Genomic DNA, 72,089 nt, shown 5'->3' on the forward strand with positions numbered 1-72,089 from the left:
GGAGGCTGAGGTGGGCGGATCACCTGAAGTGGGGAGTTCAAGACCAGCCTGAGCAACGTGGAGGAACTCCGTCTCTACTAAAAATACAAAATTAGCTGGGTGTGGTGGCACATGCCTGTAATCCCAGTTACTTGGGAGGCTGAGGCAGGAGAATCACTTGAACCCAGGAGGCGGAGGTTGCACTCCACCCTGGGCAATAAGAGTGAAACTTTGTCTCAAAACAAACAAACAAACAAACAAAACAAAAACAAAACAAAACAAAATGCTGTGGTATTGCTAGAAACAATAATTTGCTTCCTGATGTTGTGGAAAATCATAAAGTAAACCTAACTATCTGAACACGTGTGGTTGGTTAAATATGACATCAGTTTTAATATTTTTACATTATAGAAATTGGGGAGTGACTATTGTTAAGCAGAATAAAAGCTAGATGCTGGCCGGGCTAACACGGTAAAACCCCGTCTCTACTAAAAAAAAAATGCAAAAAACTAGCCGGGCGAGGTGGCAGGTGCCTGTAGTCCCAGCTACTTGGGAGGCTGAGGCAGGAGAATGGCGTAAACCCGGGAGGTGGAGCTTGCAGTGAGCTGAGATCCGGCCACTGCACTCCAGCCTGGGCACAGAGCGAGACTCCGTCTCAACAACAACAACAACAAAAAAGCTAGATGCTAAACTATATATGGTGGTGTATGGAAGACTATTATAGATCATTTTATGCCTAGAGAGCCAGAAATTCTAAAATCCTGTCTTACTTTGGCTACAGTTTCCTATGAGGTTTTCAAGGAAAACATATGTGGACCCGGAAACGACAAATGTGAAATAAGATACCGCTTTATTATATGCTGTGCTGCTCCCTTTATGTCCAGTGCAAAGCTCCCTGGTAAACTGAGTTTAAGTGTGAGGGAACCTCCTCACACTTACCTCAAACCAAAATCTTAGGATCTCTCTGTGACCAGCTGCATGGTGAAGAGATGAAAGCCTGGTGTCACCTGTAAGAAAAAATGAGTCAAGGTAGTGTGACGTTCCATAGCTTGTCTTACATATAAGTGGCGTTGTGAGTGAGGTACTCCCGCTCTCCTTCCCCTCTTCTCTCCAGTTCCCTTTGCCCCCTCCATTCCTTCTGCTACCCGCCTTCCTCCCTTTCCCTTTTTCACCTCTTTCCTTCCTTCTCTACCCCTCCTTTCTCCCTCCTCCCTTACCCATCTCCACCCTCTTCTACCTTTCTCTTCCTTTCCCTCCATGCCCTGTTCCTTCTCCTTGTCCCATTGCTCTCCAAAAGCTTGAATGAGTGTCCTCCAACAGAAAAGCTAAGATGTGGGAAATACATCAGAATGTTAATAATAATTATCATTTTATTAAATTGTCCCTTTCCTTGTGATCCTCTACTTTTTCTATGATAAGTATCCCTCTTTTATAGTCAGGAGAAAAGGCTAGATTTTTATAGTATAACACACTTTAATATTTATTTATTTTAGGTTGCAATAAAAGAACATGAAAAACAGTATCAAATGAAGTGATCATTTTCAGTGAAAGGGAAGGTAGAACATAATACAAAGAAAACATGGTATCTTTAGTTTACAATTACACAATATAAGATGAAGAAACTTTTTAAAAAATACTATGTTATATTAACACCTCAGTGGTAAACAATAACATCATTATGATTAAATTTATAGGCCACTATATGTCACATACACAAGGTCTCAGTTGAATCAAATGTGGTCTTGACATTCTTAAATGTATGCTAATCTTTTTCAAGCAGTCAAACTTCAAAATACACTGTTTTAGTTACTATAAGTACTGGATTTCTATAGCAAACTAATGAAGGCACAGCTAGTGCAAGCAGATTTAAACGCTTAGTCTTCTGGGCTGGAAAAAAGAAAAAAATAAAGCACTTGCATTGGTACTTCATGAACTTTTTTTTTTTCAAGCAAATATTTGTTTCAGTTAACAATTGTGACAGTTTCACAGCTATAGTCTAACAGAAACATGACCAAAGGACATCACAAAAATCAACACTGTAGCACCAAACTAACATGCTTTAGATAATTGACCACAGCTTACATATTTTGAAGAATATTATACTACAACAGTCTAGATAGAATAAACTGGCACTTAGACACTTTTTAGGACAATTTTTAAAATATAGACTACCAAGAAACCACAAAAACATGACTATAAGGAATAATAGTGTTCAGATTACAGGTCAGGGTTTTACTTTTTTCAAGGCTGTATGAATCTGCTTCACTTCTTGAGATTTTAAGATTCTTGAAAAATCTTTCAGATTGATTTATTTTGTGTATTTCCTGTTTCCATAATGTTTGCCAAATTGATAGTAGGTACCATTGACTTCTCCAGTATAGTAATAGATTGATTTCAGGATGACATTATCATGTAAAATCTGCCCAATTTCAAAGTCCTCATCCAGGATAGCATCTTCTCGTGGTTCCAGCTTCCCAATCATAGGAATCTCAGGAGGACTAAAGAAATTGAAGAATGATGCATTAGGGACCACTCTTGGCTGGATTTCAATTTCTCCAGTAGCAGTTGTGCGACTCTGGGTGGTTGTCACAGTCACATCTTTTCCTCTTCTCCAGTCTATCTTGCAGCCTTTGCAATCTTCAATTTCCCATCCCCAAGAAAAGAAGGGATCATTGTGATCTGGTTTTGACTTTATTATATATGTCTTCACCAGCACCTCATTTCTGAAGTATGGATTGGGTAGAAAATGAAATTCAAAGGTGTAACTTACAGGCTGGCCAGGTTTTGAGAACTTCAGGCTAACATCCGACAAGAACTTCAGAATGGGCTCATCATACTTCTGAATCATAGGCCCCAGCTTGTCAACATTCTTTAAAACAATCAGCCAATAGTCAGGAATACCTTTAGGGTCTTCTCTTTTAGGCTTTCCCCTCCTAGCTCTTTTAAGATCTACACTGTCCTGCAGCCTTTCCTCAGGAACTCTTTTATGAGCCTCTCTTACTGCAGCCCTTGCCTTAGCCTCAGTTGCTTTAGGCTGTTCTTTATCATCTGCCTTTACCTGGGGGGCTTCTTTAGGATCTTCTTTTACTTCAGGGCTTGCCTCCATACAGTCTGCTTTAGAATCTGCTTTTTCTTCAGCCTTTACCTCAGGAATTTCTTTAGGAACTTCCTTTTCTTCATCTTTCACCTCAGGAATTTCTTTAGGAACTTCCTTCTCTTCAGCTTTCACCTCTGGGTTTTCTTTAGGGTTTTCTTCTTCCTCACCCTCTAAGGGAGGCATTTCACTAGGGGTGTTATCCTGCACCTCCTCATCACTGCTGAACTCCTCATCCTCTGAATTCCATTCACATTCTTCTTCTGTAGGCTCATATTCTGCATTGATGATTTGAAACCGCCTATCATACAGAGGCTTGTTGAGTTCAGCATATTTTCTTTCAAGATCATGAATTGCTTTTAAGAACAGGGTGTCTACCTTGTCACATTCATCTTGAATGTTTCTAAGCGCTTGCACGCGATTTCTAACTGCCTGAGGCAGCCTATCCACGAAATTTGTTCCCAACGGGGCCCGCCGCGCCCTGCTGGAAGGCTCAGGTACCCTCTTCTTTCTATATAAGCGGCTGCGGCTGCTAGTGCTGCCACCGCTGCTGCTGCTGCCGCTGCTGCTGCTGCCACTAGTGCTGCTGCCGCTGCTGCTGCCACTGGTGCTGCTGCTAGAACTACTGCTGTCAGATTCTTCCCCAGAATCACTAGTCGAGCTAGCCATCTCCTCTTCGGCAACCCCATGGGCGACGGGTTCCGAGACCATTTTAAAATCTGCTTCTGCCATCTTGCAAGCCTGAAAAACTCTACCGCGGAGACCGTGCGACCAGAGATGGGCAGAAAATGACTCACGGATGCTTGAGTGGCGGCGGCGGAGGCCGGGGCTGCGGAGGTGGCAGCGGCGATGGCAGCAGCGGCGCAGAGCGGAGCTGGAGCTGGAGATGCAGAGGCCGGCGCTGAGGTGGCAGCGGCAGTGGAGGCCTGGGCGACAGCGGTGGCGGCAAGGCCTCTCCCGGCTGCAGCTACAGAGTGCCGAGATGTACCGCAGCCGAATGGCGCAGTATGAGACCCCGAGATCTCTTCTCGTTTTAGATCGCGAGCCCCCTCCCCTCGCGGTCAGACCTCCCGTTAATTTCGTTCCCAGTGTGCCTTTAGTTCGCTCCTCATTTGCTGGTCCACCTTAATTGACAAACCGTACGCCCAACGAACGGCCAAACGCCACTACTCCTGGCTCCGCCCACCTTCCCAGACGCTGCTCGCCGGCTGAGGTGCGACCCCCTGGAAGGTGTCCCCCTGCCCCCCAAAAAGTCTATATTTATAGTTTTATAATTAAAAGAGAAAAAAAGCGTAGACATGAGGTAAAAATACCAGCCATAGTTCCTAACAAGGGCAGAAGAGGCGTGTCTTCCTTCTCCCGTCCGCCCATCCTGAATTCCCGTTTAGTTTGTCACGGGTCTCTTGACAAAAATCTGTAAAAGAAAAAAAAAAAAAAATTGAATGAAAATGGTCCAAATGGCGTCATTGGGTAGTGTGACTGTGGACGATTTAAAAACAAAACGATTTTCTCTAAATATTCTATGAGCATGTATTTTTACACTGGATAAAAAAGGGGAGAGTCGGTTATTGGCAGAGGGGGGAGGGACTAGACAGCAGGCGTATTGCATTCCACGAAGCTGATTTAATAAGTGCTGTCTGTGATGTTTGGCAAGCCTGGTTTATATCCATCTACAAGGTTTGCGAACCCATGTTGCCGTGAGTCAGTTACACCATTTTTATTATATTTCTCTTTTTAGGCTGGCATATTATATACCCCAACCTTGCTGCTAACTTGCCACGTAGCCCTTCTCAATGCTTGCAACAACCTTGTAGTTAAAACAAAGAGTGTATTAAATGTTAGGTAGTATTGTTAAAAAGCAAATGATTTGCGTTATACTTTTGTGCAGCAGGTTTCAATTCCAAGAACAGTGGGATGGGAGGGGGAATTTGTGCTAATGAATGTGCATCTTCTGTCAGTGTATGCGATGTCATCTGCCACCAATTTCCTTTTAATGTTGTAAAATTCTAGCCATACTGTAGTATGATTTACAAGTCCAGTAATATGTGAATAAACTTTTGCAAAATGAAGTTTAAAAACGGGTATTTGTTGTTTTTATTTACAGGATTTTTTTTTTTCTGCTACAGAACAACTCCCTTGGTACAATAAAAAAGACGAGTATTTACTTTTCATTGAAAGGTAAGGATCATACTTAGCACATTTTAAAGAATGACAAAAATTACTCATCTCCATCTGAATAAAAGTTTACAGGATGCAGTCATTTAGAGATGTATTTTAGATAATAATCTTGATAATTCTATGGAAACAGGAAAATCCACAGAGGTAATTTGGCATACTAATGTAGACAATAAGCTACTTAACCGCATTAACTATCTAAACCTGGTCATAGAATACAAGTGGTAAATTAAAATATGAAATATGATAAATTATTCATTTCAAATGAGGAACTGTATTAAAGTTAGATTAATCTTTATAGAATTTGTGCTTTGTCATGTAGTCACGTTTTTTAAAAGTTATGAAACGCTTTTCTGTCTCATAAATGCATTTACTTTTATTGTATATCTCTAATTGTCAAAGTCTGTGAACATTGCAAAGATGAAACCTCAATACAGAAAATTCCAACAGTAGTAAAAACACACAATCTTAACCACCAAATGATAAGAATTACTAGCATTTTGATGCACTTCCTTCCAGAAATTTCCTTGTGCATATACATACCTGCCTATTTATGTATACTGCTTTATCTACGTGATACCATATTATGTTTTGTAGTCTTTTCATTTAATTTATCAGTTACTAATGGCTATATTTTCATGGCAAATGATCAACATCTTATTTTTAAATAAGTGCATATTCCATGGAAATAATTGCCTTAATTTATTTGAACAGATTCCTCTTATAGGGTGGCTATTTCTATACCATCTCTCCCCTTATATACATACTATTTTCCTGCTATAATAAGTGTCCCTGGATACCTAAAGCATATATTTCTATGCACTTCTGAAAATTGGTCATAAGATAAATTCCTAGAAATGAATGGCCTGGGAAAGATCATTTCATATTATGGAATTATTGTTGTATACATATTGCCAAACTCTCTGCAGAATGATTATCACAATTTACAATTCCAACAGTGCATAAAGGTTCATTTTTTTTGTCATTCAGCTAATATGCTTTTGTGCCTGTCATATGCCGGGCAAATGTGGTAGAGGATTGTAGTATAATGGTGAATGAAACTTACTAAGTGCATATCCTTTCGTTGAATAATTTTAATCAAAGCATATGTTATAGAAACAATGATTTACATCAATGGTGTTATACCATAAATATTGTTCTGAGACTTACTATTTCTTTTTAAATTATGGAGATTTAAAAAAAGTATGCTCTTATGTTTTAAACTTTGTAGCATCAGGAATTAGTATTTTAGAATGAGTCATGAGGTAGGGATTCAGATTTTTAAAATACTTATTTTTATTAGCTAGCTAATTCTTCTAGTATCATTTATTTGGTAATCTTTCTATCTCCTGCTTACTTGAAATGCTACTTTGATCACATTAAATAAATTGCGTGGGTCTGTTTCTAAATTCTTTTCTGATCCATTGGTCAACTTTTTCTGCAAACAACTAATGAGTCGGTGTTAAGATAACTTTACATTTTGTGAAAATGCTATGTGTTCATTGATGAAGTCAGACAATACATTGAAATGCAAAGAAGAAATTAAAAGTAACTCAAAATACCACTGAGAAGTAATCACTACTTACGTTTACATTTGTAATCAACATCTCCAAATTAATTTATCAATATTAGTATTTGTATTTCTTAGATTAGTGGTAAGATTGTGTTTTCATATGTTTATGTTTATTTGAGAATTGTCTATTCATATTTTTTGTTTTCTACTGAATTAAGCAAAAAGTTAATCAATGGTGAAACTGTAAAGGTAAAATGATTTTGGCCTTGACTTACTTAAGACAACTATGATTTCTTCAGGAAATAATGCATGATATTGGGCAAACGTGACTAAATTTCATATTAAAATTGGTTGTTTTTTTTTTTTTTTTGGATACTTGGGGGTTTTTTTGGATGCTTTTCAAGGATTACGGATAACTACTTAACCACTCACACTGATCCTGGAAAAGTTTGGAATGGAACATGGAGATGAAAAATAGAAAAAAGCTTACAAAAACATCATATGAAAATAATGTATTAATCAACAATTGTGATTTTCAATTTGGAATTATTTTTTCCTAGATATAGGCAATGAAAATGTTGAAAGTAGATGACTTTTTCTAATCACAATTCTCTACTTTAATTGTGTATACATAGGTATCTTGTAACACACTTTTATTTTTGTAGCCTTTTTTTTTTGGTTGATTAGTTTATTTAATTTTATGTAGTAGGTATCTAAAATAAAATAAGCTTTTTCTTCATAATCAGTTTAATTGCTGCATTATATCCTATTTGTTCTACTGTGAAATGTAAGTATTAGTTTTATCATATCATATGCTTGTTTTTCTTAATAAGGTTATATATAAATTATTTACATAGTGATATGTTCTTTGTTCAATTACTAGATGATTTTTTTGTGGGGGGGGCGGCTAAATGTTCATGCTTCTACATGAGATGATACATAACACAGAATCTGATAGTATACTCAGCCTGAACATAGTACATTAACATCTGTTGCTATCTCCCTTAATATGAATATACACACAATCCCTTCCACCACCCACTCCTGCCACACAAACACACAAAGTGTATAATGACACGTGTAGCAACTTTATCATTTTTTTGTAGGTATCTAAGAAGCGAAGCATTGCAAGTTCATTTATTTTTGAATGACTCTTCCTCCTGTTCTTCTTGGACAAGTTTTATCTGAATATACAAGTTAATTCTTGTTTAAAAACCATTTTATTGATGTATAATAGGCACACAACAAATGTGTGTATCTGTGAAAGTATCACCACAGACAAAATAATGAAAATTGTATCATCCCTGAAAGTTTCCTCATATGCCTTTGAATCCCTCCTCTTGTCCCTAGACAATAGCTAATCTGTTTTCTGTTCCTATAGATGAATTTGCATTTTCTAAAATTTTATATAAGTGGAATAATGTAGTATGTTCCTCTTTTTGCCTGTCTGCAGAATTATTTTGAAATTTACCCATGTTGTTGTGTGTATCAGGAGTTTATTTTTCCTGTTTACTGCAGAGTAATTATTCATTACTTGGCAATACTACAATTAGTTGATGGGCATTTTTGTTGTTTTGAGTTCTGGGCTACTACAAATAAGCCTGCTATGATCATTTGTATATAAGTTTTGTGTGGACATATGTTTTAATTTCTTTTAGCAAAATACATAGGAGTGGAATGACTAGATCATGTGGTAGGTGTATGTTTCACTTTTTAAGAAATTACCTATTTTCCAAAGTGGTTGTTTTGCATTTCCACCAACAGGGCTAACATTTGATATGGGCAGTGTTTTAAAAGTTAGCCATTCTAATAAGTATTCAGTAGTATTTCATTGTGATCTTAATTTATATTTCTTTGAGAGTTCTTTATATACTCTGGATGCAAGTTCTTTGTCAGTTATAACTTCTGCAAATATTTTCTCTCAGACTGCATATTTTCTTTAAATTCTCTTAAGGGTGTCTTTTACTGTTTTTAAAGAGGAAACGTTAGTACTTTTTATATTGATACATCATATATCATATTTTGGGGCACATGTGATTTTGATACATGAATACAATGTGTAATGGTCAAATCAAGGTAATTGGGATAAGAAGTTTGCAATTTTGATGAAGTCCAATTTATCTTGTTTTTCTTCTATGGAGCATACTTTGGGTGTCATCTCTTAGAAATCTTTGCTTAACCCAAAGTCACAATTATTTCCTTCCTTTTTTTTTTTTTTAAGTTTTATACTTTTAGGTTTTGCATTTAGGTCTGATACATTTTTGCAAAAAGTACAAGGTATGGATTGAAGGTTTATTTCTTTTGATGTAGATTTACAGTTTTTCCAGCACTGTTTGTTAAATAGACTGTCTTTTCACCACTGACTTGCCTTTGCACATTTGTCAAAAATTAGCTGTCCTTGTATGTGTGGGTCTGTGTTGGACTCTCTAATCTGTTCCTTTGTGTACTGATTTTAATGACACAATCGGTAGTTATCCATTTGTTAGATACATTCTGGAAAGAATGAGAACAAAATTGTGTGATAACAGAATTTCATTACAATGGAGACAGTCACAGGAGCTGGATCTTCATCCTTGACCTTTCACTTCTGCTCCTGACTATGTGAGATAGAGGGTCAGATAACAGCAGTAAAAACCTAGAACAGAAATAACAAAAAAAACCCATAAATGTTCTTCTATTTTGTGGAGTTGCCAGTGTGTAGATGTCCACAGCCCAGCCACAAGAATGGTAGTTAGCATTATCCAGGAGCACAAATAATGCCCTGTTTTTCTCACATCTGATAAAGAGAGACCTACTTGCTAAAATGGAAATATTAAATAGAAAGTATATTCAAGCTGTTAATAAATTATGGTTAAAAAAAGAATAATAATAAAACCTTGGTTGTTATGATGTTGCTATTATTAATAGTAATAAATAAAACTGGTTGTTTTATGACATTTTAAACGATAGCAGTGGTTTTCAAACAAAAATATTTCATTTTATACTTATTCTTATAATACAGATATACTCAAATGAACAGAATATGGTATGTTGTTACAGATTTTTATTTTTTAAGGAAACATTTCTGAATTGCATTTCTAGCACTATACCCTTAACTGCATGGCGTTTAAAAGGGAAGTTAAAATTAATGCAATGTAAGATAAGGAAAATAATTTCCCAATTTGGATATTTAACATAGCGCTATTTTTTTTAAAGAAAATTTAATTGTCATGTAAAAATTACATATATTTTTGCCATATAACATGATGTTTTGATATATGTATACATTGTTGAATGACTAAATCAAGCATTTTAACATATATGTTACCTTAAATACTTATTTTTTTCTGGTGAGAACCCTCAAAATCTCTCTTACCTCCCTCCTGTCTAACTGAAATGTTGTGTCTTTTTTTTTTTTTTTTTTTTCGCTTTGTCACCCAGGCTGGAGTGCAGTTTGCGATCTCGGCTCGCTGCAACCTCCACCTCCTGGGTTCAAGTGATTCTCCTGCCTCAGCCTCCCGAGTATCTGGGACTACAGGTGCATACCACCACACCTGGCTAATTTTTCTTTTCTTTTCTTTTCCTTTTTTTTTTTTTTTTTTTCAGTAGAGATGGGGTTTCACCATATTAGCCAGGATGATCTCCATCTCCTGATCTCATGATCTCTTGGTCTCCCAAATTGCTGGGATTACAGGCATGAGCCACTCTGCCAGGCCATGTTGTGTCTTTTGAACAGTATCTCCTCAAACCCCCAACTCCCAATCGTCTGATAACCACCATTTTACTCTTTGTTTCTATGAATGTGACATTTTTATGCTCCACATGTAAGTGAGATCACGTGGTATTTGTCTTTCTGTGCCTGGCTTATTTCACTTAGCATATTGTTCTCCAGGTTTATGTGTGTTGCCACAAATGACAAAATTTCCCTTTTGAAATTCTGATCAATACTTTATTGTGTATGTATACAATATTTTCTTTATCCATTTATCAATTGATGGACAGTTAGGTTTATTCCATATCTTGGCTATTGTACATAATGCTGCAATAAAAATGGGAGTACAGATATCTCTTCAATGTATTGATTTCATATCCTTTGGATATATACTCAGTACTGGGATTACTAGATCATATGGTAGTTCCATTCTTAAGGTAGTTTTTGAGGAATGTCCATACTGTTTTCCATAATGGCTATACTAATTCACCTTACCAACAACAGTTTACAAGGGTTAGCTTTTCTCCACATTCTCACCAACATTTACCTTTTGTCTTTTTGATAATAGCTATCCTAACAGGCGTGAGATGATATCTCATTATGGTTTTGATTTGCGTTTACCTGATGATTAGTGATGTCAAATGTTTTTTCATACACCTGTTGGCCATTTGTATGCCTTTTGAAAAACCTCTCTTCAGATCTTTTGCCCATTTTTTAAATCATGTTGTTTTAAATTACTGAGTTGTTTGAGTTCCTTATACATTTTGAGTATTTAACCCCTTATCATATGTTTGGTTTGCAAATATATTCTGCCATTCCATATGTTGTCTCTTTACTCATTTACTTCCTTCATTTTAGGAATATTTTTAGTTTGATGTGATGCCTTTTGTCTATTTTTGCTTTCGTTGCTAATGCTAGTTTTGAATGTACAAACAGCATGTATTTTTCAAAATGTAAAACCACATCACAGAAGAATATTTTTACAAGGGTAATGAAGAATTTTTTGCCTACAGTACTCATCTGAAGAATTTCTATCCTAAAATTCAAGTAAAGCAAACCTTTTTATTGCAAGTTTGAAAGTATTTTATTTAATTTTACTAAAAAGGAAAGAAAAATCCAGACTTTGAAAAATGAAAAATGTTTACTATATGTAGATAGATAGATATATCTTATGTGCATATGATATGTATGTATATATCTTATATGATATCTTAGATATATCATATTTATCTGTCTATCTATGCAATGGCTATTTCCCCATTTTGCAATTTATTTGGACAAAGTAGAAGAAGCCCAAAGTGGCATTTTCTGCCGATTTTTTTCCAGAATATCCAAATATACTTAATTAATTTCATTAGGTCCCTCCTCTGAGAAAAAAATTAGTTGTTCTCCATTCTGGTAGATGTTTCTGTGAAAGTATATGTTTAGTATGTAGTATAGACTAATGCTTCATCAAATCTAGTGTTGATACGTTCAAGGGAATGATAGCTAACACTTCACAATTCTCTAAGAAGTGAGTAAACAAACAAGATGTCAGTGAACTAATTGTTGCTTTTGGTTAAAAAATCTGCTTCTCAGAGAAAGAAGAAAGAGGCATGCATTCTCTAGATTCATTACTTTGATTTAACAACTCTCTTAAAACAGGTGTAAACAAAATTTTAAAATTATAATATTGACCACGTTTGTCTGTCTTCTCTTATAACCAGCATTTGTCTATCTAAAAGAATGAGTATTTTTGTTTGTTTGTTTAGAGGTAACTGGATACCTTAATTAAAACTGTTTCATTATTTATATCATGAGAATGTGTTATAGCCTTCTTTGTAAGAGAGATTAAATATGACATGAAAAGAAAATTATGTAAATGATTAGACTAGTTGACCAATCTGCTTGTAGCAGCCCCCAAACTGCTCCTTAGCCTCTCAGATATGCTATACATAGTTCTTAGAAAGGTCTTTCTGAAAACACTTATATCCTTGCTCTAATCCTAAACTTTTAGTGATACTCCACTGTCTTGAATCCAACCAGTGTATAAGTACAAGCTGTGTCCTTTACCCTCTAGTGACCTTGGGCAAATTTCTTAACTCTCTATGCCTAAATTTCCTCATCTGTAGAATGGGGATAATAATAGTACCCACCTCACAGAGCAATGGTGAGCTTGAAATGACATAGTACATGTAAAATTCTTATAACATAGTACATGTCCAAACAGTTTTTACTAAACTTATCTTCTCCAGGAATAGTTACCCAATGGAACATAGTTCTTTAACTCTTTCTTTCCTTCAGAGTTTATTTGCTTGGGGTGTATTACATTTTTGTGTGCTTTATGATGAACATTATAACAGAGCCACATACATCATTTGTTGCGTGTACACATACATGTTATTTTCCTATGTATATTTTAAATTTACCTAGAACAGGGACCAAGATATTTTCTTATTTATAATCCTCTGTCCTCGCTCAGAGTATTGCTTTGCACAAGAATACATTTAGTACTGTACTAATTAACTTCTTAAACAAATGAACTGGCTTCCTTGCAGCAGTACCTTTTTTTTTTTTTTTTTTTTTTTTTGAGACAAAGTTTTGCTCTTGTTGCCCATGCTGGAGTGCAATAGTGTGATCTCGGCTCACTGCGACCTCCACCTCCTGGGTTCAAGCCATTCTCCTGCCTCAGCCTCCCAAGTAGCTGGGATTACAGGCATTCACCACCATGCCCAGCTAATTTTTGTATTTTTGATAGAAATGGGGATTAACCCTGTTGGTCAGTTGGTCCCGAACTCCTGACTTCAAGTGATTCACCTGTCTTGGCCTCCCAAAGTGCTGGGATTACAGGAGTGAGCCACCACGTTCAGCCAGCAGTACCATTTTTACTTGCTGTTCAAATAAAATTTGTTTTTAGCCTTTAATTGCATTCTAATTTAACAATTGTCTCTTAATTGTGCCTGATTTACTGATGCATAATTGTCATGCAACAAATTACATTAGTTTCCTAAATTTTCAGGTTTTAAAGAATTGGTGTTTTGCCAACCAACTTCTAAATAGTAACACCTCATAAACTATTAATAGTTAGGAGGACACACAGAGTCTTCAGGAGAAAAATTTTGGAATCTAATGATGATCCACACTTAATATTAAATTAAAATGTCTGTTTATTTAACCCTTTTATTTCATTAGTATTTTATTTCAAAAGGACAATATTCCTAGATAATTATTGCAAAATTGCTTTACATATAATGAGCATTCAAAGGAAAATATAAATCAAATTACTAGAACTTCTTATTTTAATAAACAGTACTCTGAATATCTCATAAAATGGCTACCCTAATGACCCAATTACTTTTATTCTTATCAGAATCTGTTGCTTGAATTAAGCATAATCAAACTTGCCACATTGCATTGTCCTGTCTCATAAATTACTGAAAACAACTTCCCTTCAATTTCTTTATTGTTTAAAAGATACTTTTCTTTGGAAAGTCAAGTCATATTTCTATTATAATTATAAAAATAATACATGCTTGTTTTTTGAGGAACCTCCATACTGTTCTCCAGTGGCTGTACTAGTTTACATTACTACTTAAAATGTGTAAGAATTCCCTTTTCTATGCATCGTCACCTGCATTTGTCAATTTTTATCTTTTTTATAATAGCCATCCTAACTGGGGTGAGATGATATCTCTTTGTGGTTTTGATTTGCATATCCCTGATGATTAGTGATGTTGAACATGTTTTCATATATTTATTGGCCATTTTTGTATGTCTTCTTTTGAAATGTCTGTTCAGATAATTTGCCAATTTTTGAAAAAAAATTATTTTTGCCATTTTGAGTTATTTGCATATTCTGGATATTAATTCCCTGTTGGATGAATAGTTTGCAAATATTTTCTCCCATTCTCTAGGTAGACTTTTCACGTTGTTGATTGTTTACTTTGCTATGCATAAGCTGTTTAGTTTGATATAGCCTCATTTTTTTATTTTTGCCTGTGTTCTTGAGGTCTTATTCATAAAGTCTTTTCCCAAACCAGTGTCCTGAAGCATTTACTCTATGTTTTCTCCTAATAGATTTATCGTCTTGTGTCTTACATTTAAGTCTGATCCATTTTGAGTTTATTGTTGTATAGGGAGAGAGGTGGGGGGGTACAGTTTCAGTTTTCTGCCTATGGTTATCCAGTTTTCCCAGCACTATTTATTGAAGAGTCTGCCCTTTCCCAATAAGTGTTCTTGGAGCCTTTGTCAAAAATCAGTTGGCTGTTGATATGTGGATTAATTTTTTGATTTTCTGTTCTGTTCTATTGAACTATGTGCCTCTTTTTGTGCAAGAAGTCAAATTTTTTTAAATACAAAAGTCAGTTATTGAAACATTTAGATGGTTGGGAAAATGCCAGAAACCAGAGCTTAAGGACATATCTGCCTTGGTAATTTAGAACAACAGAGCTGGTTCTCAATATGTAAAAAAGATGTCCGTAATAGAGTTTCGAATGAAAAAAGCAAGTTGTGAGACAATATCTATTATTTGATCCCATCTATATAAAAAATATAGATGTATATATGTTTGTGCATGTGAGTTTGTTTTCATTTACATAGAAAAATGTCTGACAATATATACATGGAACCAGTGAAATTAGATTGAAGGAAAAGCTTTAACTTTTTATTTTCTATCTGAATCACTTTTTGAATTTTTAAAATAAGCATGTATTATTTTTATAATTAAAAAAACACATTTAAGATAATAATGAATAACATTGTTTGCTTAAATTGGGTCATTATTTGGTCAAAGTTTATATAGAGAGCTGAAACAGCGTTTCAATTACTACTTTTGCAAAATAGGAACTATCTTTCACTTGAACAGCACTCATACAGGCTGCTCTGAGGTATCATCATACATGGGTGCCATGTAAATTGTACCATTTTTAAAGAGTTTATGCTTTATTCTGATAGATATTTGAAGCTTTTATGTATTGTTGTTCTTTCCAAATAGCATGGCTATTTTCTTGGGATGACTATAAACTTATCAGAGGCAGTACTATCCTCCTCTCCATTATGTTCATTGTCTAAGTTCTGTGAAATTACTTTTATTTTAATTTCTTCTTATTTCAAAACTTCTTTTTCTTATTGACTCATACAGCTGTTTTTAATGGAGAAAATGACTCTTGCTTCTAGAGACTTTTCTTGCCTGTAAAATGAAGATTGTAAGTTGGCTAATCATTCTTCTGAAAAGTTTATTTTTACTCTTGTAGGAAAAACTTGAGCCAATTTCTACAAATGTCTATCTTAATTTTATGATACCTTTTTTCCTGTAGTTTTGTGATGATTTGAAGAAATTTCAACCTATAAAATATTGCTTGATCACAAAATCACTAGGCAGATTGCACTTTTTCTGCAAATGATGTGTACCTAATTTAGCTGCAAATGATCTATGCATGCTTATAAATTTATAATATGCTTACCAAGAGATTCTATTTAATTCAGTAAGACTTATGCTTACTGGACTGAAATTTGAAGTCATGGGACCAACGTTATTATAAAATAGTAAAAAGAAAAATTAATAGTATGCAAATTTCAGAGAGATAGCCAGGAACACTGATAGAATATTCTAATAATTGTTCCCTTCTACACTGTCTTACCTTCCAATCATCATTTCACTGTTTAGACTTCTGTCATTTCCCACATGGATTATTCACCTCACCTTCATTTATCTTCCAGCCTCAAGCTCTCTTGCTTCCCTTCCAACGTACATACTCTGAAATTAACCCTTTTGCCAGGCATGCTGGCTCATGCCTGTAATCCTAGCACTTTGGGAGGCCAAGGCGGGCAGATCACTTGAAGTCAGGGGTTTAAGACCAGCCTGGCCAACATGGTGAAACCTGGTCTCCACTGAAAATGCAAAAATTAGCTGGGTGTGGTGGCAGGCTCCTGTAATCCCAGCTACTCGGGAGGCTGAGGCAGGAGAATCACTTGAACCTGAGAGGCAGAGGCTGCAGTGAGCCTAGATGGCGCCACTGTACTCCTGCCAGGGTGACAGAGTGAGACTCCATCCCCCTGCCCCCCCAAAAAGAAAATATAAAAGAAATTAACCCTTTTAAAATGTAATTTTCTTTATATCATTCCCTTCTCTAAAATCTGCAGTCACTTCTCATTTAAAGCCAGCATGACATAGGGATAAGAACATCAGTTTTGAAGATTTAAATTAGAGTTTAAACTTTGGCCTGCCACATAGCCTCTAGTAGGTAATTTTATACAACTTAGATTCCAGAGTCAAACATACCCACCTTTGCCACTTGCTAGCTGTGTGGCCTTGGGAATTTACTTTCACAAATACATAGTCTTCTTTTCAGTGAAACGTGGAAAATAATACATAGCTATGTCAATTAGGACTTTTTGGTTAAAAGCAACAGAAATAGACTCTGGCTAACTTATGTAATATTCATTGGAAAAATATCAGGGTCTCACAGAATCAATGGGAGGCTAGTGAGTCAGGTGTGGAAACAGGCAGAAACTGAAGTAGCCCTGCAGACCAAGGAAACAGGGAGTACAACATGGCCCCATAGCCAGAATAGTCTAATCATGATGTTGAGGCTGAGATAAACTGGAACATCAGTCATTTTCAATCCAATTACTTGCTACTTGGCTATAGGAGGGTGAGTCTGTTGGTCATAGTCTCACTTGACTACTGTCAAAAGAAAACAAGAGTGCCATGAGACAGAAGAAATGGATTTCCATTGTCTAATGTACAAAAGATGCCCACTAGGCATGTGACCCACCAGTCACATAATAGTGCTTAGTAAAGGGCTATTTTAACAAGTCTAGACTCATTTATCAGGCATTCATGGCCATTCACTTTCTGGCCTCAGCCTACTTTTCCAAACTTAATTTTCCTCTGCATAAGCCCTGAATTTTCCTATCTGCTCTTCTCACTCAGCCCATTCCCACTGCCTGAAATGCTTTTGACCTGTTACTTCGTAAAAAGATGTATGACTGCACATGCATGTTTAATAGCAGCATAATTCACAATTGCAAAAATATGGAACCAACCTAAATGCCCATAAACCAATAGTGGATAAAGAAAATGTGGTATATATACAACAGCCATAAAATGGAATAAAATGGCCTTTGCTGCAACTTGGATGGAACTGGAGGCTCTTTTTCTAAGTGAAGTAACTCAAGAATGGAAAAAGAAATATCATATGTTCTCACTTGTAAGTGGGAGCTAAGTATGAAGATGCAAAGGAATAAGAATGATATAATAGACTTTGGGGACTTGGATGGAGGGATGAGAAGAGGTGAGGGATAAACAACTACATATTGGGTACAATGCACACTGCTCAGGTGATTAGTGCACCAAAATCTCAGAAATCACCACTAAAGAATTTACCCATGTAACCAAAGACCACCTGTGCCCCAAAAACTATTGAAATATAATTAAAAATGTTTTAAAAAATTAAAAAATTATGTGATTGACACATAATGGTTATACATATTTATGGGTTACAACATGGTGTTTTGGTACATGTATATATATTGCATAATGATCAACTAGGGCAATTAACATATGCATCACCTTAAACATCATTTCTTTGTGATGAACATTCAGTAACCTTTCTTCTAGCGATTTTGAAATATACAATGCATTGTCAATAACTTTAGTCATCTTACTATGCAATAGAACACCGGAATTTATTCTTCCTAACTGTAACTTTGTAGGAATGACCAATCTCTTCCCATCCCCAGAGGGACTCCCTACCTTCCTCATCCTCTGTTAACCACTAATCTACTTTCTACTTCCATAAGAACAACTTTTTAAATTCTGCATATTAGTGAGACCATGTGGAATCTTTCTGTCTCTGGATTATTTCACTTAACATAATCTTCTTCAGATTCATCCATGTTGCTGCAAATGACAGGATTTCACTCTTTTTATGGCTGAATAGCATTCCATTATGTTTGTATATCACATTTTCTTTGTTCATCTGTTGATGGACATTTAGGTTGATTCCCTATCATGGCTATTATGAAAATTGCTTCAATAAACATGGGAATATAGATACATCTTTGATGTACTGATTTTTCTTTTTTTTTTCTTTTTTTTTTTTTTTTTTTTTTGGCAGAGGTATATATACCCAGCAGTGGGATTGCTGGATCATATGGTAGTTCTATTTTTAGTTTTTTAAGGCACCGCCAAACTGTTTTTTCAAAATGGCTATACTAATTTACATTCCCATCAGTAGTGTGTAAGGGTTGCCTTTTCTCCAAATCTCTCATATTTTAATATTCAACTTATCTTTTCTAAGGCTTAGCTCTCCTTTTTCTGGTCCCTGAATCACTGATTTTCTGTTTCCTCATTTTCTTTTAATCATGTATTGCTTGTTAATATCTTTTTTCAATGGTAATCTTGTATCTTTGTCTAACTATTTATGTGCCTCACTTTTCCCATATAGATTATAAACCCCTTGAGAGGAGAGATCATGTATCATTTATTTATTTGTTTTCTTGATAACACAGTGTTATGTATGTAGTAGATGTTCCTTAGCTTATAATAAAACTTTTTTCATTTCATTTCATTTTCTCGAAATCATTTTTGCCAATTGAACTTATGATGAATGAATGCAAGAATGTGAGTCATTAATTTAAATCAATACTAATTTAATTACGTACTGTATATGTACCACTATATTGATTGCTTTGGGGGGACAGAAAAAACAAATTTGAAAATTGCTTTAGGAGTAGCTCACAATCTGATTTAGGAGAGAAAAAAATACAAGTATGAGACACCCCCAGGACAATTATATAAATAAGTAAAATAAATAATGTAAAAATTTTAAATATCAGTGCCAAGGATATAAGAACATGTAAATGCATGACTTAACTATATATATACACATATATATACACACATATATGTGTATATATATGTATATATGTATATATACATGTATATATATAACTATATATATGTATGTGTGGTACAAGCAGATTGCTTTGTCTGGCATAAAGGGATTATGTTGGAAAATATAGAGATGGTATTGGAGAATACAACGGTTATAAATTTAGATTTAATATAATAGGTAACAGCAATCATTTTTTCGTTTTTGCTTTTGTTTTTTGAGACGAAGTCTCACTCTTGCCCCCGAGGCTGGAGTGCTATGGCGCGATCTCAGTTCACTGCAACCTCTGCCTCCTGGGTTCAAGTGATTCTCCTGCTTCAGCTTCCCAAGTAGCTGGGATTACAGGCGCCTGCCACCATGCCCAGCTAATTTTTGTATTTTTAGTAGAGATGGGATTTCACCATGTTGGCCAGGCTTGTCTCGAACTCCTGACCTCAGGTGATCTTCCCACCTCGGCCTCCCAAACTACTGGGATTACAGGCATGAGCTGCTGCGCCTGGCCACAGCAATCATTTTTAATTAAATTTTTAAAAATTTTGGTAAAAGTAATAGTTGAATAAATACAATAAAGTCCATATATCCAAAGAAACACTAATCTACTATCAATAGTGATAAATATTTATTGACTTAGAAAAATAATCATGATATAGTATTTAGTCATGCAAGCAAGTTACAAAATATTATGTATATAAACTTGTTTTTTAAAATAAAAGGTATAAATATGCATTAAAATATCTGGAAGTATAATCAACAAGGTATTAACTATGTTTACATATAAGTAGTGTACTCCATGGTTATTTTTTGTTTATCTGTATTTTTTTTTCAGGAGATATTTTTGGTTGAAAAAATGCATATGTAAATTTAAAGACACTACAAGTTTTCAAGGACTGTGGTGATATGAAGATAGAACATGAGGTAGATTGCTTTAGCACCTATGCATAAGGATATAAAACCAGAAAGACTTATTTGATGAGACAATGGAAACGGCACATTTAAGAGATGCTTTGGAGAAAATCAGTTTTTCTAGGTTTCCAATTTAATATGAGATTAAGATAAGGAGATTGAAGACAACACTGAAGTTGTGAGAAACATGGGAAAATATAGGTGCCACTAATAGGTATAGGAAAATTGAGAAGGAAAGCAAGAGGTGGAGGAGTTACCTTTTGCCAGGAGGAGTATAAGAGGTAACCAACTGTATGAGATGAAAACTGGAAAAAAAAAAAAAAAAAAAAAAAAGGCTTAGAAGTCAGGGCTGGAGATATAGATTTAGGTGTAAAGAGTGTTAGTATAGAAGTAGAAATTATGAAAATGGGTGCATACGGTGAGCCTAATAAAGCTAAGTAAGGACTTAAGAAAATCCACTAAATTGTTTTTATTTACTATATCCCTGTGTGTTTTTTAAAAACTTTTACTGAAATAGAATTACATACCATAAATTTCACTCATTATATGTGTATAATTCAATAATTTCAGTAAATTTATAGAGAGTTGTGCGACCATCACTATAATTGTTAGAATTTTCCTGTCTCCCCAAAAAGTTATCTAGGGTCTGTTAGCAGTCAATACTTGTTTTTACATCCAGGCTTAAGCAAACACTCTTCTGGTTTCTGTCTATATAAATTTGCCTTTTCTGTACATTTTATCTAAATAGAATCATACAGCATATTCCCCGTCGTGCCTGGCTTCTTTCACTTATGTTTTTGAGGTCCATCCATGTTATAGCATGGATCAATAGTTTTTTTTTTTTAATTGATGAATACTATTCCATTGTATGACTGTATCACATTTTATTCATCCATTTACTAGGTGGTGGATATTTGGACTGTTTCCAGTTATTTTTGTTATTATGTGTAATGCTACTATACATGTTTACATACATGTATTTGTGTAGACATATGTTTTTGTTTCTCATGGATATATTTCTAGGAGTAGAATTGCTGTGTTGTATGGTGTATTTGTGATTAATTTGTTAAGAAACTATCAAAATATTTTCCAATGTGGCTGTACTATATGACATTACCAACAGCAAATGCACTGTGGGCCACTTTCTGTGTGTCCTCATCAACACTTGGTATAATTTGCCTTTTTTATTATGGTCATTCTAGTGTATATGTAGTAGTTTCTTGTTGACTTCTGATTTGCATTTCCCTAATGACTAATGATGTTGAACATCTTTTCATATCCCTTTTAACCATTTTGTGTATTTTCTTTGAAGAAATATTTATTCAAATTATTTGCAAATTTTTAATTTTTTGGTCTTAATAATTATTGACTTGTAAGAGTTTTTCAAATATTCTGGATATGATCAGATGTATGATTTGCAATATTTTCTCTTATGTTCTTTTAATGATGACTTTTGAGTAACACAAGTTGATGAAGTCCAATTTATAATTTTTTTTCTTCTTTGAAACATGCTTTCAATATTGTACCTAAGAACTCTTTGCCTAACCCCAACTCATGGAAATGTTCTCCTTTATTCTCTTCTAGAATTTTATAACTTTAGCTCTTACCTTTAGGTCTTACATTTAGGTCTGTGATCTGTTTTGAGTTAACTTTTTATATATGATGTGAAGTGTCTAATTTCTTTCTTTCCAAAAATGATGGATATACAAATGTCCATTTGTTGAAAAAACTATCTCACCACTGAATTGTCTTTGTCCTTTTGTAGAAAATCAATTGACCATAAATGTATGGATTTGTTTTTAGACTATCAATTCTGCTCCACTTATTTATATTATATGTCAACACCACATTGTCTTAACTAGCTTTATAGTAAGTTTTGAAATCAGAAAGTATGAGTCATCTGATTTTACTCTACTTTTTCAAAATTGTTTCAGCTATTTTGGATCCCTTGTACTCTTATATGAATTTTCCAATCAATATGTCAGTTTTAGGATCAACTTGTCAATTTCTGTGAAGAAGCCAGCTGGTATTTTTGTAGGCATTAGATTTAATCTATTGGTCAAACTAGGGAGAATTGCCATGTTGACAGTGCTGATCCCTCCAACCCAAGAATATGAAATGTCTCTTCATTTAGTTAGCTATTCTTTAATTTCTTTCAGTAATGTTTTATGTTTTTCATTGTATGAGTCCTGATAGAACCTCTGAGCTAAATGAGCTGGGGGTGGGGAGTATGGGAGCAGCTATAGGTTACAGTTACCTACTATTCTTATCCAAAAGTCAGAGATTTTTCAAGCATAAATGCTTCTCAAATGGAGGTAGGTTTTTGGTTAATTTCCAGAATACCAAAATGGTTGCTTTGTTAATTTTGTCCACGCTTATACAGGTTGAATATTCCTTACCCAAAAGGCTTGGGATCAGAAATGTTTCAGATTTTGAAATTTTTGGATTTTGAAGTATTTGCATTATACTTACCGATTCCATAACCCTAATCGAAAATTCAAAATCCAGAATGCTCCAATAAATATTTCCTGTGAATGTCGTGTTGCCACCCAGAACATTTTGGGTTTTGAAGCACTTTGGATTTCTGATGTTCAGATTAGGTATACTCAACCTGTAATACTTTTGGGGGAAAGGATTTCCTGATCTTCTCATCTAGTCATAACTGGAAGTTCTGTCATCTGTGTATTTTTACGAGAATTTATGTTCCAAGTGCTTCTAGCTCCAAATGCTCAGTAACATAATATGTATTGAGATGCCAATTCAGTCAAAAAACAGTTAAACTACCACTTGTCTTATAAAGACAAAACATTTAGGTTACTGAATAGTTTCCTTTTTTGTATTGAATAGACTCTATATTTCAGCATGGTGATGAAACAGTTACTGAGATTGGCTACGTAATTTAAATAAACAAAAAGATATATTCCAGCACTTCTGATGTGTTCAATACCACAGGAAATAATGGATGAATAAATCATCATTGCTGCCCTAAGGATCCTGTAGACTATACAGTAGTAATGTGCTGCCATTGAACCTTTATGGCACTGTCATATTTTTAATTATGTAGTTACTTGTGATTTATTTAATATGAACATCCATAAAATCTGTGAGGTTAGGAACCGTGATAATATTGTTTACTTCCGTGTTATAAGCATTTCCTAGCACAGTGTTTGGAACATAATAGACACTCCATAAATACTGTTTGAATGAATGAGTGAACAACATGTCATGGAAATATAGGGTAGAAGGAAATTATTTCCTACTAAGAGGACCAGAAAAGTCAGGGATTAAAGAAAAGGTTTCCAGTGAAAGGAAACAATATGATTGTTTAAAGTCAAAGAGTTAGAAAAGACCCAGAAATATTTGAGGAACTGTAAGGTATTTTCTAGGGCTGTAGTGTAGGAGTCATAGTGATGAGTCAAGGAAGAAAAGAGAGTAAGAAGAAGAAAGTTAAGGGGAGATGAGTTTGGAGAAGCAAGTGGAAGCCAGGGTCTTTCTGACAAACTAATGACATTTTAAAAAGTCAGGGTTTTATTTTAAAGTAGGTAACTAGAGTTGGCAGTATGGAAGATGGACTGGACACAGAAAAGAGTAAATAATATGTATGCAAGCTGGGCAAACCCAGTGTACAATATTTGCATAGCCATCTGTATTATGTATGGGATCCTCCTAAAAGCTGACCTGAGAGAGAGACAGAGAGGGAGAGAGAGTGTAATGTCACTGAGATATATATTCTTTAATTTCAAAATTTGCCTTGGAATTTTTGTTAAATAGAGCCACATGGTCCTCCCTTTATATCCATGTGACAGCATGATAATTCTTAATATTAACAATTCTAACAATCATCAGTATGACACATTTGCCTTTTGGAAGTGTGCTCATATTAGTGCCATATTTGATTTTCACAAAAGCTCACAAGATAGAGACAGCTTTTTTCATTGTACCAATGTGGAGACTATCCTAATAAAGGCTAAAAGATCAGCCTATGGTTTCATAACCAGTACAAGTTAAGATGCAACATTAGAACGCTTTTTGAAGTCTAAACCCCTTCTAAAGGTAGCATGCATCCATGCATTTTAGTACTAATTTTACTGCTTTTGCTTTTTGTAACTAATGTTTCTTATAAAAGTTTTATAAGAAAGTTTTAACTTCGAAATAACAAGGTTAGCATTTGCTTCTTTGAAATTGCTCTTTTGAAGTATTTCCACAGTGTAAAAAGTTGAATAAAGAATTTACCTAGATAATAGATTATGAATATAATATTTGTTAAAATTAAAATGTTGGTTATTATCCAGTACAATAAAGCACCTGTATTTTAGACCTTTTACAAAACCCAAGGTATATTTTTTTAAAGGGAAAGAACAAGTGAGCACAGAGAAAAAATAACATTGGGTTGGCAGCACAGGGATCATCTTATATTTTTAGAAGGTGAGAGTAAGATCAAGAGAAGCAGAGGTAGAAATGCAAAATGCAGATGAAAAATGTCAATATTACTGAGCATCTTTTGAGAAAGATATTACATGCTTGTTTATAAAGGTTTCATATGGAATATCTTTTGATGCAGTAAACCACATTGAAAATATTCTCCAGTTAATATAACACAATGAAAAACTTCTGCCATGGGATTTTTACAATTAATAGACATTATAGTAAACATTCTTGAGATCTCTTTAAAAGTTGATTGCTTGTACTTTAAAATTCGATGTATTGTGTGAAATCAATTCAAAGGGTCAGAAATTCAAGGTGAAATTAGGAAAAATTTAAATCCCCAGTAAGATAAAACACCTGCAAAATTAACCCAAGAGATGACTGGTGAGTAGATAATTCAATTTGGAAGCACCCAGAGTTTTGATTGAGTCTGAAGGAGACACAAATATAAATTGATTATAAATTGAAAAAGTGAAATCTAATCATTTAACAGGAGAATGAATTATCAGAAAGAAAACTCCATTAGGGAAAATCAGAGAGCTGGTTGCAGGTTTCCAGCACTGTCTAGGAAAGAGAGTGTCCTGATTAGTAGACTGGACTATTCCAGTACCCATCTCAATAACGGAGATGGGTAAGTACATCAAATTAAACCTTGAGGCAGTGATCATTAAAAAAATCTACTGACTCCCTTTTTAATGATTCTAGGCTCACCAAGGAAAACTCTGATTATGATTTTAATGTATGATATCCATACAAAAGTATGTATATCCTCTAATAGAGACAGAATATGCTGGTTATTAAACTAAACATTCCTGTGTTTATAATATTTACCAGTATAAGCTATTGCATGGGCATTCTGATTTATACTTAAATATCTTATGACTTTAGATAGGGAGAATTAGCCTCACTACTCCCGGTACTACTAGGACACTGACAGAATAGCAGTGTCTAATTGGAAGGAAACAAATATGTCTATATAGAAGGACATGTTGGTGACAACATCCATCTGTTTGCAATTGGTAAAAGAACTAGGTGATGATAGAGAATATGCATATTTTTCCTATTCTCTGTATTGTTTTAATGTGAAATTTTTCCTATGGCAATGGTTTTCAGACTTTAGTTTCTGAAGACTTTTTTTTTTTTTTTTTTTTTTTTTAAGATGGAATCTCAGCCTTGTCACCCAGGCAGGAGTTCAATGGCACAATCTCGGTTCACTGCAACCTCCGCCTCCTGGGTTCAAGCGATTCTCCTGCCTCAGCCTCCCAAGTAGCTGGGATTACAGGCGCATGCCACCATGCCCGGCTAATTTTTTTTTTTTTTTTTTGAGATGGAGTCTTGCTTTGTCACCCAGGCTAGAGCGCAGTGGTGCGATCTCGGCTCACTGCCAGCTCTGCCTCCCGGGTTCACGGCATTCTCCTGCCTCAGCCTCCCGAGTAGCTGGGACTGCAGGCACCCGCCACCACCCCCGGCTAATTTTTGTATTTTTAGTAGAGACGGGGTTTTGCCATGTTAGCCAGGATGGTCTCGAACTCCTGGCCTCAGGTGATCTGCCCACCTCGCCTCCCAAAGTGCTGGGATTACAGGCATGAGCCACGATGCCTAGCCCCTGAAGACATTTTTTAAATTCCTAGGTCTTATTCCCAGAGATTCTGATACACTTGGTTTGGGATGAAACACAGGAATCTGCATTTTTTTATTTTATTTTTTATTTTTTATTTTTTTTGAGACGGAGTCTTGCTCTGTCGCCCAGGCTGGAGTGCAGTGGCCGGATCTCAGCTCACTGCAAGCTCCGCCTCCCGGGTTCACGCCACTCTCCTGCCTCAGCCTCCCGAGTAGCTGGGACTACAGGCGCCCACCACCTCACCGGGCTAGTTTTTTGTATTTTTAGTAGAGACAGGGTTTCACCGTGTTAGACAGGATGGTCTCCATCTCCTGACCTTGTGATCCGCCCGTCTCGGCCTCCCAAAGTGCTGGGATTACAGGCTTGAGCCACCGCACCCGGCCAGGAATCTGCATTTTTAAACATCTGTATAATTCTCATCGTGAGGGTTAATGAACTATGAACAGCACTCTGATATAGAGGAAAACTTTCTTAAAAGGTTGGTTCACTGCTGGGCAAAATGTCATGGGTTTCTGTTAGGTTTCTGTTAACTGACTGAATTGAAACATTCTAACCAGTTCTAAGCCTGTGATTGGTCAGAACTGTGTATTCAAACCACAATGAGCATTGCGGAAGTAGCAGGCAGCTTGATAAGAATAACTGATTTGGGTTCCGGCTAGGGCAAGACAAAATGGCTGCCGTCTTCACCGCTATATGCTTGGAGGTGAAGAAAAGGAAATAAAATCCTTTGAGGGGGCCCTTGCTGTTCTATAGGAGAAGCAAATAGGTAAGTGCCAATGGCAGGGAGTAGCCTGGGAAAGAGAATCCCATTAAAATCGCCATCATCTTCTCATAGCCACCTCAAAACAATTTAAGTAAAAACAACGTGCCTCTTAAGGAAGTACAAGTGTCCTTTCCAGTGTCCTTTCTCTCAGACCCAGATTACTGCCTCTAAAACTTCTCTGATACAAAATCTTGGAGCTTCTTCAAGAGATGAGCAATTATTTAATTGAATATATGCAGTTAGAATAGGATTCCGGACATAGGGGGAGGGGAAACTAAGAGCTGGAAATTGCTTAAGAGTAGTATAGGCGGTCGGGCGCGGTGGCTCATGCCTGTAATCTCAGCACTTTGGGAGGCCGAGGGGGGCAGATCACAAGGTCAGGAGATCGAGACCATCTTGGCTAACACAGTGAAACCCCGTCTCTATTAAAGATACAAAAAATTAGCCGGGCATGGTGGTGGGCGCCTGTAGTCCCAGCTACTCGGGAGGCTGAGGCAAGAAAATGGCGTGAACCCGGGAGGCGGAGCTGGCAGTGAGCCGAGATCGCACCACTGCACTCCAGCCTGGGTGACAGAGCGAGACTCTGTCTCAAAAAAACAAGAGTAGTATAGGCTAGGGTTACAACCAGGAAGTGTCCGAGCTAGCGTTTGAATTAATCAGACTTCAAAGTCTATATACCCCTTCCCTTGATGTTTCTAATTTTAATGTGTATAACAATCAACTGGAGTCCATGTTGAAAATGTTTTATATATATATATATATATAATAGGCAGGTTAATATATTAAAAATAATAATATGTTTTTAATAAAAAAAAGGCAGGTGGTCAGTGGGTATTATTTGAGAAACATCTTTTCAGAGCGAAGTTGCTCAAACTTTTTAGTCTCAGGATTCCTTTACGCCGTAACACATTACCAAGAACCTTAGAAAGCATTTGTTTATGTGGTAAATAATATCATATATAGTAGCTACTGAGAGTTGTGGTATTAAAAGTAAAACTGAGAAATGTTTACAATATTTAACCCGTTTGAAAATACCAAGAATAAACCCATTACCTGTTAATCAGGTAACTTTTTTTTTTTTTTTTTTTTTTTTTTTTTGAGACGGAGTCTCGCTCTGTCGCCCAGGCTGGAGTGCAGTGGCCGGATCTCAGCTCACTGCAAGCTCCGCCTCCCGGGTTTACGCCATTCTCCTGCCTTAGCCTCCCGAGTAGCTGGGGCTACAGGCGCCGGCCACCTCGCCCGGCTAGTTTTTTTTGTATTTTTTAGTAGAGACGGGGTTTCACCATGTTAGCCAGGATGGTCTCGATCTCCTGACCTCGTGATCCACCCGTCTCGGCCTCCCAAAGTGCTGGGATTACAGGCTTGAGCCACCGCGCCCGGCCAGGAATCCGCATTTTTAAACATCGCTCTGTATAATTCTCATCGTGAGGGTTAATGAACTATGAGCAGCACTCTGATACAGAGGAAAACTTTCTTAAAAGGTTGGTTCACTGCTGGGCAAAATGTCATGGGTTTCTGTTAGGTTTCTGTTAACTGACTGAATTGAAACAGTCTAACCAGTTCTAAGCCTGTGATTGGTCAGAACTGTGTATTCAAACCACAATGAGCATTGCGGAAGTAGCAGGCAGCTTGATAAGAATAACTGATTTGGGTTCCGGCTAGGGCAAGACAAAATGGCTGCCGTCTTCACCGCTATATGCTTGGAGGTGCAGAAAAGGAAATAAAATCCTTTGAGGGGGCCCTTGCTGTTCTATAGGAGAAGCAAATAGGTAAGTGTCAATGGCAGGGAGTAGCCTGGGAAAGAGAATCCCATTAAAATCGCCATCATCTTCTCATAGCCACCTCAAAACAATTTAAGTAAAAACAACGTGCCTCTTAAGGAAGTACAAGTGTCCTTTCCAGTGTCCTTTCAGACCCAGATTACTGCCTCTAAAACTTCTCTGATACAAAATCTTGGAGCTTCTTCAAGAGATGAGCAATTATTTAATTGAATATATGCAGTTAGAATAGGATTCCGGACATAGGGGGAGGGGAAACTAAGAGCTGGAAATTGCTTAAGAGTAGTATAGGCGGTCGGGCGCGGTGGCTCATGCCTGTAATCTCAGCACTTTGGGAGGCCGAGGGGGGCAGATCACGAGGTCAGGAGATCCAGACCATCTTGGCTAACACAGTGAAACCCCGTCTCTATTAAAGATACAAAAAATTAGCCGGGCATGGTGGTGGGCGCCTGTAGTCCCAGCTACTCGGGAGGCTGAGGCAAGAAAATGGCGTGAACCCGGGAGGCGGAGCTGGCAGTGAGCCGAGATCGCACCACTGCACTCCAGCCTGGGTGACAGAGCGAGACTCTGTCTCAAAAAAACAAGAGTAGTATAGGCTAGGGTTACAACCAGGAAGTGTCCGAGCTAGCGTTTGAATTAATCAGACTTCAAAGTCTATATACCCCTTCCCTTGATTTTTCTAATTTTAATGTGTATAACAATCAACTGGAGTCCATGTTGAAAATGTTTTATATATATATATATATATAATAGGCAGGTTAATATATTAAAAATAATAATATGTTTTTAATAAAAAAAAGGCAGGTGGTCAGTGGGTATTATTTGAGAAACATCTTTTCAGAGCGAAGTTGCTCAAACTTTTTAGTCTCAGGATTCCTTTACGCCGTAACACATTACCAAGAACCTTAGAAAGCATTTGTTTATGTGGTAAATAATATCATATATAGTAGCTACTGAGAGTTGTGGTATTAAAAGTAAAACTGAGAAATGTTTACAATATTTAACCCGTTTGAAAATACCAAGAATAAACCCATTACCTGTTAATCAGGTAACTTTTTTTTTTTTTTTTTTTTTTTTTTTTGAGACGGAGTCTCGCTCTGTCGCCCAGGCTGGAGTGCAGTGGCCGGATCTCAGCTCACTGCAAGCTCCGCCTCCCGGGTTTACGCCATTCTCCTGCCTTAGCCTCCCGAGTAGCTGGGGCTACAGGCGCCGGCCACCTCGCCCGGCTAGTTTTTTTTGTATTTTTTAGTAGAGACGGGGTTTCACCATGTTAGCCAGGATGGTCTCGATCTCCTGACCTCGTGATCCACCCGTCTCGGCCTCCCAAAGTGCTGGGATTACAGGCTTGAGCCACCGCGCCCGGCCAGGAATCCGCATTTTTAAACATCGCTCTGTATAATTCTCATCGTGAGGGTTAATGAACTATGAGCAGCACTCTGATACAGAGGAAAACTTTCTTTTTTTTTTTTTTTTTTTTTTTTATGCCATGTTGGTGTGCTGCACCCATCAACTCGTCAGCACCCATCAATTCATCATTTATATCTTGTATAACTCCCCAATGCAAGCCCTCCCTCCTCCCCCCTCCCCCCTCCCCATGATAGGCCCCAGTGCGTGATGTTCCCCTTCCCGAGTCCAAGTGATCTCATTGTTCAGTTCCCACCTATGAGTGAGAACATGCGGTGTTTGGTTTTCTGTTCTTGTGATAGTTTGCTAAGAATGATGGTTTCCAGCTGCATCCATGTCCCTACAAAGGACGCAAACTCATCCTTTTTTATGGCTGCATAGTATTCCATGGTGTATATGTGCCACATTTTCTTAATCCAGTCTGTCACAGATGGACATTTGGGTTGATTCCAAGTCTTTGCTATTGTGAATAGTGCCGCAATAAACATACGTGTACATGTGTCTTTGTAGTAGAATAATTTATAATCCTTTGGGTATATACCCAGTAGTGGGATGGCTGGGTCATAAGGTACATCTAGTTCTAGATCCTTGAGGAATTGCCATACTGTTTTCCATAATGGTTGAACTAGTTTACAATCCCACCAACAGTGTAAAAGTGTTCCTATTTCTCCACATCCTCTCCAACACCTGTTGTTTCCTGACTTCTTAATGATTGCCATTCTAACTGGTGTGAGATGGTATCTCATTGTGGTTTTGATTTGCATTTCTCTGATGGCGAGTGATGATGAGCATTTTTTCATGTGTCTGTTGGCTGTATGAATATCTTCTTTTGAGAAATGTCTGTTCATATCCTTTCCCCACTTTTTGATGGGGCTGTTTGTTTTTTTCTCGTATATTTGTTTGAGTTCTTTGTAGATTCTGGATATTAGCCCTTTGTCAGATGAGTAGGTTGCAAAAATTTTCTCCCATTCTGTAGGTTGCCTGTTCACTCTGATGGTAGTTTCTTTTGCTGTGAAAAAGCTCTTTAGTTTAATGAGATCCCATTTGTCAATTTTTGCTTTTGCTGCCGTTGCTTTTGGTGTTTTAGACATGAAGTCCTTGCCCATGCCTATGTCCTGAATGGTACTACCTAGATTTTCTTCTAGGGTTTTTATGGTATTAGGTCTAACATTTAAGTCTCTAATCCATCTTGAATTAATCTTCGTATAAGGGGTAAGGAAAGGATCCAGTTTCAGCTTTCTACTTATGGCTAGCCAATTTTCCCAGCACCATTTATTAAATAGGGAATCCTTTCCCCATTTCTTGTTTCTCTCAGGTTTGTCAAAGATCAGATGGCTGTAGATGTGTGGTATTATTTCTGAGGACTCTGTTCTGTTCCATTGATCTATATCTCTGTTTTGGTACCAGTACCATGCTGTTTTGGTGACTGTAGCCTTGTAGTATAGTTTGAAGTCAGGTAGCGTGACGCCTCCAGCTTTGTCCTTTTGACTTAGGATTGTCTTGGCAATGCGGGCCCTTTTTTGGTTCCATATGAACTTTAAAGCAGTTTTTTCCAATTCTGTGAAGAAACTCATTGGTAGCTTGATGGGGATGGCATTGAATCTATAAATAACCTTGGGGAGTATGGCCATTTTCACGATATTGATTCTTCCTATCCATGAGCATGGTATGTTCTTCCATTTGTTTGTGTCCTCTTTTATTTCACTGAGCAGTGGTTTGTAGTTCTCCTTGAAGAGGTCCTTTACATCCCTTGTAAGCTGGATTCCTAGGTATTTTATTCTCTTTGAAGCAATTGTGAATGGAAGTTCATTCCTGATTTGGCTCTCTGCTTGTCTGTTACTGGTGTATAAGAATGCTTGTGATTTTTGCACATTAATTTTGTATCCTGAGACTTTGCTGAAGTTGCCTATCAGCTTAAGGAGATTTTGGGCTGAGACGATGGGGTTTTCTAAATATACAATCATGTCATCTGCAAACAGGGACAATTTGACTTCTTCCTTTCCTAACTGAATACCCTTGATTTCTTTCTCTTGCCTGATTGCCCTAGCCAGAACTTCCAACACTATGTTGAATAGGAGTGGTGAGAGAGGGCATCCCTGTCTTGTGCCAGTTTTCAAAGGGAATTTTTCCAGTTTTTGCCCATTCAGTATGATATTAGCTGTGGGTTTGTCATAAATAGCTCTTATTATTTTGAGGTACGTTCCATCAATACCGAATTTATTGAGAGTTTTTAGCATGAAGGGCTGTTGAATTTTGTCAAAAGCCTTTTCTGCATCTATTGAGACAATCATGTGGTTCTTGTCTTTGGTTCTGTTTATATGCTGGATTACGTTTATTGATTTGCGAATGTTGAACCAGCCTTGCATCCCAGGGATGAAGCCCACTTGATCATGGTGGATAAGCTTTTTGATGTGCTGCTGAATCCGGTTTGCCAGTATTTTATTGAGAATTTTTGCATCAATGTTCATCAGGGATATTGGTCTAAAATTCTCTTTTTTTGATGTGTCTCTGCCAGGCTTTGGTATCAGGATGATGTTGGCCTCATAAAATGAGTTAGGGAGGATTCCCTCTTTTTCTATTGATTGGAATAGTTTCAGAAGGAATGGTACCAGCTCCTCCTTGTACCTCTGGTAGAATTCAGCTGTGAATCCATCTGGTCCTGGACTTTTTTTGATGGGTAGGCTATTAATTGTTGCCTCAATTTCAGAGCCTGCTATTGGTCTATTCAGGGATTCAACTTCTTCCTGGTTTAGCCTTGGGAGAGTGTAAGTGTCCAGGAATTTATCCATTTCTTCTAGATTTTCTAGTTGATTTGCGTAGAGGCGTTTATAGTATTCTCTGATGGTAGTTTGTATTTCTGTGGGGTCAGTGGTGATATCCCCTTTATCATTTTTTATTGCATCTATTTGATTCCTCTCTCTTTTCTTCTTTATTAGCCTTGCTAGCGGTCTGTCAATTTTGTTGATCTTTTCAAAAAACCAACTCCTGGATTCATTGATTTTTTGGAGGGTTTTTTGTGTCTCTATCTCCTTCAGTTCGGCTCTGATCTTAGTTATTTCTTGCCTTCTGCTAGCTTTTGAATGTGTTTGCTCTTGCCTCTCTAGTTCTTTTAATTGTGATGTTAGAGTGTCAATTTTAGATCTTTCCTGCTTTCTCTTGTGGGCATTTAGTGCTATAAATTTCCCTCTACACACTGCTTTAAATGTGTCCCAGAGATTCTGGTATGTTGTATCTTTGTTCTCATTGGTTTCAAAGAACATCTTTATTTCCGCTTTCATTTCGTTATGTACCCAGTAGTCATTCAGGAGCAGGTTGTTCAGTTTCCATGTAGTTGAGCGGTTTTGATTGAGTTTCTTAGTCCTGAGTTCTAGTTTGATTGCACTGTGGTCTGACAGACAGTTTGTTATAATTTCTGTTCTTTTACATTTGCTGAGGAGTGCTTTACTTCCAATTATGTGGTCAATTTTGGAATAAGTGCGATGTGGTGCTGAGAAGAATGTATATTCTGTTGATTTGGGGTGGAGAGTTCTATAGATGTCTATTAGGTCCGCTTGGTGCAGAGATGAGTTCAATTCCTGGATATCCTTGTTAACTTTCTGTCTCGTTGATCTGTCTAATGTTGACAGCGGAGTGTTGAAGTCTCCCATTATTATTGTATGGGAGTCTAAGTCTCTTTGTAAGTCTCTAAGGACTTGCTTTATGAATCTGGGTGCTCCTGTATTTGGTGCATATATATTTAGGAGAGTTAGCTCTTCCTGTTGAATTGATCCCTTTACCATTATGTAATGGCCTTCTTTGTCTCTTTTGATCTTTGATGGTTTAAAGTCTGTTTTATCAGAGACAAGGATTGCAACCCCTGCTTTTTTTTGTTCTCCATTTGCTTGGTAGATCTTCCTCCATCCCTTTATTTTGAGCCTATGTATGTCTCTGCATGTGAGATGGGTCTCCTGAATACAGCAGACTGATGGGTCTTGACTCTTGATCCAGTTTGCCAGTCTGTGTCTTTTAATTGGAGCATTTAGTCCATTAACATTTAAGGTTAATATTGTTATATGTGAACTTGATCCTGCCATTATGATATTAACTGGTTATTTTGCTCGTTAGTTGATGCAGTTTCTTCCTAGCCTCGATGGTCTTTACATTTTGGCATGTTTTTGCGATGGCTGGTACCGGTTGTTCCTTTCCATGTTTAGGGCTTCCTTCAGGGTCTCTTGTAAGGCAGGCCTGGTGGTGACAAAATCTCTAAGCATTTGCTTATCTGTAAAGGATTTTATTTCTCCTTCACTTATGAAACTTAGTTTGGCTGGATATGAAATTCTGGGTTTAAAATTCTTTTCTTTAAGAACGTTGAATATTGGCCCCCACTCTCTTCTGGCTTGTAGAGTTTCTGCCGAGAGATCTGCTGTTAGTCTGATGGGCTTCCCTTTGTGGGTTACCCGACCTTTCTCTCTGGCTGCCCTTAAGATTTTTTCCTTCATTTCAACTTTGGTGAATCTGGCAATGATGTGTCTTGGAGTTGCTCTTCTGGAGGAGTATCTTTGTGGCGTTCTCTGTATTTCCTGAATTTGAATGTTGGCCTGCCCTACTAGGTTGGGGAAGTTCTCCTGGATGATATCCTGAAGAGTGTTTTCCAACTTGGTTCCATTTTCCCCCTCACTTTCAGGCACCCCAATCAGACGTAGATTTGGTCTTTTTACGTAATCCCATACTTCTTGCAGGCTTTGCTCATTTCTTTTTCTTCTTTTTTCTTTTGGTTTCTCTTCTCGCTTCATTTCATTCATTTGATCTTCAATCGCTGATACTCTTTCTTCCAGTTGATCGAGTCGGTTACTGAAGCTTGTGCATTTGTCACGTATTTCTCGTGTCATGGTTTTCATCTCTGTCATTTCGTTTATGATCTTCTCTGCATTAATTAGTCTAGCTGTCAATTCTTCCACTCTTTTTTCAAGATTTTTAGTTTCTTTGCGCTGGGTACGTAATTCCTCCTTTAGCTCTGATAAGTTTGATGGACTGAAGCCTTCTTCTCTCCTCTCGTCCAAGTCATTCTCTGACCAGCTTTGATCCGTTGCTGGCGATGGGCTGCGCTCCTTCGCAGGGGGAGATGCGCTCTTATTTTTTGAATTTCCAGCTTTTCTGCCCTGCTTTTTCCCCATCTTTGTGGTTTTATCTGTCTCTGGTCTTTGATGGTGGTGACGTACTGATGGGGTTTTGGTATAGGTGTCCTTCCTGTTTGATAGTTTTCCTTCTGACAGTCAGAAGGACTGTCTGTTGGTCTGTTGGAGATTGCTTGAGGTCCACTTCAGACCCTGTTTGCCTGGGTATCAGCAGCAGAGGTTGCCGAAGATAGAATATTGCTGAACAGCGAGTGTACCTGTCTGATTCTTCCTTTGGAAGTTTCCTCTCAGGGGTGTACTCCACCCTGTGAGGTGTGGGGTGTCAGACTGCCCCTAGTGGGGGATTTCTCCCAGCTAGGCTACTCAGGGGTCAGAGACACACCTGAGCAGGCAGTCTGTCCGTTCTCAGATCTCAACCTCCGCGTTGGGAGATCCACGGCTCTCCCCAAAGCTGTCAGACAGAGTCGTTCGCGTCTGCACTGGCTCCTGCTACTTCCCCTGTTGGTCTTCAGCTGTGCGCTGTCCCCAGAGGTGGAGACTACAGAGACAGGCAGGCTTCCTTGAGCTGCTGTGAGCTCCACCCAGTTCGAGCTTCCCAGCGGCTTTGTTTACCTACTTAAGCCTCAGTAATGGCGGGCGCCCCTCCCCCAGCCTCGCTGCTGCCTTGCGGATAGATCGCGGCAGACTGCTGTGTTAGCAGTGAGGGAGGCTTCGTGGGCGTGGGACCCTCCCGGCCAGGATTGGGATATATTCTCCTGGTGTGCCTGTATGCTTACAGCGCAGTATTGGGGTGGGAGTTACCCGATTTTCCAGGTGTTGTGTGTCTCAGTTCCCCTGGCTAGGAAAACGGATCCCCTTCCCCCTTGCGCTTCCAGGTGAGGCGATGCCTCGCCCTGCTTCAGCTCTCGCTGGTCAGGCTGCAGCAGCTGACCAGCACCGATTGTCCGGCACTCCCTAGTGAGATGACCCCAGTACCTCAGTTGAAAATGCAGAAATCACCGGTCTTCTGTGTCGCTCGCGCTGGGAGTTGGAGACTGGAGCTGTTCCTATTCGGCCATCTTGCTCCGCCCTCCCCGAAAACTTTCTTAAAAGGTTGGTTCACTGCTGGGCAAAATGTCATGGGTTTCTGTTAGGTTTCTGTTAACTGACTGAATTGAAACAGTCTAACCAGTTCTAAGCCTGTGATTGGTCAGAACTGTGTATTCAAACCACAATGAGCATTGCGGAAGTAGCAGGCAGCTTGATAAGAATAACTGATTTGGGTTCCGGCTAGGGCAAGACAAAATGGCTGCCGTCTTCACCGCTATATGCTTGGAGGTGCAGAAAAGGAAATAAAATCCTTTGAGGGGGCCCTTGCTGTTCTATAGGAGAAGCAAATAGGTAAGTGTCAATGGCAGGGAGTAGCCTGGGAAAGAGAATCCCATTAAAATCGCCATCATCTTCTCATAGCCACCTCAAAACAATTTAAGTAAAAACAACGTGCCTCTTAAGGAAGTACAAGTGTCCTTTCCAGTGTCCTTTCAGACCCAGATTACTGCCTCTAAAACTTCTCTGATACAAAATCTTGGAGCTTCTTCAAGAGATGAGCAATTATTTAATTGAATATATGCAGTTAGAATAGGATTCCGGACATAGGGGGAGGGGAAACTAAGAGCTGGAAATTGCTTAAGAGTAGTATAGGCGGTCGGGCGCGGTGGCTCATGCCTGTAATCTCAGCACTTTGGGAGGCCGAGGGGGGCAGATCACGAGGTCAGGAGATCCAGACCATCTTGGCTAACACAGTGAAACCCCATCTCTATTAAAGATACAAAAAATTATCCGGGCATGGTGGCGGGCGCCTGTAGTCCCAGCTACTCGGGAGGCTGAGGCAAGAAAATGGCGTGAACCCGGGAGGCGGAGCTGGCAGTGAGCCGAGATCGCACCACTGCACTCCAGCCTGGGTGACAGAGTGAGACTCTGTCTCAAAAAAGCAAGAGTAGTATAGGCTAGGGTTACAACCAGGAAGTGTCCGAGCTAGCGTTTGAATTAATCAGACTTCAAAGTCTATATACCCCTTCCCTTGATGTTTCTAATTTTAATGTGTATAACAATCAACTGGAGTCCATGTTGAAAATGTTATATATATATATAATAGGCAGGTTAATATATTAAAAATAATAATATGTTTTTAATAAAAAAAAAAGGCCGGTGGTCAGTGGGTATTATTTGAGAAACATTTTTTCAGAGCGAAGTTGCTCAAACTTTTTAGTCTCAGGATTCCTTTACGCTGTAACACATTACCAAGAACCTTAGAAAGCATTTGTTTATGTGGTAAATAATATCATATATAGTAGCTACTGAGAGTTGTGGTATTAAAAGTAAAACTGAGAAATGTTTACAATATTTAACCCGTTTGAAAATACCAAGAATAAACCCATTACCTGTTAATCAGGTAACTTTTTTTTTTTTTTTTTTTGAGACGGAGTCTCGCTCTGTCGCCCAGGCTGGAGTGCAGTGGCCGGATCTCAGCTCACTGCAAGCTCCGCCTCCCGGGTTTACGCCATTCTCCTACCTCAGCCTCCCGAGTAGCTGGGACTACAGGCGCCCGCCACCTCGCCCGGCTAGTTTTTTTTTTTTGTATTTTTTAGTAGAGACGGGGTTTCACCATGTTAGCCAGGATGGTCTCGATCTCCTGACCTCGTGATCCGCCCGTCTCGGCCTCCCAAAGTGCTGGGATTACAGGCTTGAGCCACCGCGCCCGGCAAGGTAACATTTTATAAAATATAATTTTATTTTCCAAATTAAAAACATTTAGGGAAAACAAGATATACTATTGCGTATTTTTACAAATCTCCTTAATGCCTAGCTTAATAATTCTCTTATCTGTTTCTACATTCAGTCTGTTGTGATATGATATTTTAGTTGAAGTATATGAAGAACATCAGACCTTACAAAAATATATGGTAAGAAAAAGGAGAACCTTGGAGACTCCCTGAAAGGATCTTGAAGATCCCCATGGTCATGGGACCGTACTTTGAGTCCCTGTTTTGTAGGAATAGCTGTTTTTACTGTCAGAGAGTTCTATATTCATCAGTTTTTTTTTGACAATCAAAGTTCAGAGAAACTGAGGATCATTAAAAATGAATTTTTTTCTTAGATTACTTAGGGTGGGGAAAATTATTTTATAAATATTACCGCAGTCACTCTTTCATTAATTTATTAGGTTTAAAGTACTATTGAAATATAAAAAAGAAGTGTAGGTGATGGGGAAGAATTTTGTTTAAAGAAATTGGGTTTTAGAATAATGATTAGATTGAGGGTAAGTGGTTTCAATAGGCAGTGAGGAAGGAATACATTAGGTAAACAATTATAGGTAGAAAAAGTGGGAGAGCAGGGACCAATCTATAGTTCTTTGTAGTAGATAGTTGTTTACAATTGAATAAATAACAATAATGGTAAGAAAGTGCTAATTGTAACTTTCTAAAAGGGTGATTAATTTGCCTGATAAAACAATATTTTGTTCTGGTCACGTACCTCTTCAAATTTTCTTACATTTTTCGTGACTCTAAGTTTTAGTTCTGTAAACTAAAATTTACTGCCATGTTAGTGCAATAACTTTGACAAACATTATCTTATTTCTTATTTTTCTGTGGTAAAAGTGGAAGAACCTGAAAAGGAACTTAGAAAGAAGCAGCTGGGAAAGGTGAGAGGAAAACCTAGAGTGTGTGTTATCCTGGAAGCCAATTGAGGTAAGTGTTTCAAGGAAGAGGGAGTGATCCACTCTGTCAAATTACACTGATCCATGAGGTTAAAATGAAGAATAATCATTGATCATGAGATTTAGTGACATGGAGGTCATTCATAACCTAGACAGGAAAATTCCCATGGAGTGATTGAGGTGAAAGTTCCATTGCTATGAATTCAAGAGAAACTGAGAAGAAAGGAGTTGAAAACTTTTTGTAAGTAGCTATTTCCAGGAGTTTTGCTAAAACAGTAAGCAGAGAAATGGAGCAACAGATTTTAGAGGAAATGAGGGTAATACAGGTGGTTTCTTTTGGTTTATAAATGAGATAAATAATAGCATGTATATTTGCTTATTTTTTTGAGAGCTTCAGTGGTGAACTCTCAAGACATTAATCCTTTCCTCATAGAATCCATGATCTAGTTGGGGGAAATTGTATTAAACAAATGATTACACAAATAATTAGAGTATAATTACCACACCTAACTTTTTCAAGGACATCAAGAAAGACTTCCCTATGTAAATGATACTAAGGTTGCACTTAGGGAGGGAATAGTACTTGAAAAGGTCTTGGGCAGAGGGAATATGGCCTATCAGGGATACTGACAGAAAGAAGCTACTGAGCCTGAAGTATAGACAGAGGGGAGAATGAATTTGGCAGAAGATAAAGAGGAAGAGTTAATCAGTGGCTAAATTATTTAAGTTGGAGTTCATAGATTTAGTTAAGATCTTTGGTTATTATACCATGTACCTTAGGGATTCTTGACTTTTATGTGTTTGGCGTAACAAAAGTAAACTAGCCAAAACTGAAAGGTAAAAGATGGGACAGAGAAAGCAGAAAGGAAAGGTGAATTGCATTACCACTATTCATACTGCCACACACATGACATTAGGCCAAGTCTATCTGTAGTTTCATCATCAATTATTTTTTCTAATAAATACTAAATGTATTCAGTATTCACAGCATTGAGATATTTCTGTCTAACTGATCAAATCATATAGTAAGCAGGTCCAATTTGTTTGTTAATATGACCAGTAACAACAGATTGTCATTCCCTACCTAATATCTTCCAGTGACTTTCTTTTAATCTCTTAAAAATAATATATTTTCCAATTTTTTCTTATGAAATTTTTAAGCACTTGGAAAACCTGAAGACTAACACCTACATACCCACAATCTAGAGTCAAGAACTTTTATCATTTTGTTCTATTTGCTTTCTCTGTTTTGCTGCATAATTTGAAAGTAAGTTACAGACCTCATGATGCTTCATATGCATATATCGCAGCATATTTTGCCTAAAAATAAAGGCATTCTCTGTAATCTCAGTATTATATTTAAGCTACTTAAAGTATTTTCCTATCATCTAATGCCTAATCAGTATTAGATATCTTCGATGCCTGCACCCAGTTTTTAACAGTTTAATTGGAGTTTTTATATCATGATAATTATTTATTGTAGGTGTACAGTGTGATGATTTACTGCAAATTTACAAAAGTTGTACAGCCATCATCTTAATCTGAGAACATTCCATCATTCTAGAAAGAAGTCTCTGATACATTTTTTTTTTTAATTGAACTAGGATTAAATCACGGTTATATCTCTTTAAAGTTTTTTTCCTAAAATAATTTTTATTTTATTCCATGAAATTGATTTTTAGAAGAAATCAGCTGTTTGTTTTATGGAATCTTCTACATTCTAGATTTATCTGCTTGTTTTCTCATTATGTGACTTAACTTTTTCCTCTATCCATCCCCCAACTGCCACTCCCAATATTTTCTATTAAAGTCCTGGTTAAACTCATTCTGATATATTTGGAATAAAACCCAAATTTGCTAATTATTTTCCTCCTCTAAAAAGCAAGCCCCATAAAGCCTTCTCTAACACCAGTGTGTGGTTCACAGTAGGATCTCAGTAAAAATTTGTTGAGTGAATGAATGAATCACCTACATTCAGATTATATATTTTTGCCATCCAGTTTCAACCTCAACTGAAGACATTTTTCCATTTTAAATTCTCTCCCTCTGAGGATGAATACTGAGTGATCCCTCCACATGGTTTTTCAAATCATGCCAGTTATGGAAATGTAGTCCTTTTTGATTCCAGTATGATAATGATAATATTAATTAGCACAGTTTTTGATGCTTCTGACCATTCCATGCTATTATTTTCAGTAGCCATCTATAATTTAGTTACGTTAACAAATGTACTCTGGCCTTTGGATTTTAAGGACATGTACATATATATAGACATTTCTAATGTGAGAAAATCTAAAACTCATGTAAGTATATCCAGCTTCAATAAATAACTGTATTACTTTTGGCTGTTTCTCAGCCAGTATATTTGCATCAAATTCTCTGTTCTGTTTTCAGAAATACATTAAAAAATTTATGTGGGAGTGGCAGTTTGCAGAAGGCACTGATACATGTAAAACCAAGTAATGCTATTTAAAGCCATGCACAAATAGATATGTTTTGAATTATGTTCACTGGGAAAAATAGTAAAGAACTCCCCTGGTATTTTGCTTCCTATGCTTAAGGCCTTATCTTTGATAAGTTGTTAGACGAGATGACAAATGTATCTTGGCACAACTAGGTGCTAGGGAATTGTTGACATATTTTAGATTGCAAATCAGTTTGTATGCACAGTGTATTGCCTCAAAGGGCATATTATGGTCCTCTACTATAAAATATATTGCTTTAGTTTAAAACTAAAATGTAGATGAAATTATAAGAAATAAATGGAAAATCCAGTTTGATCTCACCATGAAAGTTAGAAATAATTTTTCATTTGCATACTGGTCAAATCAAAATAAAATTGATTTTAGGTGTTCAGTGCTGAACAGCACTAGCTTAATAAGATTATAATTTGAAGAACCTTGTCAAGGATTTCTACAAAACTTACAAGACATTTGTTAAATAAGAACAAGGACAATGGGCAGAGAACATAGGGCAAACCTTATTTGTTTGGGGTGTATTTTTATATGAGTAGTTATATCACACAGATGGAAAGAAACTAGTGTTTTATTAGATTTGTTTCATGTAAGGTGACCCATGGAATAGAGGGGCTGGAATTTTCAGGACTCTAGGACATTTTGGTTACTTCATGTATAGTCATATCCCACTACATCTGAACATAGTGCTCTAGAGCAAAATCTGTTGTCAAGAAAGAATCAAGAAAGTTGCTAGTGAGTATCCAAAACATATGAAATGCATTTTCAAAACAAGTACCTTCTTGGAAAATGCATATTTGAATTTGGTATTTATGTATATAATGGTTTTCTACAGAGGATTTCCTAAAGCGTTGACACTGGAACTGTAGAAACTGTTGTTATTTAGTTCATGGCTTCTTGACTAGGGTAAAGTGCTAAAGGGACAAAGCTTGTGAATTTAGTTTCTCTGACAGCCTTTACTCTTTTTATTAGACTATACTCTTAGACTTTCAAATAATTTCATAAGTATATGCAGGACAGATCCATTCCTGCTACTTGAGAAATAAATGGACTTTGTCGATGATGATTCAGTCATATCACCTAGATGTCCATTATAGTCAACACAGTATTCTATATATCATCTTTAAATAATTCCTGTCTGGTGCCAAGTACTTAATTTAAACTTAATATGTGATTGAATGAATTGAAAACATTTTATATATTTTGTAGCCCTGTCCATTGAGAAGGCCTAGAAGAAACAATACCCAATAGCAATGAGCACACCCAGTGCCAAGGTCTTGTTTCCTATTATAGTAGTAAAAGGAACCCGGGCTCTGAAGAAAGGGCTGATTCTAGGGCTAATGCAGGGGTTATACAAAATTATACTGGAGCATCTTGTAAGAGCCAGCAGGTAAGGGAGTACTTAAGAAACAAAATGAGGGAGTTAATGTCAGAGGGACACAGGAGCTAACTAAAAGAGCTTTCCGTGGCCAAAGCTGGAATAGTTTAAGCAACAAAATAAAATTGTACTGAAATATTACCCAAAGTATAAAGTTAATAACCATAAATCCATACTGGTATAAATAAGTGACTTAACACATGGGGATAAATGGAAAAATCTCCTGTACAGATGCATTCCAGAAAATCTATGTGGGGATATCGCCATTAAGAAGTTGGACCGTAACTTCCCATTCTGTAAGTGTGTGCTGCACATGGTGACTTTTTTCCCAAAGAGTACAGTATGGAAATGGGAAGAAATGGGAAGAGAATAGTCTTAGAGTAGAGAAAGCTGATAAATACTACTTTGGTCAGGTGATCAAAGTTAGTAACCTTAGTGATACGTTAGTAGTACATACCCTTGATATGATGTGATGAGAATGGTACTTTGCCTCTGTGTTATTTCTCCCAAAACTTACAATCTAAGTATAGCTATGATAAAAAAAATACTAGACAAACCCAAATTGAAAAGCATTCCAGGCTAGGCACTGTGGCTCACGCCTGTAATCCCAGCATTTTGGAAGGCCAAGGCAGGTGGATCACTTGAGTCCAGGAGTTCACGATCAACCTTGGTGACATGGCGAAACCCTGTCTCTACGAAAAAATACAAAAATTAGCCAGATGTGGTTGCACGTGCCTGTAGTCTCAGCTACTCAGGAGGCTGATGCAACAGAATTGCTTGAGCCTAGGAGGCAGAGGTTGCAGTGAGCCGAAATGGTGCCACTGCACTCCAGCCTGGGCAACAGAGTGAAATCCTGTCTCAAAAATAAAATAAATTAAAATAAATATAAAATAAATACTCTATAAAATAAATGTCTGATGATTACTCCTCAAGACAGTAACAGTCGTCAAAAACAAATTCCTCTGCCACAGTTCAGAGGAGTCTAGGAGACATGATGCTTACTTGTAATATGGCATCTTAGATGGATTCCTGGGACAGTAAAAGGACTTAGCTGAAAACTAAGGAACTTTGAATAAGAATGGACTTTAGTTAACAATAGTGTGTCAGTATTGGTTCATTAGTTGTGGTAAATGTTCCATATCAATGTAAGATATTAATGGTAAGAGAAACTAGATGCAGGGGATACAGGAATTCTCTGTACAATATTTGCAAATTTTCTGTAAACCTAAAACTATTTTAAATAAAAAGCATGTTTAAAAATACGTATCACTTGATTGGCATAAAAGCTAAACAATAGTGATGATGTGTTTTTCTGAATACAAAATTCAAAATGTCTTACTATATTAAGGTAAATGAGAGGGTGAAGTGCTCATTTCTTCAAAACAAACATTTGACATTTATACTTGGAGCTTCTACCCTCTCACGTCATTCTTTTCTATCTTATCACTTCCATCTACAATATTTTGTTGCTTCTATAAGCTTTCAGATATCATCCTTAAGATGGCAGAGATTGACTGTTTGTCACTTGACAGTTCTGTAGAGGGAAGAAAGAGGAAGACATATTTTAAATTCTCACATTTTCCTTAGAATGACAAATGCTCCATGACAGAACTATGCCGGAGGGAATATACATGAGAAGAATTGTTTCCACACTGCATGGTTTTCTACCATGTTGATTCCAGTCAGGATAAGAGTGATAATTTCTGCTTCAGAACAGTCATGTTGACAACTAGAATAGGATGTGCTCATGCTTGGCTTTTATTTCGGAAAAAAAGGATATTATATTACACACCATTGCTAGAGCTATGTATTTCATGGAAATTATGATATATGATTAAATTTTCCAAAAAACCCTCTTTATTTTTCATTTATCCTATGACTTAGATTGCACTATTGTTATTTTCCGTATTATCATCCAATGTGAAATGGCCAAACATATTGCGGTAATTAAAGATATTGTTATATGTGAAGATTATTGTCATTTTATAATTTGACAGCCCCATTCCTATCTTAAATCCTTTATTTCTAAGATACATTTGTTTCAGCAGCATGGTAACTTACATGAGCTAGTGTGAACAAAGAACATTAAGGATTTTTTAAATAGGAGCCTCATCCAAATGCCCAGATATTTGCAGAAGAGTTGAATGTTTCAGATTAAGGCTTAGAGGAATTGCCAGCTACTTTGAAAAAGATATTTCAACTCAAATTTATGTATCTGTGAAAATTTATCTACAATTATACATCGCAGTGAAAATTCATTGGAATCATTTGTAATCTTTAAATGATGTGGAGGTGGCCTTTAAAATAACTAGTTTTAGTGATATTTGTGGTAGAAACTACATTGTGAAACATTAAAATATCTTTTCTGTGAGCTTACATTTATATTGACATTTACCTAAGTATGTTTCATAACAGATGGTATAATCACTTTCTAAAAGGAGAAATTGAGATGATTACTAGTTTATAAAAGTGATATGAATATTTTGCACTGTATTCAGCTTATCCTTTGTACCTCAAGGCCTTAGCATCTGATACTCCTTCTGCTTGGGGCATTGAATCAATTTTGGCTCTTTTATTACTCCCATCCTGTTTAACTGCTTTTTCTGGCTAGCTCTGGTTTATGCCACAAGTCTCAGATGATATGTCAGTAATTCAGACTTGACCTTCCCTTCTGAATTAGGTCTCTGTTTCTTTCATAGCATCCTGTACTTTTCCTTCATCTCCCCAATCATCATTATGATTATATACTCATTTGTTTCATATTTGTGTAATAACTACACAAACTGTAATATCCATTGCATAGTATCTGGCACATAATATATGATCAAAAGGGAATTGTAAGAATCAATGAACAAATATTATTATAATATCCAGATTACTAGCATGATTGTCACAATTTACATCTAACCTTTATAGGATTTTAGCATATTTCGTGAAAATAAGTAGACATACAGAAAATCAAGTTACTCTTGTTCTATAATAGAAATAGAGAAGGTAAGTCACAATGCTTTTAAAACAGAGTATTTGAGCAAGAGACTTTGTTGGTGTTACTTTTTCTCTTTTCTCAGTATGATTTATCCTCTAGGAAAGGATCATACAGATTCTTCAGTTCAGAATAACTCCAGCAACACTTACATGGTGACAACACCCTCTCCCGTTGTCTGCTGTTACTCCAAATTTCAATTACTGGTCTCAAAACTCCTATCCTGTCTTAATCTTAGCAGACAGATGACCTTGGCACCTACCACTGAATGAAAATGAAGGCTATTATGTGAGAAATACTTCATCTTTCTCCCTTTTACCTCCTACCACCCTCCAAAAAATCCTGCATCCATTCCCTTTCTTTATTCTTTGCCTCTGCTCTTGGGAAAAGAAATTCTTCTACCTCTGAGTTTAATTTCATTCCTTTCTGTTTTCTCTGTGATATTGCCACATTAGCTATTTCTTCTCTTACCTATGTTTTCAAAACATGTTTTCTTTGTACTTTATCCTTCTAGATGCCCTATGAATATGCTCAAGTTTCTTTCATGTAAAAAAAAAAATCATAAAAGAATTTTAACTCCGCATCTTTCATGGTTGCCTTCTTATCTCTTTACTTTCCCTATTGACTGTGTCTGTGTACTCTAGGTCTCTGCATTCTCCTCTCATTTCAGTCTTTTAACCCCCCGTCACCTGCCTGGCTGCCGCCTTTACCTCTTAGTTGAGATTGCATTAGCAAAGGTTACTAATGACTTTTTTTTTTTAACAGAAAACAATTTTTAATGTTTACATTTCTATGTAATGTTTCATTAAGAAGTTCTACATTAACAAAGCCTTATACACAATTTTTTCACTGTCCAAAGCAATGACGTGTTATTTTGTAGAAAGAGGTATTTTGATAAGATTCAAATAATGAACACTGTATCCATGTAAAGAAAGTTTCCGTTTTAATTCCATTTTCAAATTCTTTCAGTTACCTATTTTTAAACCCTCATTTAAATTGGAAAAACCTGCTATTTTGCTGTCAGTTTTAATGCTGCCTTGCACTTTCATCACGTATAAGATGCTTAATGTATTTTATTTTGTATTTAATGTATTAATTTATTTTATTTTGTATTTAACGTATTTAATTTGTTTTGCCCAATAGGATTAACTTTTTTTTATTATTTATTTATTTTTATTATACTTCAAGTTCTAGGATACATGTGCATAACGTGCAGGTTTGTTACATATGTATACTTGTGCCATGTTGGTGTGCTGCACCCATCAACTCGTCAGCACCCATCAATTCATCATTTATATCATGTATAACTCCCCAATGCAATCCCTCCCCCCTCCCCCCTCCCCTTAATAGGCCCCAGTGTGTGATGTTCCCCTTCTCCAGTCCAAGTGATCTCATTGTTCAGTTCCCACCTATGAGTGAGAACATGCGGTGTTTGGTTTTCTCTTCTTGTGATAGTTTGCTAAGAATGATGGTTTCCAGCTGCATCCATGTCCCTACAAAGGACGCAAACTCATCCTTTTTTATGGCTGCATAGTATTCCATGGTGTATATGTGCCACATTTTCTTAATCCGGTCTGTCACAGATGGACATTTGGGTTGATTCCAAGTCTTTGCTATTGTGAATAGTGCCACAATAAACATACGTGTGCATGTGTCTTTGTAGTAGAATAATTTATAATCCTTTGGGTATATACCCAGTAGTGGGATGGCTGGGTCATATGGTACATCTAGTTCTAGATCCTTGAGGAATTGCCATACTGTTTTCCATAATGGTTGAATTAGTTTACAATCCCACCAACAGTGTAAAAGTGTTCCTATTTCTCCACATCCTCTCCAACACCTGTTGTTTCCTGATTTTTTAATGATTGCCGTTCTAACTGGTGTGAGATGGTATCTCATTGTGGTTTTGATTTGCATTTCTCTGATGGCGAGTGATGATGAGCATTTTTTCATGTGTCTGTTGGCTGTATGAATGTCTTCTTTTGAGAAATGTCTGTTCATATCCTTTGCCCACTTTTTGATGGGGTTGTTTGTTTTTTTCTTGTATATTTGTTTGAGTTCTTTGTAGATTCTGGATATTAGCCCTTTGTCAGATGAGTAGATTGCAAAAATTTTCTCCCATTCTGTAGGTTGCCTATTCACTCTGATGGTAGTTTCTGTTGCTGTGCAGAAGCTCTTTAGTTTAATTAGATCCCATTTGTGAATTTTGGCTTTTGTTGCCGTTGCTTTTGGTGTTTTAGACATGAAGTCCTTGCCCATGCCTATGTCCTGAATGGTACTACCTAGATTTTCTTCTAGGGTTTTTATGGTATTAGGTCTAACATTTAAGTCTCTAATCCATCTTGAATTAATCTTCGTATAAGGAGTAAGGAAAGGATCCAGTTTCAGATTTCTACTTATGGCTAGCCAATTTTCCCAGCACCATTTATTAAATAGGGAATCCTTTCCCCATTTCTTGTTTCTCTCAGGTTTGTCAAAGATCAGATGGCTGTAGATGTGTGGTATTATTTCTGAGGACTCTGTTCTGTTCCATTGGTCTATAGCTCTGTTTTGGTACCAGTCCCATGCTGTTTTGGTTACTGTAGCCTTGTAGTATAGTTTGAAGTCAGGTAACGTGACGCCTCCAGCTTTGTCCTTTTGACTTAGGATTGTCTTGGCAATGTGGGCTCTTTTTTGATTCCATATGAACTTTAAAGCCGTTTTTTCCAATTCTGTGAAGAAACTCATTGGTAGCTTGATGGGGATGGCATTGAATCTATAAATAACCTTGGGCAGTATGGCCATTTTCACGATATTGATTCTTCCTATCCATGAGCATGGTATGTTCTTCCATTTGTTTGTGTCCTCTTTGATTTCACTGAGCAGTGGTTTGTAGTTCTCCTTGAAGAGGTCCTTTACATCCCTTGTAAGCTGGATTCCTAGGTATTTTATTCTCTTTGAAGCAATTGTGAATGGAAGTTCATTCCTGATTTGGCTCTCTGCTTGTCTGTTACTGGTGTATAAGAATGCTTGTGATTTTTGCACATTAATTTTGTATCCTGAGACTTTGCTGAAGTTGCTTATCAGCTTAAGGAGATTCTGGGGTGAGACAATGGGGTTTTCTAAATATACAATCATGTCATCTGCAAACAGGGACAATTTGACTTCTTCTTTTCCTAACTGAATACCCTTGATTTCTTTCACTTGCCTGATTGCCCTAGCCAGAACTTCCAACACTATGTTGAATAGGAGTGGTGAGAGACGGCATCCCTGTCTTGTGCCAGTTTTCAAAGGGAATTTTTCCAGTTTTTGCCCATTCAGTATGATATTAGCTGTGGGTTTTGTCATAAATAGCTCTTATTATTTTGAGGTACGTTCCATCAATACCAAATTTATTGAGCGTTTTTAGCATGAAGGGCTGTTGAATTTTGTCAAAAGCCTTTTCTGCATCTATTGAGATAATCATGTGGTTCTTGTCTTTGGTTCTGTTTATATGCTGGATTACGTTTATTGATTTGCGAATGTTGAACCAGCCTTGCATCCCAGGGATGAAGCCCACTTGATCATGGTGGATAAGCTTTTTGATGTGCTGCTGAATCCGGTTTCCCAGTATTTTATTGAGGATTTTTGCATCAATGTTCATCAGGGATATTGGTCTAAAATTGTCTTTTTTTGTTGTGTCTCTGCCAGGCTTTGGTATCAGGATGATGTTGGCCTCATAAAATGAGTTAGGGAGGATTCCCTCTTTTTCAATTGATTGGAATAGTTTCAGAAGGAATGGTACCAGCTCCTCCTTGTACCTCTGGTAGAATTCAGCTGTGAATCCATCTGGTCCTGGACTTTTTTTGATGGGTAGGCTATTGATTGTTGCCTCAATTTCAGAGCCTGCTATTGGTCTATTCAGGGATTCAACTTCTTCCTGGTTTAGTCTTGGGAGAGTGTAAGTGTCCAGGAAATTATCCATTTCTTCTAGATTTTCTAGTTGATTTGCGTAGAGGTGTTTATAGTATTCTCTGATGGTAGTTTGTATTTCTGTGGGGTCGGTGGTGATATCCCCTTTATCATTTTTTATTGTGTCTATTTGATTCCTCTCTCTTTTCTTCTTTATTAGTCTTCCTAGCGGTCTGTCAATTTTGTTGATCTTTTCAAAAAACCAACTCCTGGATTAATTGATTTTTTGGAGGGTTTTTTGTGTCTCTATCTCCTTCAGTTCTGCTCTGATCTTAGTCATTTCTTGCCTTCTGCTACCTTTTGAATGTGTTTGCTCTTGCCTCTCTAGTTCTTTTAATTGTGATGTTAGAGTGTGGATTTTAGATCTTTCCTGCTTTCTCTTGTGGGCTTCTAGTGCTATAAATTTCCCTCTACACACTGCTTTAAATGTGTCCCAGAGATTCTGGAATGTTGTATCTTTGTTCTCATTGATTTCAAAGAACATCTTTATTTCTGCTTTCATGTCCTTATGTACCCAGTAGTCATTCAGGAGCAGGTTGTTCAGTTTCCATGTAGTTGAGCGGTTTTGATTGAGTTTCTTAGTCCTGAGTTCTAGTTTGATTGCACTGTGGTCTGAGAGACAGTTTGTGATAATTTCTCTTCTTTTACATTTGCTGAGGAGTGCTTTACTTCCAATTATGTGGTCAATTTTGGAATAAGTGCGATGTGGTGCTGAGAAGAATGTATATTCTGTTGATTTGGGGTGGAGAGTTCTATAGATGTCTATTAGGTCAGCTTGGTGCAGAGATGAGTTCAATTCCTGGATATCCTTGTTAACTTTCTGTCTCGTTGATCTGTCTAATGTTGACAGTGGAGTGTTGAAGTCTCCCATTATTATTTTATGGGAGTCTAAGTCTCTTTGTAAGTCTCTAAGGACTCGCTTTATGAATCTGGGTGCTCCTGTATTGGGTGCATATATATTTAGGAGAGTTAGCTCTTCCTGTTGAATTGATCCCTTTACCATTATGTAATGGCCTTCTTTGTCTCTTTTGATCTTTGATGGTTTAAAGTCTGTTTTATCAGAGACTAGGATTGCAACCCTTGCTTTTTTTTTGTTCTCCATTTGCTTGGTAAATCTTCCTCCATCCCTTTATTTTGAGCCTATGTATGTCTCTGCATGTGAGATGGGTCTCCTGAATAGAGCAGCCTGATGGGTCTTGACTCTTTATCCAGTTTGCCAGTCTGTGTCTTTTAATTGGAGCATTTAGTCCATTAACATTTAAGGTTAATATTGTTATGTGTGAACTTGATCCTGCCATTATGATATTAACTGGTTATTTTGCTTGTTCGTTGATGCAGTTTCTTCCTAGCCTCGATGGTCTTTACATTTTGGCATGTTTTTGCAATGGCTGGTACCGGTTGTTCCTTTCCATGTTTAGGACTTCCTTCAGGGTCTCTTGTAAGGCAGGCCTGGTGGTGACAAAATCTCTAAGCATTTGCTTATCTGTAAAGGATTTTATTTCTCCTTCACTTATGAAACTTAGTTTGGCTGGATATGAAATTCTGGGTTTAAAATTCTTTTCTTTAAGAACGTTGAATATTGGCCCCCACTCTCTTCTGGCTTGTAGAGTTTCTGCCGAGAATCTGCTGTTAGTCTGATGGGCTTCCCTTTGTGGGTAACCCGACCTATCTCTCTGGCTGCCCTTAAGATTGTTTCCTTCATTTCAACTTTGGTGAATCTGGCAATTATGTGTCTTGGAGTTGCTCTTCTGGAGGAGTATCTTTGTGGCGTTCTCTGTATTTCCTGAATTTGACTGTTGGCCTGTCCTACTAGGTTGGGGAAGTTCTCCTGGATGATATCCTGAAGAGTGTTTTCCAAGTTGGTTCCATTTTCCCCCTCACTTTCAGGCACCCCAATCAGACGTAGATTTGGTCTTTTTACATAATCCCATACTTCTTGCAGGCTTTGTTCGTTTCTTTTTCTTCTTTTTTCTTTTGGTTTCTCTTCTCGCTTCATTTCATTCATTTGATCCTCAATCGCTGATACTCTTTCTTCCAGTTGATCGAGTCGGTTACTGAAGCTTGTGCATTTGTCACGTATTTCTCGTGTCATGGTTTTCATCTCTGTCATTTCGTTTATGACCTTCTCTGCATTAATTAGTCTAGCTGTCAGTTCTTCCACTCTTTTTTCAAGATTTTTAGTTTCTTTGCGCTGAGTACGTAATTCCTCCTTTAGCTCTGAGAAGTTTGATGGACTGAAGCCTTCTTCTCTCATCTCGTCAAAGTCATTCTCTGACCAGCTTTGATCCTTTGCTGGCGATGGGCTGCGCTCCTTTGCAGGGGGAGATGCGCTCTTATTTTTTGAATTTTCAGCTTTTCTACCCTGCTTTTTCCCCATCTTTGTGGTTTTATCTGTCTCTGGTCTTTGATGATGGTGACGTACTGATGGGGTTTTGGTATAGGTGTCCTTCCTGTTTGATAGTTTTCCTTCTAACAGTCAGGACCCTCAGCTATAGGTCTGTTGGAGATTGCTTGAGGTCCACTCCAGACCCTGTTTGCCTGGGTGTCAGCAGCAGACGTTGCAGGAGATAGAATATTGCTGAACAGCAAGTGTACCTGTCTGATTCTTACTTTGGAAGCTTCCTCTCAGGGGTGTACTCCACCCTGTGAGTTGTGGGGTGTCAGACTGCCCCTAGTGTGGGATGTCTCCCAGTTAGGCTACTCAGGGGTCAGGGACCCACTTGAGCAGGCAGTCTGTCCGTTCTCAGATCTCAACCTCCGTGTTGGGAGATCCACTGCTCTCTTCAAAGCTGTCAGACAGAGTCGTTCGTGTCTGCACAGGCCTCTGCTGCTTCCCCTGTTGTTTTTTAGCTGTGCCCTGTCCCCAGAGGTGGAGTCTACAGAGACAGGCAGGTTTCCTTGAGCTGCTGTGAGCTCCACCAAGTTCGAGCTTCCCAGCGGCTTTGTTTACCTACTTAAGCCTCAGCAATGGCGGGCACCCCTCCCCCAGCCTCGCTGCTGCCTTGCGGTTAGATCGCCGCAGACTGCTGTGTTAGCAGTGAGGGAGGCTCCGTGGGCGTGGGACCCTCCCGGCCAGGTGTGTGATATATTCTCCTGGTGTGCCCGTTTGCTTAAAGCGCAGTATTGGGGTGGGAATTACCCGATTTTCCAGGTGTTGTGTGTCTCAGTTCCCCTGGCTAGGAAAAGGGATTCCCTTCCCCCTTGCGCTTCCCAGGTGAGGCGATGCCTCGCCCTGCTTTAGCTCTCGCTGTTCAGGCTGCAGCAGCTGACCAGCACCGATTGTCCAGCACTCCCCAGTGAGATGACCCCAGTACCTCAGTTGAAAATGCAGAAATCACCGGTCTTCTGTGTCACTCGCGCTGGGAGTTGGAGACTGGAGCTGTTCCTATTCGGCCATCTTGCTCCGCCCCCCCTACTAATGACTTCTTAATAGCAAAGTATAATGGACATTTTCAGATCTGAATTTGACTGATCTGCTGCATTTAATACTGTTATCTATGACATCTTTTCTATTTTTATGAATTTTTCAAAGGTAAGGACAATACTTGCTTTTTGTAGAAAATTTAAACATTACAGAGTCATAAAGATTCTTATGCTTTCTTTGAAACTTTATTCTCCCTGTGTTTCTGTGACTCTTTTCTGATACTGATCCTGCTCTTACCACTCTGGCTAATTTCTTAGCGTATACTTTGTAGGTTTTTCATTCACTGCCAACCCCTTGCATGTTGGTGTTCAATTGGATCCAGTGCTCAAACTTTTTTTCATTTGAAATTTCCCTGCAAAGTAATTTAGTTTTCTCTCATGACCCTAGCTATCACTCAGTGATTGCCAGCTCAGTATCTCTAACTCAGATCAGATCACTTTCCAAAGTGCCAATACCCATACATCCTCTTTCTTACATGCATGATTGTTCATAAATCTCATAGACACTTCAAACTTCAGGAGTCCAAAATGAAAACTAGAACCATTTCTTGAAGTCTGTGCCATTTTCTCTATTACCTAGTCATTGTCATTGCCTTTGGTCTAATGTGTCAAGCCAGAGCCTTACCCCAGATTCCTTTCTCTTTTTCACCCTTTGTATCCAATTTGTCACTAATTTCAATAGAATCTTCTCAACATGTCTCATATATTTCTCAGTATTATCATTCACAGTGTCGCTGTTTGAGTTCAGACTCTTTTATTTCTTGTCTACATGAAAACTTAAGTGATCTCGTTGCCTTCTGTCTTAACCTGACTTCAGTCCATCTTTTACTCTGTAAATAATTGTCCTTAAACACTCAAATATGACCATATCATTCTTCTGCTTAAAATAATGTCTCCCCATTAGCTTCACTGTAAATCCCACAGGAGAGATTCCAACCTCCTTAGCATACCACCCAAAGCCTTTGTTAACTGGCCTTTGCCTATCTTTCTAGCTGATGTCAAGACTAGGTCTCAAGGAACTGAAATTAGAATGGATTATTCTATTGTGTCAAGTAACAGAAAGAAGCTGCCAGTTGAATATGAACTGAAGTATTTAAAAGTTTCAGATGGTCAAATCAGAGACATGATGATATTTGAGAGTAAAAATGAAAATTACAGAAAGACCTAAAAGGGCTGCCTATAACTAAAGAGGAAGGAGCATAAGATGAAGAACACAGAAAATAAGATGTTGGAAACTATCACCAAGAGTCACTGAAATGTCTATAGCATTGAGCTTATGATGGGTTGGTATGCTAGGCTGACTTAAAGGATCAGATTTAAGGTGGAGACTGATAGAAAAATCTGTGATATGTCTGATCATCTTTCTCTTCTATATAAAAGACTTTATTGGCTCCCTATCAACTATAGGACAAAATCCAAGATTTTCAAATGACCTAAGAGGGCCTCTGTATTTAGGCTTCTTTTTATCTCTGCAAACTTACCTCCTTCCCCCTGCCCTCTTTATCTTTAGGTTCCATCAGCACTAAATATCTGCCGCTCTTTTCTCATGTTTCTTCTGCCAAGATTGTCCTTAATTTCCTCATTTTCTGGGTAAATGCCTGTTCATTCTTTAAGACCCTAAACAGACTCTCCACCTCCAGGACGCTCCCCCTGAATCTTCCTCACTCCCAGAGTTACCCATCCATCCATCCATGCATTTATTTGTTTGTTTATTATTGAGAAAATATTTATTGAGTGCTTAATATGGGCCAGATTCTATGTCATGTAATGGGAACACCATGGTGAATAAGATAGGCCACACATGACCTTTAGCAGTGGTTACACGTATAACAGAATAATCGGAAATAAAATAATTACCAATTTCATAAATGTTTTGAATAAAAGAAACAATGAACTATCATACAGAAAAATGCGGATGAGCGGTAGAGAGGCAAACCACTTTAGTATAAGGTTAAGCCATTAAAAGTTGTTGCTCTTCAAACTGTTTGTGTCCCATAAAATAGTTTTACATAGTTTAACCTAATAGTTGACTTTCTGAGGAATTGACATTTAAGCTGAAACCTAAAGGATGAGGTGGAATTGGCCATGCTGGCTAAGCCTATAATTCAGCATGTTTCAGGAACCAAATGAAAAGAATTGAGAAAAAGAGGCAGTGAAACAAGACAAGTAAGAGACAGACGTAGGGCACATCATGTAGGACCTTATGGGAGATTGGATTTGATTTTCATTAAAATGTAAAGCCACTGGAGTTTTTTAAGATCCGTCTGTTTACAGTGTGGGACTAGAATAAAAGGGAGTAAGGGTGGAAAAATGCTATTAAGAGGTTGATGTAAGGAGACAATTTGGTGTTGCCTTATTTGTGCAGAGTTGGGAATCAGGCTGCCTTTGGTTGAATCCTGGATATGCCATTTATTAGCCACGTTACTTCATGTTCAAATTTTGAGTTTTACTCAAATTCTCTAAACCTCGGTTTATCTATCTGTGAAACAGAGACAATGATAGGACCAACTTCATAGGTTTGGCCTTGAGATTGAATGAGATAATCCATTGCAAACACTAAGCAGTCCTTGATGGAGAATAAACACTAGCTAGGTACTAGAGATTAATAGCCCAAGTGAGAGATGGTAGTGGCCTGGACTAAGTTGACAGTATATTTGGAGACAAGTGAATGGATATGAGGCCTATTGTGGAGGTTTAAATATCTGGATTGAGTAATGTACTGGATTTGACAGTTGAGGGAGAAGGATTTTTCAATTATGACTCCTGGACTTCTGTCAAAAGGAGTGGAGAGGGTTGTGTTGCACTTTCCTGAATTGGTGAAGGTCTGTGTGGTACAGATTTTAGTTATATAAATGTCTCTATATATACTATATAAAGCAGGAATGAAATAAAGGAAAAAGGTAAGCATCATACAATGTTGGAGAAAATGGCTATTAAGTATTTTAGGGGTCTCTCAGAATCTTGCATGAGGTACATGAAACACTTTTAGTTAATATTATGTTTATACCACAGTGTCTGTAATATGTAAAATTTTTAAATTTGTATATTGTTTGTTCCCATGGTATAAGATGTTGGAAATTTCTACTGTACTATGTGATAGGCAGTGAACAATTAAGCTTATATGTTTCTTTTGTCTTTATATTAAAGTTGATTTGTAATCATTCCATCTGCTTCTCTTACAGAATGGAGCTTGCTTGATATTTCTCTAGATAAAGAATTTAAGGAGAGTATCTATCTGTGTTCTCTTTGGCAACTGAGAATCTGCCCTTGGAAACAGCAGGCACCATGGGGAAGCGGGATAATCGGGTAGCCTATATGAATCCTATCGCAATGGCCAGATGGAGAGGCCCAACTCAATCTGTGGGCCCAACAATCCAAGATTATCTAAATCGACCAAGGCCCACCTGGGAAGAAGTAAAGAAACAATTAGAAAATAAAAAAACAGGCTCAAAAGCATTAGCTGAATTTGAAGAAAAAATGAATGAAAATTGGAAGAAAGAACTTGAAAAAAGCAGAGAGAAATTATTAAGTGGAAATGAGAGCTCATCTAAAAAAAGAGAAAGAAAGAGAAAAAAAAAGAAGAAATCTTGTCGGTCTTCATCTTCTTCATCAAGCTCTGATTCTTCAAGCAGTTCTTCCGATTCTGAGGATGAAGAAAAGAAACAAGGAAAAAAAAGAAAGAAAAAGAAGAACCGTTCATACAAATCATCCCAAAGCTCTACGTATGAATCAGAATCAGAGAGCAAGGAGTCTGTAAAAAAGAAAAAGAAGTCAAAGGATGAAACAGAGAAAGAAAAGGATATAAGAAGCCTCAGCAAGAAGAGAAAGAAAAGTTATCCTGATGATAAACCTTTATCATCTGAGTCCTCATCTGAATCAGATTATGAAGAAGATGTGCAAGCAAAAAAGAAGAGAAGGTGTGAAGAGCGAGAACAAGCAAAGGAAAAAGTGAAGAAGAAGAAGAAGAAGAAACAGCACAAGAAACGTAGTAAGAAGAAGAAAAAGAAGTCTGGATCAAGTCACAAGTCAAGATAACATCAAGAAAAAAAGCAAGAATAAGTTTGCCAAGTTTCCCTGTGTTAGTAGAATTATTTCTGGACTTTGAGTTGCCTATCAAATCCCACTGTGCCAGAAAGGGGCATAATGGCTGCTGGCAACTTAAATATACATTTTTCTTTGTTTGCTTGTCCTTCCTTCCAATGGTTAATTCCTCTGAGATCTAAAATTCTGTTGTCATACCAGTGAATAAAATGTTTGAAATTAAAGTAAAATGTGTTAGATAATGAATAACTTTGACAAAAAAAAAGTGTATCTAAGGTTAAATGTATTTAATTTGAATACATCTTTGAAATATCATCATAAGTGAAATATAAACGTAATTTCCAGACAATTGTAGTTGGTGTTTTTGATGCAAGGACTTAATATTGATGTCTCAAATTCCTTGCTTTTGTAGATAAGTTTAGTTCATTTTACTTTTTTCTTTAATGAATCTTTGTTTACATGGGGAAAGAGCATGTGGGGTGGGAAGGGCAAGTGTTTGCTAATCACTGTGGCTAGCTGAATAGTGTGCCTTTGACTCTTACACATCCTATTTTTGCCAGAGCAGCAGCTATCCTTTTCTTACTTTATGAAATTCTGGGGTGTTGTATGCTGCTTCAAGTGAACAAGAAGGACAGAAGTTTACAGCATAAGTAAGCCCCCATATCTACGAAATTTACCTCTTCTTCAGTACTGTTTACTATACAGTACTGAATAATGTTTAGTGTTACAATATTACATGATTTGAAATAACTTCATACCCATTTTGTATGGGAATCATTCTAAACAGACCCTGATGTTTTTTGATTAAGAAATATTCTGAAAATTTTTTTGCATGTTTTATACTGTTAAGTTTTAATTATCTGACCATATTCTATATAACTGGTGATCCTTTTTTAAGATATGATTTATGCTTAGGATATAAGTTTCAAGTTTGTAGTTTCTTAACTTTGCTATATTAATTTCATTACGGTATTTAATTGCACCCTTGCCAAAATATTTAGCATGTGAAAAGGTTTTTTTTAAACAAATATGTAATGCCTTCATATTGAAGCTGGTTACTGTACGCAAGTTGAGTGCCAGACCTCTAGTACGCCGTGTGTTACATGAAACTACTGCCAAAATCTTAGTAAGATTGTTGTTGAAAAGATTGTTGTCTTAAGCATTAATATTGAATTTATATAGAAGTTAAATGTAGGTGATAATGACATCATTGATGTTCCTGTGTCCATATTTTACTACAATTTGGTGCCTTGTATCTGTTGCTGATTCACTTTTACCACTAGTGTAAAAATAAGTGAAAAAATATTTTTACTTTACATTTTTATATATCAGAGTAACATAAATTATAAATTTGTGTCTCAAAAACCACCTGTGATGGAGGATGTGCTAATTGTAATGTCATAGGTACAAAATATTTTGGCATGATGAAAGGCTCAATAGCTATTGTTTTTAAATAGCAGATTTTATCTCAGCTACCTTCAATCACAAGTAAAATTATAAGGATAAAAAAACATCTGCTACATAAATAACATGTTGGCTTGCCAAATTTTTTGCATTGGAAATACCGGAATCTCTCATTAGGGTTCTTGGAACATATAGTGATGCCATGTTAGATCACCTCGGAGCTTCATAACTTTAGCTTTTTCCTAAAAATATATGTTTATGCTGATAAAAACTATTACATTTATGGGATATTTTGTATCCATATAGAGTTTTTCAGAATTGTTCATTAAAATGCTTTTTATAAGCTTATATTATTTGTAGAATATGGCAAAAGCATTTACAGCTCATCGTATATCTATCTGCTCCCATTCACTTCCAAACCTCTTGTAGTTAGGCAATGCCATTTGACTACTTCAAGCAGAGGGATTGTAAACAGAAGTGATTTTCTATTTCTATTTTGGACTGTAAAAAGTTCTGCATGACCGTCCAGTTTTCTTTTGCCTGTCATGGTGACCTGAATGCAAGATGTTCCAAATGGCATACTTACAAGACGGATGCAACCTGGATCCTTAGGTCGCTATTTAGAAGGGAGTTGACTGGAGTTCTGATGGACTTGCAGTACATTTTTTAAATGTAAGAAATAAACTGTTATGTGTGAAACCACTGAGATTTGGAGTCTTTTTATTACTGCAGAATCACCTAACCTAATCTGACCAATAACACAGAACTCTAGAACACCTATTTCATTATTTACGTAAAATATCTCACCTTCTTGTATCACATTCTTCTGTAGTCTACAGATTGACTCAGAAGTGATATTTATGCCATAGTAGAAGGAAATACTCGTTTTATTTGCATTGGTTTTTGTGTAATGATTGAGGGAGAGAGTGGTCTACCATATTTCATGCTTATCAGAAATGCTGCCTAGGAAATAAAACTACATTATTCTGTTGATTGCAGTTAAAAAGTTCCAGTAAAGTGTTTGAGAAGGAAATTTTAAAAGTACTTATGAGGATTTGATGAAGAAGAGGAATGGTATTTTTTGTATTAATTATAGAACTTATAGCAGAGACAAGTGCTATAGAAATACGGAGGATAATAGACTGAATAGATTTAGTTGAACGTTTAATATGTGCTTCTAAATTAAGAGCAACATAATTTTGTCCCTATTTGAAAAGCACTAAAGTGGTTATTAGTGATCTGCCTTATGTGATTAGTAAGGAGTATAGCTTTAGCTGTAACATTCAACTCGCTTTGGCTATGGAAAGGGCAGCAGTGAGAAAGTACATAAGAAAGAAGATGGGAGATGGGAAAAATCGATACACTCTAGATTCACAATTTAATTTTGATCACAAAAGGAATTTGAAACATCTCAGGCTTCAGGTGAAGATTTAGATTGGAGATAAGGAAACAATAAAATTTAGAGTTCTTGTTTTTTATCTTGTGACAACTCTCTTGATAATTATACATTTATTTTGAAGAAAAGTTTCATTTGACATTGTGACATTTCTGTAGTCGTTTCTGTTTGGCTCTATTTATTTTACAAAAAAGACATATTTAATCTGAGATGTAGGTTTGTAACTACGTCGTGTCTCATGAAAATATAGACAACCATTCAAAATCACCTATGTAATTTAATGTTGAACTGACTTTCTCATTCCTGCCTGAGCTGCAAACAGAGTGTGTTCTTTCATCATATGGCTCTAGCACTTTTTCTTGACTCTTCATGCCACTTAAGTTTAATTTGCTTTATATTATGTATTTTGTAGACTTATGGTCTCTACGTGTTATGAGCCTCAGCTCTCAGCTCAGCACAAGGTTGAAATTTTCATTCTGCCATTTCTTGACATGTGACCCAAAATAAGTTATTTCACCACCTCCATGACACAATTTCTTCATATACAAAATCAGAGAAAATGGTATCTGTATTAAACCATTTTTGCATTGCTATAAAGAGATACCCGAGGCTGGGTAATTTGTAAAGAAAAGAGGTTTAATTGATTCACGGTTCTACAGGCTGTACAGCATGGCACCAACATCTGCTCAGCTTCTGGTGAAGGCCTTGGGAAGCTTACACTCATGGTTGACGGTGAAGCAGTAGTAGGCACCTTACATGGTGAGACAGGCAACAAGGGCATGGGGAGAGGTCCCAGACTTTTAAACAACCAGATCTCTTGTGAACTAACTGAGTGAGAACTCATTTGTCACATAGGAGATGGTACTAAACCATTCATGAAGGATCAACCCCCATGATCCAATAACCTCCCACTAGGCCGTATCTCCAATATTGGGAATCACTTTTCAATATGAGATTTGGAGGGGACAGACATCTAAACCACATCAGTACCTATATCTAGGATTGTTATGAAAATAAGATAAAATAACACTGAAAGTATTTAAACATTCCTGGCACATAGTAAATGCTTGATAAATGTGTTTTTTTTTTCATGCTCCACCTCCAATTATCATCATTATCACATATGACATAATAATGATGATTTCATTATTATGATATCACCACCTCCTATGCTGCATTTTAACTTTTTAAAGTAGCTCCTGCTTCATCTTTTATCTCTAACAATGATAATACATGGCGTTTTGCATATGATGGGTGTCTCCTAATTTTCATTAAATTGAATTAGTTGATCAAGACTTGGGAGAAAGAAAACTCTGAATGAATGTAGTGTACTAGATGTTGTGTGTAAGCTCCTTGCCTTACGTTTTACAGCAGCTGAATTGAGATATAATTCATATACCATAAAATTCACCTCTTTATACAATTCAATGGTTTTTAGTGTATTTACAAATATATGGAGACATAATCAGACTTTATAAAAGACATGCTAGGGTGATTAAACAGTCACTGCTCCTGCTTTATGGACATATATTTCTGGACCTAAACAATAATTCCATATAACCACAATATTAGAACACGTAAATCATCTCAAAAAGAAACTTTGTACCTTTATCTTCCCTACTCCTACCCCACCCATTCTCTCAAGCCTTAAGCAACAACTGACGTACTTTCTGACTGTATATTTCCCTGTTGTGGACATTTCATAAAAATTGAATTATATAATTATGGTCTTTTGTGACACTTCTTTCACTTGGTATATTTTCAATGTTCATCCATTATTTAGCATGTATTAAGAGCATTTATATCAAGATAAAAAGAAAAACTCTAATGCAGTCCATAGAATTTCTGCTAGAACCAAGAGAAAAAAATCTTCCATATTTAAATATGCCAGACATCATTAATCCGACTTGCAGTGATTTAAAAATACTGATTATATAGAAGGCTACTGAGAGTTTATACTTCTTGGATGTAAAAATATTCGAATATGAATTAATAGAGAAATTGGGTCAATTTTTATGATAGATGCAGGTAACATTAACCCAGCATGAGTATGATTTGTGTTCAGAAACTTGGCAAGTTAAAATTATTTTAAGGAGAACACGGATATGCTTATTTTCCCTCCAATAAGCTACTACTCTGAATGATTTAATCAAGAACTCTAGTGTTTTGAAATGTCTTTTCCCAGAAGCTGTTTACAAAGATCAAAGATACAGATTATCTCCCTTCAAAGAAGTCGTTGTAATCCTTTTTTTCTTTAGTGCCTCCAAATAGCTTTATTACTTATTTATCTATATAGTATCTCATTTTCAACCCATCTACCCACCGTCCCATCTTCATTCAATTACTTTAACTAAATTTGTTTTTAAGATGTGTCCCATTTACCCACTCCTCAAACCTTCACAGGATTAATTTATCTAAACACTATTCAGACATAATACACAAGAATATATTTTCTCTATTGTAGTCTCTTTACTGACATAAATATTTTACTAGTACAACAAACAATGCAAAGTAAAGAACCACAGCTAAGGCCCTAATTACATCTATTACAAATGAACAGGGGGAAACCAGTGGATGAAATCCATGAGCTAGTATAACTCAAAATGATCTTAAGAATGTTCCAGTACATAAAAATAAGAAAAATAGAGATAAATGTCAACCAAAAAAATGGAGACTTTACGAAAGACATACTGTGTTCATTAAGCAGTTACTACTCCTGCTTGATGGACATGTATTTCTGAACCTAACCAAGAATCCTATATAAATAATTTATATAAGTCTAGTGATCCTTTGTAATATCACATAGATCTTTATCTATCATATTCTAGATATCAATTAGCAGGGCAAGATTTGATTATCCCCAATATATAACCATATATGCACATGTATAAACCCTTTAAAAATTTCTTGTAAATATCTGTCATATACCTGCCCAGCCACTGATAGCAGGCTGTACCAAGAGCATTCCCTGGGAGATTGCATCAATCAGAGATCCAGTCATTTAACAGATGGCACACTCCAGATAATTTGAAAAGGGTTTATTTACAAAAGGGCTATTTACAAAGGTGTTGGCAGAATATAGGAGAACCACGGGGCTAGTGTGGTAACCTTGAGGCTAGTAACAATGAGCTATCACTACTTTTAGGCCCAAAGAGACTAAAACTGAGCTGTCATTTAAACAAATAAATACTCTGAGTTCACTTCCTTTCTTTCTTCTGATCTTTTGTCCTGCTTCCCCATTAGCTGATCCCAATTGGAAATCAGATGTCATGGGATCTCATTGATGTTATCTATACAGGTCAGCCTCCTCAGGCATGGGGAAAGTGAAAGAAGGATAGAGAGTGGAGCTGGAGGGGCAAATGAAAAGTATATCCAGCACTGCACACCTTTTTTGCACTTCAGCATTCATTCTTGTCCTTCGACTGAGTGAACATTTTATGTCTCCAGCCAAGAAGTTTCATGAAGTCACACAAGTTTCATATCATCTCAAGGTGATGTTAGTTTGATCACACTGCAAGTAAAATATTAGCCACCACTGACATTATTCATTAAAATAGTGATGGGGTATGGGAAGGTGAGAGGAAAAGGAGCATAAAACATAGCACTACATCCTTCTCTTCTGTAACTGTTCATGAGGCTAAATTGATTTCCATAGCTACCTTTCCTCTCCATTCCGTGCTCCCCTTACCCACTGCCAGCACCTGGATGGATGGGGTTCTTTACCTACTAGGGTGTAACAAACCTTTATTCCTGATGGATCTGAGATCTTGTGGTCCTGCCTTTATTGGGTTGTTGCAGTTTTCAGTTGACAAGGACAATTGGACAAGTGAGTAAATAACAAGAGGTGCCCCAGTGGAGTACTTGGATTCTAAATATAATCCTCTTGCTGTCATTGCGTAGCGACGACCCAATTTTCCCCTAAAAATACAACCAATTATCTAGTCCGATACAGTGACTCCCTTTTCTGCTTGTTGGTTTAGTGGCATCAGGAGCTCAAAAAAAGGCCATAGGGGTAGTCTCAGCTTCCTACTCATCAAACACGTGATTTTTTTTTTTTTTCTTTTTTTCTGGTAGAAATATTCTTCCATTTTGTATACTAGGATTTCCAAACATACCAAGACCAAGACTGTGAAAATGGAAAAAAAAAAGTTCAAGGAAATTATGAATTGTACTAGTAAGAAGAGCCCCTCCTAACTACCTTTTAATTCTTTGTTATGAGAGAAATTGCACCACTTATTGACCACATGGTTTAAGCCACATGTTGTATTGTTCAGCATAGCGTCCTAACCTTGCAGGGTTTTTTTTTTTTTTTTTTTTTTTTTTTCCAATTTGGAATAACAAATTAATCTTTAGTAGGCCATATAAGGCCAGTTTATTCTGTGGGTGTGAACTCATTACTATAAATGTGTCCTATGGTTAGAGACAATATTGTGTGGGATGCCACAGCAATGGATAAAGACATTCTGTAAGTCCAAGAACAATTGTGCTGACCTATCGCATCAAGGACAAAGTTTTCTCCTTAATAAGGGAAGGGGTCGGCCGGGCGTGGTGGCTCAAGCCTGTAATCCCAGCACTTTGGGAGGCCGAGACGGGCGGATCACGAGGTCAGGAGATCGAGACCATCCTGGCTAACCCGGTGAAACCCCGTCTCTACTAAAAAATACAAAAAATTAGCCGGGCGAGGTGGCGGGCGCCTGTAGTCCCAGCTACTCGGGAGGCTGAGGCAGGAGAATGGCGTAAACCCGGGAGGCGGAGCTTGCAGTGAGCTGAGATCCGGCCACTGCACTCCAGCCTGGGCGACAGAGCGACACTCCGTCTCAAAAAAATAAAATAAAATAAAATAAAATAAGGGAAGGGGTCCAATATAATAAATCTGCCACATGCTAATGCACGGCAAATTATACCATAATAGGAGTTCAACATTGGCCTTTGCTATTAGCAGGTTGGGCAGTCAGAAGAGTTGGTGGCCAATTTAGGTCTGGCAATGGAAAGACCATATTGCTGAGTCCATGCACACTTTGTATGTTAACCCATTGAATAAGCATCAAGGTAACTGGGGAAAGGTTGACTCATTGAAAGAACAGGTCATCTTGCCCAGCTGATTATTGAGAGCCTCCTTGGATATGGATACCCCCTGGCTGGCATTTGCATGGGCTATGAATGTGTTTACACTGTTCTAAGAGGAACCATTCTAAGAGGTTCATCCAAGTACCTTCCACCATTCCCATGACTTCTTTTTACTGATTTCCCAATTATGATCTTTCCAAATCCCTAACCAACCTGTTAGCCTTTGCTCATTAATTGATCTAGATCTATATGTCAAGGTATCTTTCCTTACACTGATGTGTAAAACCACATATACTGCCAAATATTCTGCTAACTGGAAAGGTTTCCTTTCACCACTGTTTTTCACAACCGTTTCTTCTTGGTCATATTGGCATAGCATGCATATCCATAGGTAAATCAAGCCCACATTTTCTCCTCCTCTTTAACTACTCATGAGGAACTCCTCATGGGATAATAGGTGTGGTTGAGGGCAAGTGGCAAAACAATATAATCAAGTAACATGAAAGCCTGAGATAATTGTCCATAATTTTAATATACTATTTTTAGAGTAATTTTAGGTTCACAGAAAAATTAACCAGAAAGTATAGAGAGTTCTCATATACCTTTTTTCCTACACATATACAACCTCCTTCACTATCAATATTCCAAACAAGAGTGGCACATTTGTTACAATTGATGATTCTTCATTGACAAACCATCATCACCCAAAATCCATAGTTTACATTAGGGTTCACTCTTGGTGTTGTACATTCTACTGATTTTGACAAATGTATAATGGCATGTATCCACCATTATAATATCATACAGAATAGTTTCGTTGCCCTAAAAATTCTCTGTGTTCCATCTAATCATCCCTTGCCCCTCTATAACCACTGACAACCACTGAATTTTTTATTGTCTTCACAATCTTGCCTTTTCCAGATATCATATTGTTGTAATCATATGATAATGCAGCCTTTTTAGGTTGGTTTCTTTCACCTAGTAATATGGATTTAAGGTTCCTTCATGTCTTTTCACAACTTGATAGCTCATTTCTTTAGAGCACAGAATAATATCCCCTTGTCTGGAGGTACCACCGTTTATTTGTCTATTAACCTAATGAAGGGCATTTTGGTTGCTTCCAAGTTTTGGTAATTATTAATAAGGCTACTATAAATATCTGTATGCAAAGTTTTGTGTGGCTATCAGTTTTCAACTAATTTAGTTAAATACCAAGAAGTGTGATTGCTGGATCATCTGCTCATAATTTTTATGTTGCCTTTCAAATATATTTAGGCCAGGTATATACCACTTCTATTTTATAATGAAAAGTTTCTGTGCACATCCAAATTCATGGTTATCTGAATCAGATATCACCAATTAATGATGAGCAATACAGTCTTTTCTAGGGTCCATTCATAAAGCAGGAGCTGCTTTTCTAATGGAAATAGGGTAAGACTTTTCTCTTAAACCCAGCAATTCTATGCTATTTTTGTCCAGTTGGAGTTGCCAGAGACTGCATGCAACATCTCTTTCTGCCACAAAACTTTGCATACCTTCAGGACCTTTGGCTCATAAAGCCTTAATAGTCAAGCATGTTGCACTGCTGCCTGGAACTGAGGGAGAGCCCATTCTTTTCTAGCACTCACTTAAAATTAGAAGCTCTACAGATCACTAAATAGACGGTGAGAGCAGCATGCCAAGTGTATTATATGTTGCCTTCCAAGTTCAAAGAGGTCCGCCAAGCATTATGTCTACTGTGTGTGTGTGTGTGTGTGTGTGTGTGTGTGTTTGTGTGTGTGTGTGTATGGTGGGTGGGTGGGTGGTAAAAGGTAAAACAACTTGTCTCTCATTTTGAAGGAAATTTTCCCAATATACCCTAGACCACTGGACTCTTCCCTAATGTGGCAGGTCTTGAACTTCTGTGTAATTTATCTTCCACTCTCTGGCATTCACATGTCTTACTAAGGCATCTATGGCAGTGTTATTGAAAGTAATGGATTCATGTCGATTCATGAACTGTTTGTCATTAGTCTACGACAAGATAAATAAGAAAACATATTTTTAAACAATCATACAGAAATAATGACATACTTGTAATATCCAAGTACATAAATATTTTTCTAGTACTTTATGTTTATTATATTTTACAAACCAAATACCGCATGTTCTTACTTACAAGTGGGAGCTAAACACTGAATACACATGGACACAGAGATGAGAAGAATAGGCTCTGGGGACTGCTTGAAGGGTGAGGGTGGAAGGGGCTGTAGGTTGGAAGGCTACTTATCAGGTACTATGCCCACTACCTTGGTGATGGGATCATTTGTACACCAACCCTTAGTGTTATTTGATTTACCCATGTAACAAACCTGCACATGTTATGAAACCCTTGAATCCAAGATAAAAGTAGAAAAAAGTGTCAATCTTTGATGAAATTAAAAATAATTAAAATATTTCATTGAAAATTTTAAAAGATATCCTTTGCTAATGAAATTTGATAAGAACTGATCTATGGTGCTTGCTACTTCTGATCAGCAGGTCCAATTAACATAATTGAATCCGATTAACATCAATCTAATGGGCCAAAGTGATAGTCTGTGGGATATCAAGATAATAAAAGTCTCTTTGGACTATATTTTGACCCAGAGCACCAGAGCTTTCAGTCCTAAGGTGATACGGTAAATAATATATTATTTTCCATTCCATGGAAATATACACTGTTTTTGATAGTCCTTACTGATTGGAAGGTTAAGGGAAAACATTCTACAGGTCAGTAGTTGCGTACTTGAATCCAGGAGCTGTGTTGATTTGCTTTAGTAAAGATTCCACATCTGAAATCATGCCTGTAATTGGCATCACATCCTGATTATTTGCAATAATTTACTGTCATTTTCCATGATCCATCTGGCTTTTGCACCAGCCAAACAAGCATAATAAATGGAAATGTTACATGAATCATTTCCTCTTCGTCTCTAAAGTCTGATGGCAGTACTAATCTGCAAATTCCTTCAGGGTTTTTGGTTTGTTAACTTGAGCTCCCCCTTCACATTTTCTACCATAATACTCCTTACCCCATGAGAAAAGGAACCATTGTGGAGATCTTGCAAGTTACTTTATATGCCTATTCCCACTATATACTCTGCAGCCAGTGAAATAACCATGGAATGATCCTACATTTCAAATGAATATATTGTAAAATAAAGCCAAGACTCCATCTATCATCTGATTTTACTAAGCCCATACTTCTACCAGTGGAATACAGTGGCATTTTCAAGTATCTAGGCATCAACCCAAATTCCAGGTGAGTAACTATTAATCCCCAGAAGCTAAGGCTATTTTTCATCCCCCAGTGCAGTTACTCAGACTAATGGCTGCAGGTTTCACTGGAGAAGAACTGAGGAAAGGTTTATGGTATAAGTCTGTGACCATATTGCAGGATCCCTCCTCAAAAGTTCACAGTTTGCCCTTGGTTGAAGGTCTTTGACCTGATTGACCCTGAGGAATTGGAGAAGAGGCCATGGATTCACACTGTGGTAGCTAAAATTAGGATTCTAATTGTTTTAGAATTTTCCAGCTTTATTATCAACTAGCAACTTAGTAGGATACCAGTCTACTGAATTTCTAAGGACCCTGTGATCAGGTGGCCATTGCCACAGTTTGTTTTAGGTCGAAACACTCTAATTATCATTACAATCCCTGGCTTTTTGAGAAATTTCACAGAACTTGGTAGTTAAATGCTGCTACTTCATCTCTATCACACCAGGATCCCATCATTTCCATTGACTTTAGGAAACCCAAATCCATCACATTTCATATTCTTCGCTGGTTTACAGAGTTCCGCCACGACAGAATTAAGATTTTACATAATTGATGCACCAATGTTTCCATTTCCCTGGGTTTTTGGACTTTTTCCTCTAGTGCAGTGGTTCTCAAACATCAGTGTGAATCTGAATCACCTGTAGGGTTTGTTAAACCACATATTACCGGGTGCTGCCTCCAGTGTTTCTGATTAAACAGTTCCAGCTACTCCGGGACTAATAATTTAGAATAACAAGTTCCCAGGTTAGGCTGACGATGATGGTCTAGGGAATAATTTTTGAAAATAATTGCTCCAGTGTATGCCAGGAAAATAGTAGCATTTTAACCTCATTAACTGTAGTCCATTATTGAATCCAGAATTTATCCAATCTAGCAGATTGTTATTAGGTAACCCAAGGTTCTTGAGCTGCCTTATCAACTACTGTATCCTAGGTGAATATACTCATGTCAATGCATTTAGTTCATTGAGTCTTAAATTTCACCTGCTTTGCTGAAACATTCTTATGATTCACTCCCATACATGCCCTCCACACTCTCTTATGGGCCCGAAGACAATGAAAGATGGTAACTTACAAAGAGGAATAATTCCAATTTGTGAGGCAACCAGTCCTGGTGCTACTACTGAAAGTGTTTTATGCAGAGAGGCTGCCTTTACAGGCAAGAGAGTTGAATGGACACAAGAAACCTGAACTGACCTCACTGGGAGAATGCCAAGAGAATAAATATGCTGGGCTCACAGTGCTCCCTCTCTCTCCTGTCTCTTTTGAGGATTCTCATTTCGCTAAATCCAAGGGGAAGCTAGAGAGCATGGGAGCGTATTGTTGTAACCCATTGTAACCCATAACTGTTAGTATCCCAGGGCAGAAATCAAAGGGTAGAGTAGAGCTGGTGGGTCACATAGATATTGAGAATAGGAACCCATCCATTGGTGATCAGTCTATTCCTGTGGAAACTTGAGCCCTAATAGGTCTTCTTTTCAGTCTGTTCTCAAATCTTATTCGTCTTGTTGCCTATGTCCTGAATCTGACTTGACACATTATCAGTTCACAACTTGACTAACTGTATAAAGTATTCAACCTACTAGCTGCCTAATATATTTTCCTTGGTGTGGTAATCATTAGTACTATTCAATAGATATTAATGGCTACCCTTCTGAGCACATGGTAAGATTACACTGGTGTACCTCCTTCTAGTTTGAAGTCACCATGTCTATATGCCAAAACAGCTGCTCTCTCTATCCCATGTATATTTAAAAGTATTCATAAACAAAGATTTAGAATAATCTCAACTTTTAAGTATAGAGAATTATTTGCATGTCTCTTTTGAATGCTCATTTTAATTGTAAAAATGACTTTATATAAATTAGTATTTAGAAAGAACTAAGAAAATTTGATGGTAGTGGTAGAGAGTGGGATGAACTTGAGCCACTAAAGTTTGTCGAAAGGAAACCACACAAATTAGGAATATTAACATTTTGATATCTTGGAGCTAAGAGGTTAAAACTGAAAAGCATAAAAATTCTGCATTGAAATAAGAACGGCAACATTAACATGAGAAAGGAAAAATAAATTGTAGTACAGGTATACAAAAAATAATATAAACAATTTCATATTTTGCTCATTGATAAATGCATATCTGATAAAAGTAGAAAGTTATCCATGGGAATGATAACTACCAAATTCAGGATGTTGGTTACTTTTGGGTGTGAGGAGGGAAAGTTGACTGGGCAGTGGTATACCAGCGTATAACTATTTGTAATGTTTTATTTCTTTTTTTTTTTTTTTTTTTTTTTGAGACGGAGTCTCGCTCTGTCGCCCGGGCTGGAGTGCGGTGGCCGGATCTCAGCTCACTGCAAGCTCCGCCTCCCGGGTTCACGCCATTCTCCTGCCTCAGCCCCCCAAGTAGCTGGGACTACAGGCGCCCGCCTCGTCGCCCGGCTAGTTTTTTGTATTCTTTAGTAGAGACGGGGTTTCACCGTGTTAGCCAGGGTGGTCTCGATCTCCTGACCTCGTGATCCGCCCGTCTCGGCCTCCCAAAGTGCTGGGATTACAGGCTTGAGCCACCGCGCCCGGCCTGTAATGTTTTATTTCTTAATCTAGGTGGTAGGTACAAGAGTAGGTATGTGGTATCATTCTCTCTACCTTCTTATATATTTAACAAATCACATAATAACGAAATGGAACTGCAATCATGAAAACTCCTTTCTTTATTTTATTTAATAAATTGTTAAGTGTTTATGAGCTATTGAGAAAAAAATTCCGATATTTTGCTGATTATAAAATTAACTGCTTCCACTCTTGATTCTTGGCTAAAGCTGTGGAAGAAATCAAAGGCCTGTCATATTGGACTTCTGTTCTGAATTATGGATATAGCTATATTTTCCTTTTGTGCAAGACACTGCTATCAACATCTCCAATTATATTTAGAGATGCTCACAAATAATTCTTATAAAACTAACTTTGACATGACTTAATCAAGGTTAATTGTGACAAAAATCCATGGCGGAGATGAAAAATGCTAAAACAATCATACCAAATATATCTTTCATTACATTATTTATAAATCATTAACCTAACTTTATTTCAAGCATTTAACTTAAGGAAATGTTTTTCAAAATATGATGCTCGGACTACATGTATCACAATCACATAGAGTGCTTGTTAAAAATAGATTTCCCAGCTCTGAGTTGCATGCTAGACTTTCTGAATCAAACTTTCTAAGTATAGGTCTGTGATTCTTCATTTTTAACAAAGTTTTAGGACAAAACTTGAAGAGTGACTTCTATATAAGAAGTGGTTTGTGAAACAAAATGAAAATTAATGGTACTGTATGTTACATAGTGGGGTTTTCACAGAGTAAGGGAAGTAAAATCTTAATAAAATTGAACTTAACTAGAGAGAACACTCATTCAACACACATATATATATAGGGGGCCTACTATGTGTCTGACACTGCTAGGAATTAGGATTAGAGTGGTTATTATGATATAATCCTAATAGACATGCAAATATATCATTATAATAAATTATTATTAGTGGATTTATAGTGATAGGCACAGGGGAGGGACACATAACCCAAACTGAGGAAATCAACAGTGTCTTTCTGGAGGTGGTAATACCTTAGTTGACTCTTAAATCATAGATATAAGCTGACTTAGTG

The 72,089-nt window shown here is 37.2% G+C and overlaps 2 protein-coding genes across 6 annotated transcripts; one reads left to right on the forward strand and one right to left on the reverse strand.

The window, feature by feature from the left end:
* Window positions 1-1,438: 1,438 nt before the first annotated feature.
* Window positions 1,439-4,156, reverse strand: NAP1L3 (nucleosome assembly protein 1 like 3). Of its 2 annotated transcripts, XR_004058451.1 has the most exons (2): window positions 2,216-4,156; window positions 1,521-1,866 (listed from the first exon to the last, which is right to left on the reverse strand). XR_004058451.1 is itself a non-coding variant. In XM_010352963.2 (1 exon), the coding sequence occupies exon 1, from the start codon at window positions 3,803-3,805 to the stop codon at window positions 2,288-2,290; it is 1,518 nt and encodes a 505-aa protein (XP_010351265.1). In that variant the 5' UTR covers window positions 3,806-4,156; the 3' UTR covers window positions 1,439-2,287. The 2 variants fall into 2 exon arrangements, 1 of the variants encoding a protein (XP_010351265.1); XM_010352963.2 differs by having other exon boundaries at window positions 1,439-4,156.
* Window positions 4,157-4,508: 352 nt separating this feature from the next.
* FAM133A (family with sequence similarity 133 member A) lies at window positions 4,509-59,374 on the forward strand. Of its 4 annotated transcripts, XM_010352965.2 has the most exons (5): window positions 4,702-4,770; window positions 5,178-5,251; window positions 8,420-8,454; window positions 38,975-39,064; window positions 56,404-59,365. In XM_010352965.2, exon 5 carries the CDS (start codon window positions 56,507-56,509, stop codon window positions 57,254-57,256), a length of 750 nt encoding a protein of 249 aa, XP_010351267.1. In that variant the 5' UTR covers window positions 4,702-4,770; window positions 5,178-5,251; window positions 8,420-8,454; window positions 38,975-39,064; window positions 56,404-56,506; the 3' UTR covers window positions 57,257-59,365. The 4 variants fall into 4 exon arrangements, with proteins under 4 accessions (XP_010351269.1, XP_010351267.1, XP_010351268.1 ...); XM_010352966.2 differs by lacking the exon at window positions 8,420-8,454; XM_010352964.2 differs by lacking the exon at window positions 8,420-8,454 and having other exon boundaries at window positions 5,200-5,251.
* The last annotated feature ends 12,715 nt before the right edge of the window (window positions 59,375-72,089 follow it).

This window comes from Rhinopithecus roxellana, chromosome 7, assembly GCF_007565055.1.
Source record: "Rhinopithecus roxellana isolate Shanxi Qingling chromosome 7, ASM756505v1, whole genome shotgun sequence".
Classification (NCBI taxonomy): domain Eukaryota; kingdom Metazoa; phylum Chordata; class Mammalia; order Primates; family Cercopithecidae; genus Rhinopithecus; species Rhinopithecus roxellana.

Bases quoted from the DNA above. Each gene is read 5' to 3' on its own strand.
- NAP1L3 (XM_010352963.2), bottom strand. From the start codon at position 3,805: ATGGCAGAAGCAGATTTTAAAATGGTCTCGGAACCCGTCGCCCATGGG.
- FAM133A (XM_010352967.1), top strand. From the start codon at position 56,507: ATGGGGAAGCGGGATAATCGGGTAGCCTATATGAATCCTATCGCAATG.